Genomic DNA, 60948 nt, shown 5'->3' with positions numbered 1-60948 from the left:
TACGTTCTAGGGTACATGTTCACAACGTGCAGGTTTGTTACATATGTATACATGTGCCATGTTGGTGTGCTGTACCCAATAACTCGTCATTTACATTAGGTATATCTCCTAATGCTTTCCCTCCCCGTCCCCCAGCCCCATGACAGGCCCCGGTGGGTGATGTTCCCCTTCCCGTGTCCAGGTGTTCTCATTGTTCTGTTTCCACCTATGAGTGAGAACATGCGGTGTTTGGTTTTCTGTCCTTGCGATAGTTTGCTGAGAATGATGGTTTCCAGCTTCATCCATGTCCCTACAAAGGACATGAACTCATCCCTTTTTATGGCTGCATAGTATTCCATGGTGCATATGTGCCACATTTGCTTAATCCAGTCTATCATTGTTGGACATTTAGGTTGGTTCCAAGTCTTTGCTATTGTGAATAGTGCCACAATAAACATACATGTGCATGTGCCTTTATAGCAGCATGATTTATAATCCTTTGGGTATATACCCAGTAATGGGATGGCTGGGTCAAATGGTATTTCTAGTTCTAGATCCCTGAGGAATCGCCACACTGTCTTCCACAATGGTTGAACTAGTTTACAGTCCCACCAACAGTGTAAAAGTGTTCCTATTTCTCCACATCCTCTCCAGCACCTGTTTTTTCCTGACTTTTTAATGATTGCCATTCTAACTGGTGTGAGATGGTACCTCATTGTGGTTTTGATTTGCATTTCTCTGATGGCCAGTGATGATGAGCATTTTTTCAGGTGTCTGTTGGCTGCATAAATGTCTTCTTTTGAGAAGTATCTGTTCATATCCGTTACCCACTTGTTGATGGGGTTGTTTGTTTTTTTCTTGTAAATTTGTTTGAGATCTTTGTAGATTCTGGATATTAGCCCTCTGTCAGATGAGTAGATTGCAAAAATTTTCTTCCATTGTGTAGATTGCCTGTTCACTCTGATGGTAGTTTCTTTTGCTGTGCAGAAGCTCTTTAGTTTAATTAGATCCCATTTGTCAATTTTGACTTTTGTTGCCATTGCTTTTCATGTTTTAGCCATGAAGTCCTTGCCCATGCCTATGTCCTGAATGGTACTGCCTAGGTTTTCTTCTAGGGTTTTTATGGTTTTAGGTCTAACATTTAAGTCTTTAATCCATCTTGAATTAATTTTTGTATAAGGTGTAAGGAAGGGATCCAGTTTCAGCTTTCTACATATGGCTTGCCAATTTGCCCAGCACCATTTATTAAATAGGGAATCCTTTCCCCATTTCTTGTTTTTGTCAGGTTTGTCAAAGATCAGATGGTTGTAGATGTGTGGTATTATTTCTGAGGCCTCTGTTCTGTTCCATTGGTCTATATCTCTGTTTTGGTACCAGTACCATGCTGTTTTGGTTACTGTAGCCTTGTAGTATAGTTTGAAGTCAGGTAGCGTGATGCCTCCAGCTTTGTTCTTTTGGCTTAGAATTGTCTTGGCAATGCGGGCTCGTTTTTGGTTCCATATGAACTTTAAAGTCGTTTTGGGAGCTGCATTTAAATGGTGTGTGGGAAGGACCTGAGGTCCACTCTCCTTCTGAAAGTTCTCTCCAGCTTCTTGATTCTCTGTGGTTGGATGATGCTTTCCTTCTTCCTGGTCCACTAGCACCCCTTAGCTTCTTCTTCCACATAAATGAATTTCCTGCCTTTCTTCTGCCTTATTTCCCCTGGGGCTTCCCTCCGCCCTGGTCCTGAGGTTGCTGCTGGTCGTGGCTTCTTCCTCTGGTCTCAGGGTCTTCGCATGCGCCTTTACCTGGAATGTTGCAGCTGCCCCCCCACCTGCCCCAAGGCTGCTCCCTCTGGTGTGCGCTGCACACTCTAGTTCTGCATGGGGGAGGGGGTCCTTGCCACTCAATGGCTTGACCCCTTCCCTGTGAGCTGTCTGAGGCCCCCTGTGAGGTAGGGGGCAGGACTCGACCCTAGAGCCTGGGCTCAGACACCAGACCAATTTGAGGACTAGCTAAAACAGGGATGAGCGGAAGCAGCTTTCTATAAGACGTGCCCACCAGGGTGCCATGTCAATTCACCATTGCCGTGGCAACACCTGGGGTTTCTGACCCTTTCCATGGCATCAACCTGATGGCCTAGAAGTCACCACCCTTTTTCAAGAAATTTCTGCATAAACCACCCCTCAATTCATGTATAATTAAAAGTGCCCTTAGCTGCTGCTCTGCTCACTGTGCCTGTCAGGTAACCCCGCTCTGCATGGAGCAGCACCTTGGCTGCTGCTGTGCCCTGCTGTGTCAATAGAAGTCACTGTCTAACACCACCATCTCCCCCACCAAACTCTTTCCTAGTTGAAGCCAAGAACCCTCCTGGGCTAAGCCCCAGTTTTGGGGCTCACCTGCCCTGCATCCTCTAGGTTCCCAGGACAGTCCCAGTATAGGGTGGATGGATGGGTGTGGTTAATTGACAGGACAGGACATTTATAAGCCCACATGTGCATTCATGATACTGACACACACATCATCCCCTATTTCAGGTTTATTTCATTTTTCCTCCTTCTGGTAACAAAAATTACAGTGTCATTTTGAAAAAATAATCAAGGGCAAACAATATGAGTTTCAGGAACACTTTAAAGAAAATTATGTATTTAAAAAAAGGGAAGTAACTTCTCTCAAGAAAAAGTAACCATTAGGGAAAAAGCAGTGTTCTTAAGAGGCTGAAAAGTGATTGAGTGAAAATTACACCTTCCATATGGCATTCTTACTTGGTGAATTCAGAATACCAGAAACAGCCCCAGAAAAGGGAGGTGTTTGCAGGAGAAAACTACAAAAGCTACAGAAACACAATTATCACTGTGATTATGGACAGGAGTGACCGTGGAAACATGCAGGTTTCCTGTTCTGAGAAATGTTTAAGATGACAATAGAAAACATCCTGTCTGCAGGCCGGGTTTGCTGTTTGCACAAGAGCTGAATATTCGTGGACAAATTTGTCTGTTTTTAAATTATCCCTTTTTTTGGGAGGAGGATGGTGTCCTATAAGCTAATTCCAGAGACACATCATTCTGATTGTTGCTAGAGGTGGAGTCTCTGTGCAGCCTAGGGTCTCTCTTTCCCCAGCCTGGCCCCTTCTCCAGACACAGAATAAACCAACTGGGGGTGCCCCACAAAGTGGCCCTTCCCAGAGGGATGGAGGATGGGGGCACGTTCTGGCTCAACAGACAGACCTGAACACTTTGAACCTCCTCAATTTCCTCATCTGTAAAATAGGAATCATGAGCACCCACACCTGCACCTGCCAGGAAGAGCCATGAGCAGAAAGAAAAGGAGCCCTTAAAAGAATGTGTGCTCAGAAACTGAGACCCCGGACACACCCCGACCCACCCAACCTCCACTCCCCACCCCAGCCTCCACTCCCCACCCTGCTCCTCCACCTTACATAAAGCAAAAATGGGCAGGGGGCAAGAAAGTCGCTGCCTGGAGGCCTGGGCCTTGCTGCTGCCCTGCCGGAGAGCTGCACCTGCACCTGCCCACTCCGTTGTGAGGGTCTGGGGGGTGGATGCCGCCTGAGCCCTGGCTCCCCCTGGATGGATGTGCCTGTGCCCCTCCTGTCAGGTCAGGCCACTGCCTGGTCATCACAGGTGTGACTGCAGCCAGTGATTGGTCAGATTGGGGGTCCCAGGTCTCATCCACTTGCCCTGATTCTGGAAGACTCCGAAGGGCTGTCCAGCTCTGGACTTCCCCAGGGGATTGGCTGGGACCTTTGCTGAGGCTGCCTCTTCTTCCTCTGCCCCCAGGCCCTCCCTCTATTCCCACATTGCTGTGGAGCAAAGGCAGCTTCTCCATTAACTTCCATGGCAGACTCAGCTTCTGGGGAGCCTGGGCGGCAGTTGGTCCATGCACCACGTTGGTCCTATCTCCACAGCGCCCCTTCCTCCTCACCCTGCTCGAGGCTCTCCCTAGACTCATTGCCCCCACCTCTGTGCCCTCCAGGAGGGTGCAGACCCCACCCTTATGTCTGGTTTTATTTACTGGGGTGTCTCAGCCCCTGCAGCAGGGCCTGGCACATAGCAGTTTCTCAACAAATATTGATAGAAAAAATGACACTCTGGGTCTTGTTTTACACATTTTTTAAGGTTTTGCTATGTTCAAAGTTGATGTCATGCTCAATTATTTATTATCATGTGTAAAAGTTGCCATTGACCATTTTAACGGTGTTGGAGTCTGTTGGGGGCACTCTCACAAAGTCCCACAGGCTGGGTGGCTTCTAAACCACGGACATCCCTTTCTCACAGTTCTGGAAGCTGGAGGTCTGAGGTCAGGGTGCCAGCAGGGTTGGATTCTGGTGAGGGCCTCTTCTGGGTTGCGGAGAGCCACCTTCTCCCTGTGTCCTCGCGGGGGGTGGGGCGGTGGGAGAGGGCAAGAGAACTGCTCACTGGGTGCCTTTTAGAAGAGCGCTGAGCCCATCCATGCGGCTCCATCCCCGTGGCCTAATCCTCTCCCCACATCCTCACCTCCCAACACCAACCTTGGGGGTTGGGATTTCAATCTGTGGATTTTGGGGGGACACAGACATTCGGTTCATTGCAGTGGTAATTAAGTTTAGCTTCAAAGTTATTTAAAGCTTGGGAAGAAGAAGGTAGGTCCCGCCTGGCCCTAGGATGCGGGAAGGCTGGACTGGGGGGGCTACCACGGTTGTTTTGTCCCCACACTTGGGGCTGACACATTGGATGCCTGATTGGAATCAGGTGAGAGGAGACAGAAAACTTTGTTCTGATCAAATAACAGATGGATCCCAGGGTGGGAAGGAATAAACGGCAAACCACAAGGGCCCAGTGAACCAGGGAACACACAGCAGCCTCTGGAAACGAAGGGGTTTCCTGGGGAGAAGGCAGTGGATGCTGATTGGTCAATATTACAAGTCCAGCCCGAGCCAGGTGCGCCTGCAGATGACCTCCCGGAACGTTCCCAGCCCATGGAGGCAGGTGGGTATTGCACGTCCAGCTCGTGCTGGGCACACCCGCAGATGACCTTCCAGAATGTTTGCAGGCCGTGGAGGCAGCTGCTGTGGTGTTGGCTGCACTGTGTCCAGCAGGTGCCTCGTGTGCCCATCCCGTCATTCCTTTAGACTTGTCTGCAAATTGTGCTCTCCTTTCTACTGTGCACATGATGTCAGGCTCTGGCTAGCTCCACCCTTGCTACTGAAGAAATAGATGTGTTTGGCCGGGTGCGGTGGCTCACGCCTGTAATCCCAGCACTTTGGGAGGCCGAGGTGGGCGGATCACCTGAGGTCAGGAGTTTGAGACCAGCCTGACCAACATGGAGAAACCCCACCTCTACTAAAAATACAAAATTAGCTGGGCATGGTGGCACATGTTTCTAGTCCCAGCTGCTCAGGAGGCTGAGGCAGAATTGCTTGAATCTGGGAGGCAGAGGTTGCGGTGAGCTGAGATCGTGCCATTGCACTCCAGCCTGGGCAACAAGAGTGAAACTCCATCTCAGAAAAGAAAAAAGAAAAAAAGAAAAAAAAAAGAAATAGACGTGTGCTTTGCTTTTGTTTATAGCTTTAAAACTTTAAAAAATGTTTAAGCTTTGTTGTTCTTTGTTATCTGAAAGGGAAATCAGCCTTCAGGCAGAATGGCCCTGAGACTGCAGGGATCCATGTGTAGCCCTGGCTCTTGACCTCCACCTGATCCGGCCGGGCCCTCTGCCTTCCAAGGTAAGGCTCCCAAGGCCAATGTGTGGTGTGTGACTCTGCATGGCACATGGCTCCTGTGTGGCACGTGGCTCCCATGTGGCACTGGCTCCTGTGTGGCATGTGGCTTCTGCATGGCAGGTGGACCCCATGTAGTCCCATGTGGTGTGTGGCTCCCACGTGGCATGTGGCTCCTGTGTGACGTGGGGCTCTCATGTAGCACGTGGCTCCTGTGTGGCATGTGGATACCATGTGGTCCCATGTGGTGTGTGACACGTGGCTCCTGTGTGGTGTGTGTCTCCTGCGTGGCATGTGGATACCATGTGGCATGTAGCTCCCGTGTGGCACATGCTCTTGTGTGGTAGTCTGGCCTTTTTTCCTGTTCTCCAGGCTCAGGGCTGGCTCAGGCTGAGGCAGGTGAGGGTGGGACCTGGGATCAGGGGTCCCGGGGGTTTGTGGGTGGCCTCTGAGGTCTGCCTCATTTCCATCATCTTCTCTTATTGGTCACTGTTTTGTGTGTTACTGAGAACCACCTACAAGGACAAGAACAGATTCCAGAGAATGCCTCTTCCTGGACCAGGGAAAGTGCGGGTTCCAGCGAGACTTCTGAGAAGCGTCACGTCCTCTGATGAGTCACCTGGCCTGCAGGTTTCAGGGACCCATTTCCAGGATTTCCTGGGCTCGACAGGCCCCATGAGCCCCATTTCTACAATCGGGAGTCTGTGTCTGTTGAGGAGGGGTGGAGGGAGTTGTATTCTATGGGTATATGAGGAAAGGCTAAACAGGATAGAACCTGGAGCATAAAAATGGGCTTCTAGGAAATGGTGTAAGCTAAAGAGAAAAGTGAAAGAAAACTCTCCCCTGGAAAGCTACAAATAAACAGAATAAAATGAGTGGAGTAATATTCTCCGGGACCTGTTCTTAGAGAAATTCTCTGGAAATGTTTTAAAGTGAAATTAATACTTCATACTACCTTTAATGTAAGCATGATTTGTTTTTAATGTTATATTAAATGTCAATTTGCAAAAAAGATTCCGTAGGTACCAAGGATCCTGCTTTTCCCAGGTAAAGGCAACCTGACCATGTTGGCTGTGTTTTAATTAAACCTGGGCCCCGGCCAGAGTGGCTCCCTGTGCAGGGTTCTCATCAGCAGAGGCTCTGTGCTCACGGGTGAGTGGAAACACGTTCATGGGAAAAGACTGGAATTAAATTGTCTTCCTGGGCGGCCCTGCATTGGTCAGCAGAGGTGAATCCCCTGCTTCCCCCTTTGGAGGGCACTTGGCCACTCCTCCTCCACTCTTCCCCTTGTTCCAGAATTTCTAGGCTCAGCGCTGCAGTGGGACCCTGAGCTGAACAACCCGACACCCAGGCTCTGCTCCAGCGAGGCCTTGCTGGTTTCGCTGGCTTCCTCTAGGACACCTGCACTCTGAGTCAGACTCCGCTCCCCAGAAACAGCCCCGGGACCCTGGGAAAAGGCACTGGCCAGGGAGGTCACGACCTTGACCAGCTGACCAAGTGCAGGGCACAGCTTGGCTGCCAGCCAGAGACTTTGCCTGGGGCTGTGTGTGCGGCTTCTGTGTTCAGGGAGGAATGAGTCTCATCTCAACCAACTCAGAAGCCAGCACTGCTCCAGCTTTTATTGCAGGAGGATTCCGGAAACTTCCATGACCTAAGGAACGTGGGTAAATGCAACAGAGGAAACAGAAGCAAACCAGGACAGGCCGAGAAGCCAGGCGGGAGAGCTGTGGCCTGCCTGGGCTCACCCTGACACCGCACAAGGAAGCACAGCCGGACTAGCGTAGCGAGGGCGCCCAGGCCTGCCCTGCACCTGCGGGAACCACTTGGGGCAGGCTCCTGTTTCGTGACACAGGCTCCTGTTTCGTGACACAGGCTCCTGTTCCATCCACGGGCAGGGTTGGCCCCGCGAGGCCCACAGACATGGGTGGAGCTCCCTGAGGCACCCTTGCTGGGTACTCCGGGTGCAGAAGGAGGCGTTGGACACTGCAAGGCCAGGAGGTGAGGTGCTGTCCAGGCCCTGCCATCATTTTCAGCAAACCTGCAGAGCTGCCCTCTGCGCCCCAGCCCCCTGTGTGAGGAGCAGAGACGGCTGTGCACCCGGGAGGCCAGTGACGCTCCTGGACGCAGCATGGGGAGGCTGGATGCATAGGGTCCAGGGCGTATGCATCCTGCTCCTGGCCCTGTTCCTGGCCAGGCTGGCTGACCCTCACTAGCCGCTCCACCTGGATGCTCTGGGGGCACCAGACCCAGCCTCTCAGAGGGAAGCAGGGCCAGGAAGAGGCAGGCACTGGCCAGGGGCTCTTGGAGAAGCGGCCCTGAGAGTAGGGGCCAGCCCATGCCAGGCTGGGGCTGAGGGTGTTCAGCTCTGCCCTGGAGTCCTTGACCTTTGTGGGGGCAGCCCCTAGACCCCAAATGTCCACAGCGTCTGCCCCTCCCCAGGGTGCCAAGGATGGCTCAACCCAAGGACAGCAACTGACCTAAGGCTGCTGGTGCCCAGTGGACTCTGACGTGGGCTGTATGCATCAGTGAGTGTATGTGAGGGTGTGTGAGTGTGTGTGTGTGCAGGAGGGCAGTGCGTGTCTGCTGCTTCCTTGTGTGTGCATGTGTGAGTGGTGCCGTGCATGTCTGCTGCCTCCATGTCAGTGTGCGTGTGCCTGTGAGAGTTGCCTCTGTGTGTGTTTGTGTGTGTTTGAGTGGTGCCATGTGTGTCTGGTGCCTTTGTGTGTGTGTGTGTATGTGGGTTACCATGTGTGTCTGCTGCCTCCTTGTGTGTGCATGTGTGTGTGTATGTGAGTGTGAGAGTGGTACTGTGTCTGTGGCCTCTGTGTGAGTGGGAGTGTGCGTGTGTGTGTTTGCATGTGTGTGTGTGCTTATGAGTGCTGCCATGTGTCTGCTGCCTCTGTGTGAGTGGGGGTGTGCATGTGTGTGTTTGCGTGTGTGTGTGCTTGTGAGTGCTGCTGTGTGTCTGCTGCCTCCATGTGAGTGGGAGTGAGCGCTGGAGCATCTGAACTCCTGGTCCCCCCAGCGGGGACTCTCCCGCCTCCTGTTGGAGGACGCCGGATGGGTGCTCCCCTGGGAGGGATGAGGCAGCCTGTCTCCAGCCCTGCTTGCACCAGTGCATGCACATGGACCCCCTCAACCTTCCCTGAAGTCCAGAAGGGAGGCCTTGCTAGGGATCCTGTGGTTCCCCTTCCACAGATCTCAGGGCTCCTGGAAAGCCCAGGAAATTCGAGCACACCAAGGAACAGACTGTGCCCCCTCTGCTTTCCAGGCCTCCATGCATTATCCTCCTAGACTCGGGGCCAGCGGGGAGGGAAGCGTCCTCAGCCTCAGTGGCAGATGTGGAAATGAATGATTTGCTGGAAAACACAGAGCTAGTGGATGGTAGGGCTGGGGTCTGAACCGTCGTCGGGCTGAGTCCACCATGTGTGACTTTTCGTTCTATGCCACTGCCGTCTGTGTGTGGGCAATGCCAGTTGCCTCCCCAGGTGCCGGGTCATGAGTGGATACAAGGATGAGCCCAGAGGACCTGTGCAAGGTCAACAGGTAGTGCCCAAGGTCAGCACCTAACATCCCCCTGCCTGCTGGAGGGGGCGTGTCCATGGCCCACCGTCTGCGGCTCCCGTCCAGCCTCTGGGGTGTGGGGGCCTCCGTGGTTTATTTAGGTCTATAACAGTCTTTCAGGCAAGCGCACTCTGGAGGGACCAGGGTTCCTCCCACACAGATCATAATTTCAGTCCCAGAATCTCATTCCCAAGAAATATCGTTTAGGACCCCAAGGAACTTTTAATTAACTCAGCCTTTCGTGGAGCCAGTAAATGCAAATAGCTAGCGATGAATTCCTCAAGTTATCTGGGATAAATGATGGCTGTGGAAATGATCTCTCTTAAGAGCCGTGGGAATTCGTGCAGTTTGAAGGGAGTCTGAGTTTCTGAGTCTGCCCGTGCAGCACGTCCCCTGGAATGAGGTTTGTGCTCTGCCTGCGTTCATTTTTAGAGCAAAAGAGAAGCAACACCGAATTAAAGTGTGTTACGTCTGTGCCTAATAGACGGATTACCAATAAATAATAGGCAGTTGATGTGCCCTGCGAACAGGCATTTTGGAGGAGGAACCAGGTACCGCCTTGTGGTGGGGGACGACACCTGGGCAGGCGACAGGGGGCTGGTGCCAACCCCTTGACTTCCAGGCAGAGTCAGTCTCAACTGCGGAAGTGAGTTGACCCGCCCTCCACTCCGCTCCGCGTGTGGGCTGATTGCTGGGTGTTTCCACTCCAGGCTACCCTGCCGACCTGTCCTTCCAGAACCTGGTCCCCACCAAACCACCTTCCCAGCAAGGCTTTCTAAAGGGAGTTCTTAGAATTTGGGATCAAAAGCACAGAAATGAGAGCCCATATAACAATAGGGAAACAGCGAGACACAGACCTTGTTTTTGAAGCTGGAATGTGAATTAAGCTCAATTTGGACGGCCTCGCTCGAGGTGCAATAACTCTAAATTAGCTCTAAAGGAAGGATGGGCGGCTGAGATTGATGCTCGCGCCTAAGAAGTAAACCGCGCTTATTGGTTTTATCTCCGCCTTACAGGAAACAGCCCTTAATAGAGGGGCATTTACTGTCACTTCCTGAGGAATAAAGACATTAAAGATGTTTGATACTTAAAATTATGTTTATGTTGTCTGTGAAAATGTGATAAGTACCCCCCATAAAAACAGCAGAGAACGCCTCTTCTGCTAAGTTGCAGATTCAGAGCCTCATCTGGAAAGAGCTCCCGATGCACTGGGACGCGTTGCCTGGGAGACAGCTCCAACCAGCCGCAGGCAGGGGCGTCCCAGCGAGGGCCCAAGGGGCATGTCTGCCCCGGCCCGCTGGGGTACATCTCCGAGGGCCCTTTCCCTGCCCTCCCCTTGCCAGCAGGGGCCCTGGCCCTGGGAATAGACGAGGAGTCTCCCTGAGTGGGACCCGCCCTGCTGCCAGCTCTCAGCTCAATTGCTGGGTCTAATTTGGTAACAGGCAAGTGCAAATTGCTATCAGTGCAGCTGCAGTGATCAGGAAGGAGATTCTGAGGATGTTGTTGGAGAAAGCCCTTGCCAGGGTGGCTTTGCCATTTATATGCAGATTTGCTAATGCAGATGAAGGAGGGAGAGATGAAGGGGCCTAGGAGTGCTCTCCTTTCGAGTCTCCTTGAGGTCTTAAGTGATCAAAATGCAAATGTATATGAACAAGGAGGCAAAAGCAAGTATCTGAGCTTTGTTTTTGACAGGAGCTAAGCACGATGCTGCTTCTGTCACTGCCAGGGCATCAGACCACGTGGGCCTGGAGAGAGCCACAGAAGCCTCCTTTACCATGGGCTGGAAGGGACCAAGGCTCAGTGACACCAAGCCCATTGTCACAGGACCCAAAAGCCACTCTCACTTGTGTAGCTCTTCATTCATTCATTCATTCATTCGAGCACTGGGTGAGCTTTTCTCAGGAACCAGTCACTCTGCTGAGGGTCAAGACTGTAAAGATGATGTGCGCAGTTCCCTGCCTGGAGTGGTTTCAGTGTCCCGTGGAAGTGGTCACGTAATCAGGAAACAAAAGACCACGTCACGTGGGGTTTGAGGGAGAAGCCAGGGCCCTGGCTGAGCACGGGAGAGGGAGCATTTGGGATTTCTGGCAGCGTTGGATTGAGGTTTACGGGACCCCTCAGCTTATCAGTCAGGCGATGGCTTGCACACCTTGCACGGCTTTCCTGCAGCCTCCCCGAGCCCCCTCTGGCTCAGAAGGAACCTGCGCTCCGTGGGGATGCTGGAAGCTGCCCATGGGCCCCGCTCCTGCCCTGTGCTCGGCAGTCAGGAGTTCCCAGGTCAGGGGGTGTGCAGTGGTGCTGGCGGGGGCAGAAGTTGCTCAGGGCTTTGTCAGCCTGAGCGTGGTGGTCACCGCGAGTTTTGGGAGGGTGTTGGGCAGAGGTGGTCAAGGGCAGGTGAGGAGGCACTTGGCTCCTGGAGAAGGTGCTGAGGCAGCCAACCTGGATGGACCCAAGGATAAGGGCTGGCCATGTGACTTCCTGGGGGACTGCCAGGCTCTAGGGTCTCAGGGCCCGGATCCCTGCCCCTCTGTTTCCTGTTGGCCTCTGTTTCCTCGCCTGTAAACAGGGATGTTGTTACTGCCTCCCTCACAAGGTGAGGATTACATTGCTCAGATACAGCATCCAGCCCCGAGCTGCTGCACCACACACAGTCCCAGGCTTTGCTGTTGCTACTGGAAGCGGGAGCCCGGAATTTGGGAGCTGGCGCAGCTCCATCGGTGCCAAGATGGATGAGGCTCTGGGGTCAGGGGTCCACGGAGGAAGCTGAGTTTTGCTTCCCATCTCCTTCTGAGCCCAGGGCACACTTAGAAGGTGAGGCCAAGAGAAGAAGGAGCCCAGAGCAAATGCCTGGCTGCACGTCCGCGGGAGCCCAGTCAGTTCCTGGCCCGGCCTGGCCTCTGCCTCAGGGGACAGCTGGGGTTCCAGGAGCAATCAGGGCCCAGCTGGAAGGACAGAACCTCACGTGGCTTGAGTTCTTCTGACTCTCATTCTTTGTGGGGCCACCTGGGCATGATTTAGCAATCCTCTCCTTGAATTAATCCTTACATAAAACATTTAAATAATAATCTTAAATGTGCAATGACAAGTAATAAAGCTAATTAAGGGTAATTAGGAAGTCTTTATTAACTTCCTAAGTTTATTATTATTAACTTCCTAAGTTTCCTAAGTTTCATGGGAAACTTCTAAGATAGGAAAATAATGAAAGATCAATATGGCGAGGGGACAGGACTCAATGTGACTCTGTAAATCAACGGGGGCTCACTCGAAAGTAGAATATTTCACACTCGTAAGGTGAATTAATCTAAGTGTCAATAAGGAAAAACAATTACAACGTGGAAAGTAGCCAAATGTCCCTGCAGGACTTGTGAAAACACAGACCTTGAGGAAATGCTCTCCCGGTGAGGCGGCAAATGTTTGCTGGATTGGGGACCCACCTGGCTGCCCCAAGGTAAGTGGCCATAATAATTATTGCAAAACAGGTTGGTAAACTCAGGGCCCATCCATCTTAGTCAGTATCACAGGTTTTAACAAATGGCACCTGGGAAATTAAAATCCCCTCTGACTTCTAATATAAATGACTGATAATTAATGTTCACTTAGGAATTTCAAATATATTTTAGTGTTCTTTGCAACATAACACGAAGTGGCAATTATCAGATCTGGGCTAGTGACATATAGTAGTATGTTATTCTGTTGATTTATGGTTTACCATTTCTGAACATTATGTTAATATTCCAAATGCCAACAAGTATATGCAAATCCTATTTTGTAAGACGGAGAAAAAAAAGGATGACCCAAAATATTCAGTAATGCACCAAGTGTAGTGCCCGAAGCTTAGTGACAAACTGTGAGCAGAAAGGTTCACGCACACCGTGCCACGTTTCATAGAGCTAAGTCAGGCCTGTAACCTTTGACAGGAGGGGCCAGGCTTGGAAACTCAGACTGAAACTATCAGCAGGTAACAGGTAATGGGTGCAGCCTGTCTCAGAGGGCTCAGACGTCATGCCTCACCTCCCAGGAAGGAGGATAACCAAGGAGATTTCAGAGGGGCCACAGCATCCTCTTTGATTTAGCTCGTCAGACAACACCAAACCAAGTGGCGGTTGTCGGGGTGTTTCCAAAACACATTTCTCCTATTGTGAAAGTCAGGCTGTTGTAATAATATAATCCTGGATTTTTGGCCTGTCTGGATTTTTTGCTACAGTTGCCTGGATGCACCTGCTCTGCTCAGCTCCTCTACAATTTCTCTTCTTATCTGTTTTCTCAAGGGCATTGGAGGCAGGAAGGCATGATCCGAAGAGAGGAAATTGTTCCAACTCAAACAGCATCTTACTGCCCAGTGTGTGGCTGGCAGTGGTATGAGAAGACCAAACTCTGGGCTGTCCTGAGAGTCGGCAGCCCTGGAGGAAGCTGGGGCAGGGCCTCTGTCCAGCCAGCAGCAGGGGGACTCAGAACCCCTACTGGGCCACCTTTACATGTGTGTGCACGTGTATGTACACAAGTATGCACACACAAACATATATATCATCTGAATATGTGTGTGCACATGTACGTACACACGTGTGCACACAAACACACATATATCATTTGAACATGTGTGTGCACATGTACATATACATGTGTGCACACACAAACATATATATCATCTGAACATGTGTGTGCACGTGCATGTACACACGTGCACACACATATAATCATCTGAAAATGTGTGTGCATGTGTATGTACACACGTGCATATGCAAACATATATGCATGTGCACACTTATATGTTCATATATGTATGAATAGATATATTTATATAGATCTAACTTCTAATTATGGGTAAAAACTTATTACAAAAGCAAAACACAAGGTAAAGAAGCAAAATTCACAGCCACTGCGTGGTTCACACAGACCATCTCACTAAACCCTAATGGGGGTTCTCACCTTCATACCATCTTAAGAACAAAACAAACCAAGAATGCAGTCTGTGGTTCATGGAGGTGAATCATAAAGTGTGTCCAGGTTGATGAGCTGTTGACATCAAGGGCAGGTCAGGCTGGAGTGCCAGGATTCGGTGCTGAGAATGCCTAGATACCCATGGCACATGTGGCCTGCCTTGTCTGGCCTGAGGATGCCCCTACAGGTGGGCCCGTTAGCCCTGATGTCTGCTCATTATTCTAACGGCACTCCATCTGCCAGGATGACGATGTGGGCCCTGGAATGCTGGCGTCACAGGATGGGCCTGAAGGGAAATGGGAGGCGCTGGCGGGGGGCAGGGTTGGCACCTGCTTTTCAGGGCCTTCCGAGGAGCAGGGGGACAGAGAGCAACAGGTGATCATGGAGGCTCTGGAACACACAGGGACAGCTGGCCTGGGCTTGGGGTCTGGGAGGGAAAGCTTCCTGGAAGAAGTGGCACCTAGGATGAGACCTGCCGGGGACTCGACTGCATTGAGGCAGAGGAAGGGAGACGGAGGAGAGGAGGGAGCCTGCTGGGGGTCCGCAAAGGCCTGCAGCAAAGGGCAGGATGGGGAAGCCCAGCCACGAGAGTCGGCTCGTTATCAGAAGAGGAGGAGGAGATTTGGACTGAGAAGGAGAAGAAAGTCTTGAACCCAGACACCTTGGAGTTTTTAAAATTTCAGAACGGAGGAAATACCAGCCAGCCCGTGGATCTGTTGGAGAGGTTTGCTAGAATCACACTGACCTTCAGCAGATGGCAGATCACACTGTGACCGTCAGCAGACGGCAGGACAGTAATTGTTTCCCGAACTTAGCCAAAAAGAAGAAAAAAAGCTCTTTCTGATAAAGGGTCGTTATGTCTCCACAAAATCTGGGGGCTCCTGCTGGAAGAAGCACAGAGGTGGGAGGCACCCTCAGGCGTTCTGTGAGGTGCTCTGTCCCCTTCCCAGCCTGGAGTGCTTCACCGTGGGTGGAAAGGACCCGCTCACACCGCTTTGCCCTGGCCTGGGCACTAAGGCAAGGCCAGAGGCCCCAACTCCTAGTGGCCTGGATGTAGCTCTGTGTTCTGTGAACACAGCAACCCCGCAGGTTAACTTGTTAACCTCTCTAATCAGGAGAGGTGACGTGCCCACCTCTTTCTCTTGGCACTCAGAGGCAAATGCCAAGAGGCAGGCATGAAGTAACCTGGGCCAGCGGCCGGCTCTCCGCTGGAGTGGCAATGCCTGCAAACAGCGGCCCGGCTCTCCGCTGGAGTGGGAACGCCTGCTAGGGGCCGGCTCTCAGCTGGAGTGGGAATGCCTGCAAACAACGGCCCAGCCGGGGATCTCGGGAACCTGAGCAGCACAGGGTTCAGAGGTCAGAAGAGTGGGCTTCCTCCAGGTGGCAAGGAAGGGGTGGTTGGTGAGTCCAGGTCAAAAAAGCAAGCTCCTCGCCCCCGTAAGTCTGGTACCCGGGGAGGGGGAAGGACAGGGAAGCCCTGGAGAGGAGAGGGACAAGGCTGCGAGGCTGGCGTGGATTGGATGCCATCAGTGTGACCAATGCTACCCTAAGCAGGGTGTCTCAGCCCTGAGAACACACCACAAGGAAGGTACTGGGGTCTGTATTTTACAGGCGCGTCTTAGAGGGGAGAAGCAAATTTCCCACGCTCCCCTCAAGGAAGCACTGGATCCAGACGTGGAATTCCGCCCTGCCCAGGGCCTCCTCCACACCAGGTGATTCCAGGATGCCTGAAAGGTAAACACCACCTTGATGAACAGATGGTTTGTGGGAAGAGGTGGGTAAGCGCCTCTCACTGGGATGGCGCTGCTGGCAGAGGCTCTGTGAGACCCCAAAGCTGAACAGGACCAACGTGGGTGCAGACGGGTTGGCTGAGAACCCCTCAAGTTCTCAGGAGAGAAGGTCATTTTCCGAGAGCTTTTTATAGCACCTACCATGCAGCCAATTTATCCAGTCACTTAGTTTCACAGCACAGGAGAAGATAAGTTAGTTAAGTCGTAATAGTATAAGACAATAATTTCAATTTCTAAGGTAGAAGAGGTTGAAGGCAGAGCCTCGGAAATGAAGGGCAGTGAGTTCTGAGTGTGTTGGTGCCTGGTGAGGACCAGGGGCACCATGGGAGTGTGTTCACCGAGTCCCAGCCTGAGGGCAGGAAGCCTGACTGTGCCTGGAAGTGGAGGTCCTCCCTGGGGCTGGGTCATGGAGACCTGGGCGCAGAGCCAGGCCAAGAGGCATCCCCGCCATGTTCTCAACAGAGCACGACAGCGGTTCCTGAGGAAGGTGTTAACATCACTGCTGTTTCCTTTTGCCACAGGCCTCGGCCAGCCAGGTGAGGAAAAGGAGCAGGTGGAGGGGCAGCTTGTGCTCCTGCCAAGTTGGCCCTGCCGATGGCTCAGGTGGGCTGGCTCAGTCCCTCCCCTCTCCCCTCAAGGCACACACCCTGGCAGGATATCCCCGAGGCTCCATGTGGAAGGAGAAGGAACCTCGGGCTGGTCCTGTCTGTGGCCAAAGCCCCCACCAACCCCAGCGCTGCTGTTAGCCTCTCGTGTTAGCGCGACAAGGGTCTCCTTAGCAGGGGGTGCCTCCCGCTGGGGCTGGGGGGATGGACTCTGGGCTCTGCAGAGCCAGCAGCTCAGGGATGACACCACAATAGGTGGTTAAAAAGAAGAGGGTGGGCTTGTTCCACAGTTTAAGGAAAAAGGAGGAAGAGAAGAAGGAGGACGAGAAGTGGGTGTTAGCACAGTCAGTCTGGGACCTAAGACCGCCCTGGCACTTTTCACCAGCAACAGTCCACAAAATCTGGGGACTCCTGCTGGAAGAAGCACAGAGGTGGGAGGCACAGTGGCATCCTCTCTGGCCGACCCCTGGAAGCCCTCCAGGGACCCCGGCCCACCTGCCAGGCGGGTTGAGGAAAGTGTCCCTCTGAGAGCTGGGTGTGCTACAGAGGTCCTCATGCACTCACCTCTGCGGTCTCAATGACATCAGTGTTGTGGCAAAATGGTTTTGAGCACTGGACAACCGAATGACAGGTGCTGGGAGCACAGTTCATTATTTTGTCTCATTAGCAACAAGGAAATACCAAATGGCTCAAGGGGAAACCCACCTGGAAACAGTGTCCTGAAGGCAGGGCTGTGCTGGCGGGTAGGAAGGGGCGGAATGTAAAGTGAGCTGAGCTGCAGTGAACAGTTCTCTTTTCACGGGGTAGGGAGATATGGGAGAAGAGCTTCCTGACCATCCTTGCTGTGTTTTCCTCAGCAAAGTCCTTCCAAAGGCAGCCCGGGGTCACTGTGTGAAGCCACCATTTTTAGCATCCTGGCTGCTGCCGGGCCACAGAGGCACCAGCCAGCTTTAGACTCCTGGAAAAGCAAGGAATTCAATCCCTCTTCCACTCAAATGTGGGCTCCCAATGTTCTCTGCAAAGACTGAAGTGCTGCCATAATTTATAAGCTGGAAAGAAGAGGTGCATTGTATCGATTTTAGGAGTGTGCTGAGTCTTTTTAAGCTCATGCATAATGAATGTTCTTTGACTTTTTTTCCAAACAAACTTTCAAGTGGAGCTGTTGTGACGATGGCTGAATGTAGTATGAAATGCACGCCATGAAATGGAACAGAGACAATGGCTGATGTGAAGAGGGAGTGAGATTCCTGCCCTATTACGAACTGGAGGAGCTTCCCACCACAGCCCAGGGGAAAGCCTTTGGCCGGCTAAAGACCACAGCACGTGTCGGACCTCCTCCTATGGGCTCAGGGCCCCTCTCCGTGCTGCCTCTCCACCGGCAGCTTTGTCCAGGCAAGGAAGCCTGATACAGGCACACCCCCGAACTGGGGCTGAGCCCGGGAGGATTCTTGGCTTCCTGCAGGAAAGAATTCAAGAGCAAGTCAACGGAGTAAAGTGAAAGCAAAGCAAGTTTATTAGAACAAAAGAGAACAAGAAAACGGCTGCTGCACAGACACGTCAGGGTTACCCACAGGCAGGGTGGCATGCGTGGATTCCCGGCTGGCTACGGTTATACCTAGTCCTAATTCTGTGCTAAATAAGGGGTGGGTTATTCATGAACTTTCTAGAAAAGGGGTGGGGAGTTCCCAGAACCACGTGAGGTAGGTTCCAGGGCATTGGCAAACTGTCATGGCGCTGGGGGGAGTGTCTTAGGCAAATGTATTATAATTCCTGGTCCCAGCTGGTGTTGGCTGGTTTCTTTGCTACATCCCGTTTTGATCAGCAGGGTCCTGAAAATGAGTCCTGCTGATCTCCAGCCTTAAGCCTGCATCTAAACACCAGGGGTGATGTGCAGACCTTCAGTGTACACACAAAACTCCACTCACGGGAGATGTTGGGCTGTATGGCTATGCTCAACTTAAAATGTTTAAAAACAGGCCGGGCGCGGTGGCTCACGCCTGTAATCCCAGCACTTTGGGAGGCCGAGGCGGGCGGATCACGAGGTCAGGAGATCGAGACCATCCCGGCTAAAATGGTGAAACCCCGTCTCTACTAAAAATACAAAAAATTAGCCGGGCGTAGTGGCGGGCGCCTGTAGTCCCAGCTACTTGGGAGGCTGAGGCAGGAGAATGGCGTGAACCCGGGAGGCGGAGCTTGCAGTGAGCCGAGATCCTGCTACTGCACTCCAGCCTGGGCGACAGAGCGAGACTCCGTCTCAAAAAAAAAAAAAAATGTTTAAAAACATTTTTATATTTTGCATTTCTTTCTATTTTGTAAAAATTAATGCATCTTCTACATTTCATGTACTTTCACTTAAGAACAAGATACAGTTCCTAAACAAACTTCATTCATCCTAAAAACGCCTGAGTGGAGACGGGGCACAGGTGTCACCAGCCCCTCCCAGTTTTTTATAAGCAGACTTGGACGCTAAAAGGTATTTAGTTTGAGGTTGGGACATAGAAAGTCAATACTGACTGTGGGGTTGGAGCAAAGCATTCAGGCTCAGTTCAGGTCACTTTTAGATTCTTCTCCTCACCCTCGCTCTACATGTCCTCACCCGTGGGCATGTAGAGTGGGTGGTCATTTCACTCCCTCTTTCATGTGGCCTTGCAGGGTGCTGGAGTCAGTGAGCTCACGTCCCCACCCATGGGTATTGGGCTTGGTCATGCTTCTTGCTTTGTCTGATGGAGTGTAAGCAAGTGTGACTCAAGAAGAGGCCTTCAGTGTGCTGGTGTGGCATGGTCTGGCTCTTGTGCTGGTGGCCTGCCAGGAGATGAGAATGCCCAGCTAATCTGAGCCCCAGAAACCCACAGAACAAATGCAAACCCGGCTGTGAGTAGAGCTGCCCAGCAGGGCCCAACCTGGGTCAGGCTGAAGCACATGGGCCTGCAGAGCCATGCACACTAGAATGAAACCATCGTTGGAAGCCAGTGATGTTTTGAGACTGTTCACTGTGCAGCATTATTGTAGTAGCATTTGGCCAGTCCAGGAAATCACAGAACAGTCTACACGTGTGGTCCTGCATTTGTAAGAAAAGCTGCTATGTGTGGATCGAAATGATTCTTTCATATTTGTGCCTGCATATAATTATAGAATGACAAACAATAGAAAAAGAGTGTTTCTATTTCTAAAGGGGTGGTACAATTATGCAATATTTTTATTTGCTCTTTTATGGTTTCTTATAAACACGTAATTTGTGTACACTTTTTTTTAAAAAAAAACACATTCTTTGGGGAGAAATCATGAACTCTCCTTTAGCTATGCAAATATCTCTGAAATCATAACATTAAAACTTAAACCTCCATCAGGGAGGCACTTTCTAGAATACTCTCTAGATAGGGTAGTGGCCTTGCCTATTTTACTTCCCCATAACATAGCACATGGAAGTATCTGATAAATGTTCATTGAATTAAATCAAAGGCTATTCACATATTGCCACCCAACCTCTATTCCCTGAATACGGTTCTCAAAAATTATCAGGCTGACAGATTTTTATGTGAAATTCACCTATGATATTAGCCCTTTCCAATTCCAAAATGGCTCAATCAGAAAACATTGACTGAATCTATAAAATGCAAGGGTTAAGGTGAGTTTCTTCCACTGAGGGATGGTGGCAACTCTTCTTTCTTTGCTTGTTGGTTTCTTCTCAGTGACTTTTGATCTTAAGATGAGAGGCTGTGTTCCTGGCCACTGGTCCTACAGGGGGAGAAGCAGCAGGGTCTTGGCATTGGTAGCACAGCTCTGGTATAGTCTAGAAACAGGTGTCTTGCTCCCCTTGTCCAGTGAGACTGTGAGTGTGGGGGGGAAGGAGCTGAGACTTGTGGCCAAACAGCAGCACACTTCCGGCCACGTCTGCAAACATCTCGCATGTGCTGGTCCACGTGGCAGGTCTGTGGCTGCTGCTTTCTTAAATATCATACACCACACATAATTTTTGTTATTAATACATGATAGTGAGAAAAATAAAATATTGCACATTTCCATTATTTTTGCAAATTCCATGCTTTTGTTTATACTATTTTTGAGGGCACATTTCTTTCCTCCTTGGGGACATTTCTAGAAATTTACCACTCTAGTCTGTATAAGGATATAAGCCTTTGTGGCCCATGTATACAGATATAGGCCTTTCGAAGAAATTTATAAAAATACGCAGATTCGCCATATCCGGAAGTAGATTTGGATGATTTCAGCAGCAGCAAACATGAACAGGGCTGTGTTCCCACAAGGAAGTGGCTCCTGTGAGTCTTGTGGGAGCCCCTGGGGACTTCTGGTGCCCTTCTTTTTACTGCACTCCAGGCAGGGAGCTTTATGCTTGAACTGCTAATAGTTTTCTTTGAAAATCAACATTTCCGCATGTTCTGATTTGACCTGAGCACAACCTGAGCAGTGGTGTGGGGCCACGTGGTGCGGGTCTGGCTTTAGGTAAATATGGAACTCTGGTGTGTGTGTTTGCTCAGGCTTAACACATAGAGAGTGGGGCCCTCCACCTGCGGTGAACAGGAAATGCTGGGACACTCACAGAAAGTGACAAGCTTTCTAGAAATGAGCCTAGGGAACTCCCCTCCTGGGGTGACCTCAGCATATTTGACTCCTGACACAGCTTATGCTTTTGCTGTATCCCAGAGCTTTTTGCATGTTGTGTCTTTATTTTCGTTTGTTTCACAGTTCTTTCTTTCTTTATTAATTTCATTGTGTACCCAAAAGTCATTCAGGAGCAAGTTGTTTAGTTTCCTTGTACTTGTGTGGTTTTGAGAATTCCTCTTGGTATTGATTTCTAATTTTGCTCCACTGTGGTCTGAGAAAATGCTTGATGTGATTTCAGTTTTTTGGAATTCATTTAGACTTGCTTTATGACCGAGCATGTGGTCAACTGTAGAGAATGTTCCATGCAAAGAAGGGAAAAATGTATATTCTGTGGTTGTTGGATAGAGTATTCTGTAGATGTCTATTAGGTCCAATTGGTCATACATCTAGTTTAAGCCCAGAGTTTCTTTGCTAGTTTTCTGCCTTGAGGATGTGTGTAGTGCTGTCAGTGGGGTGTTGAAGTCCTCCACTATCATTGTAATACTGTCTATGTCTGTTCTTAGTTCTAGTAGTATTTGTTTTATAAAACTGGCTGCTTTGATGTTGGGTGACTAGATATGTAGGATGAACCCTTTATCCCTTTTTTATATTCTTTGTCTTTTTTTTTTTTTTTTTACTGTTATTGTTTTAAAGTCTGTTTTATCTGATATAAGAATAGCAACCCCTGCTCTTTCTGTTTTCCATTCGCATGGTAGATTCTTCTCCATACCCTTACTTCAATCCCCTGGGTGTCATTACATGTGACATGGGTCTCTTGAGGGCACCAGGAAGTTGGTCTTATTTTTTAAAATCCAGTTTGCCACTCATTTAGGCCATTTACATTCAAGGTTCGTATTGATATGTAAAGTTTTATTCCTGTCATAGTGTTGTTAGCTAGTTGCTTTGTAGTTTCAATTGGGTCATTGCTTTATGGAGTCTGTGAGCTTTGTACTTATATGTGCTTTTATGGTAGCAGTATTACTCTTTTGTTTTGTTTGCATGTTTAATACTTTTTTGAACATTTCTTGTAGATCCAGTGTGGTGGTGACAAATTCCCTTAGTGTTTGCTTGTCTGGGAAGTACTTCATTTCTCTTTTGTTTATGAAGCTTGGTTTGCCAGGATATGAAACTCTTGGCTGGATTTTTTTTTCTTTAAGAAGGCTAAAAATGGGACCTTAATCTCTTCTGGCTTGTAAGGTTTCTGCTGAGAAGTCCACTATTAGTCTGGTAGATTTTCCTCTATGTGTAATTTGTCCCTTTTCTCCAGCTGCCTTTAAGATTTTTTCTTTTGCATTGACCTTGGATGGTCTGAGGACTAAATGCTTTGGGGATGGTCTTGTACAGTATTTTTCAGGAGTTCGTTGAGTTTCTTGAATCTGGATGCCGACCTCTTGTGCAGGTTCCTTCTCATCAGTGGAAGCTGTTACCTCTTATTGTTGAACTTACTTTTGTTTGAATGGGATCCCCCCTCCAAGGGTGTGACTGTTGCCCCTGCTGGGTAGGGCCCTTTGGTTTTGGTTCTATATGATTTTAGGGGGCTTAGGCTCTGAATGAATTCCTTGGTTATAGACAGCCTTTGTGCAGTGGGTTTCTAAATGTTAGTTGTAGGTTGTAGTGGCAGTGTGCTGTGTGTGTGATCAGGCCACATTCCTTTTCCCCTGTCATCCTCCATAGTCAGCCATGTTCCTTTCTCCCTCTGTCACCCTCCAGCTTCCACCCAGCAATGCTAAAGTTGGGCTCCATGGTCTGAGAGCACAGAAATGTAGAATTATGCTTCCTGGCTTTCCTCTGAGGCCAAGTTCCACAGGGACCTTCGGTTGAAACTTTGGTTGACTTTATTTTCTCAGCATGAAGCATAAGCTGAGAGCTCAGGGTCTGCTGGACCTTGGGCCACCATCCTGTCCTTTCACAAATTCTACCCTAGTTGGCCCTGGAGGAACTCACAAAATGTGGGTTTGAAGGTATTTCTCACTGCTGATTCGACTGCCAACGCTTGGCTGACAATGTGCTGCTGCTGTAAGGGGATTTACCAAGCAGAAGTTCCAAAATCTTTTCATTTTGGCAGCTGGGGATTGGCCCTGTGCCATTGGCCTGGCCGGCAATGGAGGTGCTGGGTGTGTGGAACTCAATTGTGATCATCTAGCATTCTGAGGACAAAGGGACAGGATCTGCCTGTGAGCCCCAGCTTTGTGTGGTCATGGCCACCGTGTTAGAGGAATGGAGGTTTCTCCAAACCACTTGGCTGGCAGCTCCTGCTGCTCACACAGGCCTGGCAGAGCGGGGTGGATAGGCTGGTGTTTGTTTTGCTTGCATGTTTAATACTTTTTTGAATATTTCTTGCAGATCCAGTGTGGTGGTGACAAATTCCCAAAATTTGGCAAAAGCCTGTGTCACCGAAGGGAGCATCACACATTCTGGGAGGGTCACAGCAAACACGTTCAGATCACTCCATCACAGCCATGCTCTCCCCTTGGGAGGGCGACTTCCATTCCGCTCGGGCCCTGAAACCATGAGGCTCCGTGTGCTGGGATGAGGTTCCAAGAAAACCGTAGGCCCTCAATCCTTAGGAGGGGCCCCTCTCCTCCACATCCCAGCCTCTGTCCTCACCTGCCACCACCTGCTCCGGAGGAGTCTGCTTACTGGTGCACCTGCAACATGCCCTCCACTTGGTCTTGTCCACAGGACACTCACTTATCCCCAGGTCATGGAGTCAGAAAAAGTCAAGCCAGGCACCAGCTCCGCGAACACCCCTGAGGAAGGGTCTCAGTGTGCCTGGGCAGCATGTTACAGGTTTCCAGCATGGTTGAGTAGATAGGGTGAGATGGGGAGAGGTGGGACCAGCTGCAGGGCAGTGACACAGAACTGACAGTCGGCTTTCAGGTGATATCACAGTCTCCATCAGTGTCCAGAAAGAACAATGCAGTGAACATCCCTCTCATTCCAAAGAAATGCCTGAGGCTGGGATCAGACCCAAGGAGGACACCACACCCACCAGATTCAAGCAGAATGACCCAATTCAGACGCGTTTCCCCAGTGATGACCACCCTGTGCAACCCTTTAGGTGCTCCACTGACTGGAGACCGGGATGGGGGCACTGTGGTGGGTGAGTGGGGCTGGGACAGGGGTGTCCTGTGGGGTGAGCGGGGCTGGGACAGGGGTGTCCTGTGGGGTGAGTGGGGCTGGGACAGGGGTGTCCTGTGGGGTGAGTGGGGCTGGGACAGGGGTGTCCTGTGGGGTGAGTGGGGCTGGGACAGGGGTGTCCTGTGGGGTGAGTGGGGCTGGGACAGGGATGTCCTGTGGGGTGAGTGGGGCTGGGACAGGGGTGTCCTGTGGCGTGAGTGAGGCTAGAATGGGAGTTTCCTGTGGCTGGGTTGGGTTCACTCCACAGCACTGAGCTGCAGAGGAGGGGAGGCCTGAGGGATGCTGTACCCTGCAGAGCAGCTCATGCCTGTGAGACTCGGGATTTCCAAAAGTCCCTTTGGGTCTGACTTGAGGAAGGGCAGAGATTCCAGGTGGGCCTGTGGTCAGTGCCTTTTCACCCCATTTATAGTTTTTGTCCTTGTTAGGGCAGAATCTGCATATGTAATCTACACTCTTTACCATGTTTAGGTGACAGTTCAGGGGTAACAACTGCGTGCATGTTCCTTTTTCTCCTTCTTAGCCCCTGCCCTTCCTATCCCGGCCTCTGGCCGCCACTGGATCTGCTATCCCTCCAAGCAGTCCACTGTCTCAGCTCCCTCAGAAGCATGCGATCCTGCGGCATTCTCTTCCTATGCCTGGCTTATTTCCCTGAGCATAAGGACCTCCAGCTCCTTCCGTGTGGTTTCTGGAGATGGCTCAGGAGAGAGGCTGTGGATGGCTGCTGAGGATGTGGCCTTTCCCAAGCTGGCCCTGGAGGGGATCATGGCGGGTAGACCTCAAGAGAGCAGGTGGTGGGAGCCCTAAACAATCTGTTCACAGGGGAGAGGAGGGAGGACAGCGGCGCGGCGGCAGTGCCACCGTTTCCTTCTCTGTGACCACTGGACGTGCGTACCAGGCTCAGCAGCTGCTGCCCTGGTGGCAGACAGCTGGCTGTGAAAAGCAGGACACCACCAACCCAGCCTCTAAAAGGAAAAGGCTGCCAAGAGAGTTCCCAGCAGACGCTTGTCAGGAATTATGGAACATGAGCCTCACCACAGGGGCATCGGTGCTGACAAATGCAAATTTTCCCATCATTTTCACTAGCACACTGCTCCACGGCATGGCCTTCTTGACCTTTGGCTCTGTTTCTCCCTCCAACAGTGCCGTGGTCAGCGGCGGAGCCCACAGCTTCTTCCTACCGTACCCCCTTGACTGACCTCTCTGGAGTGTGGCCGTGACCCCTCCATCATTTTCCTAAATGACCAATTAAAAATACTTTTTCTTCACTCCTTTCCTCACTAATGAAGGACTCATCGATTGTATTAAATTTAGAAATTAGCTAAGCCACATTAATGAGACAGCGCCCCTGTGATGTGGGGATCCAGGTCCACCTGCTGCGTGCCTTTCTGTGACTTGTGTACATGCATCAGAAAAGGCTCTCATTGTACGTATTTTTTTAACCCTTTCCTCTCGATAATACCTTGCAAACACTGCACAGACATCAAATATTCTCCCACAACCTAGTGTTTAGTGACTGCTTGGAGTCCCCTGCCCCAGGTCTATTAGTTAATCAGTTAGTTCACTGGCTGCTGTTGGACACCTGGGGTATTTCCAGTGATTTGATTCGAGGTTGCAGATGACACCGTGGTGAGCATCCTCATAGCGGACTCTTGGAAGACATCCACAAACGTCTGCTGAAGATGAGCTCTTGGGAGCTGACACTCAGGACACTGTCCTGACCATTTCCTCTCTGGTGCATGAGGCCCTTCTGGAGTGAGGGCACATGCACCCGGGGGAACTGGGGAGTGGAAAGCTCCAGGAACCACCCTGGTCGGGAAGAACTGCCTCCAAGCTGTGAGATTTCACCCCTTGCCCAGCTCATGGAAGGGGAGTGCTGGCTCCGGGCAGACCCCCGACTTCTGGGGCCGTGTTTCCAGCTGCCCACGCCGAGGTCATATCCTCAACATCAATTCACTCTGTTGGACACAGACCTTTCATTTCCCTCAGACAAATTGGACTAATCTCATTTCCCTTCCAGTACTCTCCACCGTGGATCTTATATCCCTGTTGATCCAGTCGTTGTGTAGGAAGTCCTGGGTTGGCCACCAACTCCTGCCTCTCCTTCATCTTCCTCTCCAATCCGTTTCCAGCTCCCTCTGCAGTGCCTCTCAAACCAGCTTCCTGTCTTCAGCCACAATCACCACTTCTGTTCAGGTCTTTTTCCTGCTGCTTAAAACCTTGGCATTGTCTCCATGCCCCAGCCCTCCAGAAAGGATTGGGACAATTATTCCATGAACAGCAGCAGCTCCCACCCTCGGAGCAGTGATGACGGGCCAGTAAGTGAGTCAGAGGCACTGTTCTCATTCTGTGGCCAGTCAGTGAGTCAGAGGCACCTGCTCTCATTCTGTGGCCGGTCAGTGAGTCAGAGGCACCTGCTCTCATTCTGTGGCCAGTCAGTGAGTCAGAGGCATTGCTCTCATTCTGTGGCCAGTCAGTGAGTCAGAGGCATTGCTCTCATTCTGTGGCCAGTCAGTGAGTCAGAGGCATTGCTCTCATTCTGTCACTCAGTGCTCATTAGGACAGCCCTAAGGTTGGTATCTTATAACCACTTCACAAACAAGGACACTGAGGCTGAGCATTCACACTGGTAATCATGGCAGAAAAGGGGCACAGAATGGTGGATTCTGGAGCTAGAATTTCTAGCTCCGGAATTCTGGGTCCATCACTTACTAGCTCTCTGCCTCCAGCTGGGTGTTGGGACCATCCCTATCCAAAACCTCAGCATTATACAACATGCCATGTAACAACCCAGCACATGTACCCCTGAATCCAAAATTAAAAAATTAAATTAAATTAAAATTAAATTATATATGTGTGCATGTGTGTATAGATTATTTTGCAATTAAAAAATTATAGAGGCAAGATATATTCATGATTAACATTTTGTGATACTTAAATAAAAAATACATAACTGATTCATGCTTTGTGTAATTCTAACTTGTCATGGATTCATTATAAAAATGTGCCTTCCATTAATTATTTCAAAAGTAGGAAGTCCAGCTCATGATACAAATGTATAGAATGGAATAGTCAAATAAGGCTGAGCTGTCTTCTCACGAGGTTAATTTATAAATTCCACATTTAGAGCCTATAAAATCCTAAGAAAATACATTAAGAATAGATGTAGACACATACCTAGGTGGTGAGCACGGCACACAGCAGGTAGATTTTCAGCCCATGCCTCGCTCCCTCCCTCTGCTGTCTGGTAGACCCAGTGTCTGCTGTTCCCATCTTCACATCTATATGTATTCAATGTTTAGCTCCCACATATAAGTAAGAACACGTGGTATTGGTTTTCTGTTCTTATATTAGTTCGCTTAAGATAATGGCCTCCAGCTCCATTCATGTTGCTGCAAAGGACATAATTTTGTTATTTTTGATAGGTGCATAGTATTCCATGGTGTATATGTACATGGCTCTGATAGTGGTGATGATCTTGCCGCTTTTGTAAACCTGACAAAGTCTTTGAATGGTATTTTTGTTAGTAAAGAATTCTGGTTTGACGGGTTTTTCTTTTTTTCAGTGCTTTAACAATCTTGCTCCACGGTCTTAGCGTGCCCTGTGTCCAGTGAGAAATCTGCTGTGATTCTTCCATTTGTTCCCTGGTGTTTATGTATCTTCTTTTTCTCTGGTTGCACTTATCCATTTCAGAGGTATTCCAGGAAATAGATGGTAAATCTTAAATTCAAGGGGGTAGCATGAGATTTCATCATGTTACTTGGAATGACATAAAATTTAAAACTTATGGATTGTTTATTTCTGGAATTTTCCATTTAATACTTTTGGATGGCAGTAGAATGTGGGTAACTAAAATCATAGAAAGTAAAACCGTGGATGGGGGAAACTATGGTATATGCTGCCTATAAGAAACACACTTTAAATATAAAGACATGGATAGGTTAAAAGTAAAAAGTGGAAACAGATATACTAACACTAATAAAAATAGAGTTGGAGTAATTCTGATTGTAGCAATATCAGAGTAAATTTCAGAGCAAAGAATATTACTGTGCATAAAAGAGTTTATTTCATAATGATAAAGGACTAATTCATCCAGAGGACATAACAATTTTAAATGCATATGCACTTAATAACAGAGTTCCAAAATACATAGAGCAACAATGGATACAACTACAAAGAAAAACTTAACATGCACAAAATTTAACTTAAAATAGACCCAAAAAGAAAACTGAAAAAGGAGACAATATAAGAGATAATTTTTGTGTCCTTGGGCTGGGCAAATATTTCTTACATATGACATCAAAAATACGACCCATAAAAGAAGAAGAATGATATATTGGGCTTTACCAAAAGTAAGAATATCTACTTTTTGAAGGACATCATTAAGACAACAAAACAGTAAGCCATAGACTGGGAGAAAGTATTTGCAAGTTATATTTCTGACACAGGACTTGTATTCATGATTTAGAAAAAACTCTGAAAACCCAAAAATAAGAAAATAAACAGTCCAGTAAAACAATGGGTAAGAGATTTGGATGCTTCGCTAAAGAAGATAAGCAGATGGCAAATAGGCACTCAGAAGATGTTCAACATCATTACTCATGGAGAAATGCAAATTAGAATCACCACGATATCCCACCATAAACCCACTGGAGTGTCTAAAAGCAAAAGACTGACCATACCAGCTCTTGGTGGGAATGCGGGTGAACTGAAACTCCCACACATTATTAACATGCTAGTGGGAGTATAAACTAATATAACTTTGGAAAACATTTTGGCAGTTTCTTAAAAAGTTAAAGATAAACCTACTATACGATCTGGCCACTCAACTGCTAGGTATTTTACTCAAGAGAAAAGAAAGCATGTGCCCATATAAAAACTTGTATATGAACTTACTTTCACAGAAGTTTTATTAGGAATATCCCCCAAATGGAAGCAACTCCAAGTTCACCAGCAGGTGAAAGAAAAACAATGAGCATGTGCATTCAAGGGAATATTACCCAGAGATACATAAAGAATGATGTATTATTGATAATGCGACAACATGGAGGAAACTCTAAAATAGTTTGAGTAGAAGAAGCCAGTCGAAAAACAGTGCATACTGTATGGTTCAATTTGTAAAAACTTTTATCAAATGCAAATTGGTTTATAGTGACAGGAAGCAGAAGGGGGGTTTCCTGGGATGGAGGGAGAGGCCTTGGGGAAGGCAGGAGGGATTTAAAAAGAAGCTTCTTTTGAGGAAGGACTGGATCTGTTCCTTACCTTGACTGTGGTAATGATGCCTTGATGTGCGCAGATTTCAAAACTTATCAAACTGTGCAGTGTGTGCAGAACAGGCAATTTGTCAAGTGCTAATTGTACCCCGATGAGGTATTGGCAAGAGCCACTTAATTTTTGAAAATATCAGTATATGGCCAATTCTTTTTAAAATTTTTTTTAACTTTTATTTTAGGTTCAAGGTACATGCGCAGGTTTGTTACGTAGATAAACTCGGGTCATGGGGGTTTGATGTACAGATTATTTCATTGCCCGGGTACTAAACTTAGTATGCAATGGTTATTTTTTTCTGATCCCCTTCCTCCTTCCACCCTCCACCCTCAAGTAGGCCCCAGTGTGTGCTGTTCCCCTTCTTGTGTCCATGTGTTCTCATCATTTAGCCCCCACTTCTAAGTGAGAACATGCAGTATTTGGTTTTCTGTTCCTGCATTAGTTTGCTAAGGATAATGGCATAGAATGGGAGGAAATATCTGCAAACTATATGCATCTGATAGAGGTCTAATATCTAGCCCTATAAAGAGCTTAAACAAATTTATAAGCAAACACCAAACAGCCCCACTGAGAAGTGGGCAAAGGACATGAACAGACACTTTTCAAAAGAAGACATGGCCAATTCTTGGCATACAAAAGCTTCTAGAAAACTGCCCGCCATCCTGGAAATGAGTGGACAGGTGAGCCCTGTCCTCGTCACCACAGTAGAGGAAGGCAGGAGAGGCATGAGACGGGATGAGGGTCCGTGAATAATGCTCCCATGAAGACCGCCTGGCCCTGCTGGCCACCACAGGCACCTGGCAGGTGACAGAAACGCCACGATAGGACCACCTGCCTGCTCACGAAGACCACCTGGTTCTGCTGGCCACCACAGGCACCTGGCTGGTGACAGAAACGCCACGATAGGACCACCCGACTGCTCACGAAGACCACCTGGCCCTGCTGGCCACCACAGCCACCTGGCAGGTGACAGAAACGCCACGATAGGACCACCTGCCTGCTCACAAAGACCGCCTGGCCCTGCTGGCCACCACAGGCACCTGGCTGGTGACAGAGACGCCGTGATAGGACTGCCCGCCCGCTCCCCCACGCCCAAGCTGCTTACCACAGATTAAATGTGAAAGGCATCTTCACCCCGCAGTTGCCTCACAGGTCACCGTGAAGCAGAAGGAAAACCAGGAAGGCTTGCAAGACAATTTAGGTAGAAATTGCTGCCCCTGATTTATGACTTTAATTAAGAGCTTTTTAAGCTTTAATTAAAAAGGTACATGAGCATTCAGTATTCAAGAAAAATGACTTTGTGTTTGGGTCAATGGAATAACATAAAATAAAATGAGATACATATTTCTAGTCAGAAGCTTCACATAAGAAAGCTATGTACATAATTAAAAAGTAAATTTAAACTGATTTGGGCATAAAGTCTTTATAATGGGGAAGGGGGCTGAAAGGAATATATTTTTCCTCAATTGCAATATAGTTGGATATCAGATTTCACATATCAATGAAGTTACTTTCTGGGATGAGACCAAGGTGAGAGCATGGACAGCGTGTGAAGTTATTATTGATGGCAACCGACGCCCCTCAGTGGGCTTGGGCAGCCCCTCCACGTTGCTGGGTGTGGAGGGTGTGTCCTTGGTCTCTACCTCATGGCTTTATCTGCTTTGTATTTTCCTTTGCATTTGTTTGTTTTGCTCCTCAGACCTGGGAAACTTCAGGGAACGGCGCTAGGTCAAAGTCTTATTTAGCAATGTATGAATCTCCCGTGTGAATCAGCTCAGGGACATGGCGTCCAGAAGGAGGAAAAAGCCCCAGAGAAAGTCTCTCACCATGCCCTTGGCCACAGGTGACCTTGGCAGAGGTCGGCGCTCTGGGCCTCAGGGATGCCAAGGCTTTGCTGTGAGCTGAGGTTAAGAGTGCCCACGTGTTTGCTGTAGGCCCATAGGAGTGTGAGTGAGTGGTAGCAGGGAGGGTAACTCCAAGGCACAGGCTTGCTCTTTGAACATCTGCCCTCTGGACCTGCTGGCCAGTGGCAGCAGGAGGAGGGGGCAGTGACAGTGCCAGTTAGCTCAGAATGGTGAGTACCAGGCACTGGCCACCCTGTGGGCTGCAGAGCCTGCAGGTGCCAGTGTCTGAAGGGTTGTATGACCCACCAGTGCCTGATCCACAGCACTCCTGTGATGCTCCACTCAGTGGCCTTCTGCATTCACAGTGACCTCCCCACCACGTCCCTGGGAGGTTACTGGAAGGCGTCACTCCCCTGAGCATCACTGGAATCTCATATGGTGGCCTGGGGTGTGTTGCAATTCTGGCCAGGGGATCAAAGCTGTGCAAGATTTCTACATTTGTGCTGTGTCCTCTGATTCCTCAAACTATCCCTACAGTGTCTTTGCTAAACCTCCTGGACACTGCCCTGTGGGGCTGACGTCTTCCCCTAAACTCCCTTTTTTCTTAGTTCTTGATTTATTCTAAAGAATTATGTCCCATCCTGGCTTTGTGGTCTGGCCATTGGCTGGAATGGAACTCCAGAGTCGGGGCCTTGAAGCAGACGGTCAGCTCCCAGTGACTGCCCAGCGTCGCTAAGCCTAGTGGCAAGGCCGCTTGGTTGCTCCCATCGGAAGGAACTATGCATTTAGAAATAGGGCTTTAACTAATTAGGTGAACTGTTTGTTCCATAAATGAGCAACAAAAGGACTTAATCAGACATTGCCTTCAAACAACAAGCTTGAATACTGCATTTAAGGGCTATTCATCTTACAGAAGGATTTCTCCCTGCCCATTTTCAGGGACCTGTTTCTGTACCACGTGCTGTCTACCTGCAGTTAGTTAGGTGAGAAAGGCTTAAAGCATCAGCTTACCCTCCCACCCATCGATCACATTTTCTCTTACTTTATGATGTGCTGTGATTCTAGAACAACACAAATACCAAAGAGAAAAAGAATCAGAACCATGAAGGGCTTCCACATATCCTCAAGGTCTATCCAAATGCTTCCTTTCCACACTACAATTTCTGATTGCTCATCATATGCAAATCATGCCTTGGGACCTCAATAAGGAATTATTTTGGAACAGAACACAACTCATTCTAGAAATGTTTCCTTCCTAATTTGGTACTACGGTTTAAGTGGCTTCAGAAGTGCTGCAACTCAACTCAATTAAAGGGCCACTTTTCAGCTCCATCTTAAATTACTCCAAGAGGCATTTTTTACAAAGGACTTTCAGAGTATGCTGAGGACGTGGAGGATGCCAGCTCAGCTCAGGGACATGGAAGGACATCTTTATTGTACTTCTCACCTTCTGGGCCACAAATCAAACATGAAGACATAAATTGTCAAACATTTTAATCACTGAGCAGCTGGAAAATCGGTTTGTTTTTCAAATCACACTTGTGGTAAGTGGTAGAAGATAAACACCAACTGTTTGCTTCCTTAAGAGCAACAGAATGTTTTCATAACAAATGAAAGAAAAATTGCACAGAATTGACATGTCAACTTTTAGAAATGTTCCGTGTTTGGAGCAACAGCACACCAACTCCCTGTGTTCCCAAGTTCTTGTACTAGGGCAGAAGACCTTGTCCACTGTGACCTGATCAGAATCGCAGAGCCTTCCCTCAGCCCCACCCCCAGGGTGTGCTTGTGTGTTTAGCCTTCAAAAGGGGGGACCTCAGGGTGAAAGAAGGAAGAAGGTGGGGGAGAATGTAATCCCACAGCAGCTCCTAGACTTTGGCCTTATAGAACTGTGGTGCATTGGTGTGAGAAATAGGATCTAGGGCCAGATGGCTGGCTGGACTTTAAATCCTCTCTCTGCTGCTCTGCAGCTTTCAGCCACAATGACCCTGGTAAGCCTCAAACTCATGGTCTGCAAAATGGGAGAAAGGAGAGCCCTTGCCCATCAAGCTGGGTGAGGAGAGGATGAGTTAACGCACTTCTGCATAGAGAAGGTAACAGAAAGGACAACTTTACCTGCTTCTTTTCAGTATCACTAGTACAGAAGTTTTGAAAAGCAGCTTGTGGTTGAGGTGAAAGATGAGGGTAAGGGTCAGCAAAAGTCGGGGAGCAGGGAGCCCCAAGGGCTGTCCCTCTACAAAAACATCAAAAACAGAAAGAGAGACACAGAGAACTATTGAGATAACCTAGTCAGAACTCTGGAAAGTAGTCAAAGGTTTACAGCAACCAAACAAATGTTTTATCAAGAAAAAGGTGACTTAAAGATGGTGGGAGAGCCTTGTGGCATTTGAACTTAGCACTGCCTCATCCTCACCCTGTGTGGTGCTGGTCTTGAATATGGTGGTCCAGGCTTCAGTGTGGATCCCGGGCTCTGGGGGAGGGTGGATCTGATTCCCAAGCAATCATGTTTGTCTGTTTTGACTTGCTTGGGGTGTCCCTTAAGGAGTAACAGTGGGCCATTGTTTTGCCTAACTTAGAACTCCCTCAGCACAGAAAAGTGGACAGCAGAGAGTGTTTCTTACCAACATTGAAAAGTCAATGAACAAACTGCTGACACCTGGGTCAAACAATAGATGAGCCAAAAGCCTGGGGGATAATCTGAGAGTTACTTTGGGGATTAAGGGGTTTGAAAATCTCTTGCATATAATATAGAATGCCATGTGTATGACCAGTACAGCATGTAGACTCAGAAAGGACCTGAGAAGACCTAATGTTTCACCTCCAGCTTATCTTTGGGTTCATTGCAAGCAGGAAGTGAAGGCTAAGGCAGAGTTGAATGGACTGGCTAAGTGGAGGGGTGCTGCGATACAGAACTGATTTGCAAAGACCAGGGGAGTATTTCCTTTAATTTTTTTCTGGGGCCAAGGGAGGTGTTCCAGGCATTCAAGGAAATCTCTGTCAAAACATTGCTGACCATATCATATACAATAAAGAAGGTAGTCTTTAAAAATAGTTCAGAAAAGTCACTAAACAAGCAACTGCAACCTACAGCAAGGGACAACAAAAAACCTTGAGGAGAAGAACAGTCTGATTTTCAGATTTACCCCACTATAATATTCAAGATGTCTCATTTTCAACAAAAATATAACAAGACATGCAAAAACAAAAAAGAACGGCTTGCTTGTAAGCAAAAGTAAGCAGAAATTAAGCAGACATTAAACTTACTAGAGGAAGACTTCAAATCAATTTAAGCACATTTCAATTATGGAGAATATTATTAAATATGTTTGAAAAGCTATAGAAAACCATTGGCAAAGAAATAAAGGAAAATGAGAGAATGATATCCCCCAAAATAGAGCATATCAGTAAAGAGATAGAAATTATAAAGAGGAACCAAATTGAAATTCTAGAATTAAAAAGTAGAAGATCTTAAACAAAAAAAAATAACTAGAGGAGTTCAACAGTAGATTTAAACAGGAAGAAGAAATAATCAGAGAATTTAAAGACAGGACCATTGAAATTATTGATTCTGAGGGGAGGAGAGTGATATAAAGGGGCAGAGAGACTATATGAAGAAATATGGCCAAAACTTTTCTAAATTTTATGAAATATGTGAATATACAAATCCAAGGAGCTCAGCAAACTAAGTAGGATAAGCTCAAAGAGATCTACACTGAGATGTAATAATCAAATTAAAGTAAAATAAAATAAATAATTCCATTTACAATATCAAAAATTATGAAATACTTAGGAATAAACTTAACCAAGGAGGAGAAAGCACGGTATACTGAAAACTATAAAACATTGCTGAAATAAATTAAAGATTACATAAATAAGTGGAAACGCATCTTATGTTCATGGATTAGAAGACTTAACATTGTTAGGATGGCAACAGTACCCAGAGCTACTTATGAATTCAGTGCAGTCCCTGTCAATCTTACAAGAACCCTTTTTGCAAAAATGAAAGAGCTAATTCTAAAATTCATATGGAATTGCAAAAAACCTTGAATAGTTCTTGCAAAAGAAAAACAAAGAAGAATGAAGTTGAAGAACTTACACTTCCTGATTTCAGAACTTAACTACAAAGCTACAATAATTAAAACAATGTGATGCTGGCCTATTGATAAATATACGGACCAATGGAATGGAAGTGGGAGTTCAGAAATAAGCCTATGTAACCCATTGGTTTTCAAGAGGGTGTGAAAGCCAGTCAATGAAAAAAATAATTTCTCTAGCAAACGGTGCTGGAACAACTGGATATCCACATGCAAAAAAATGAAGTTTGACTGCTACATAACACAATATGCAAAAATTAACAGAAAGAGGATCAAAGACCCAATTTAAGAGCTAAAACTAAAACAGAGAGGAACCAGGGTTGAAGCACTGGGCCACCTCCCATGGGCCCCTTCCACTCTGGAAGAGCTGCTGGTGCAGGCCCAGCTGTTCAGCTATCCTCTCCTGGCCAGCCCTTTTCAGACGAAGCAGTGCCACTGTCAGGCCACGGCCCGTGGCCACCCTCTGGGAGGCTTCTCTGTGTTGAGGGCAGCTCCCTTGGGCGGTACATAGAACTCACCTCCCCCGTCGGCTTGGGAGGCAGGAAGTAACTCAGGCTCTGTCCATCAGAGGCTCCGATGGGAGAGTTCAATTTGGAGGAGAGTATTTGGTGGCCGAGGTAGCTGCCATGGTCTGAATGTCTGTGTCCCCCGCAAACTCACATGCTGGAACGTCCCCCGCAGACTCACATGCTGGAACGTCCCCCTCAGACTCACATGCTGGAACGTCCCCCTCAGACTCACATGCTGGAACGTCCCCCGCAGGCTCACATGCTGGAACGTCCCCCACAGGCTCACATGCTGGAACGTCCCCCGCAGGCTCACATGCGGGAACGTCCCCCGCAGGCTCACATGCTGGAACGTCCCCCGCAGGCTCACAGGCTGGAACGTCCCCCGCAGGCTCACATGCTGGAACGTCCCCCGCAGACTCACATGCGGGAACGTCCCCCGCAGGCTCACATGCGGGAACGTCCCCCGCAGGCTCACATGCGGGAACGTCCCCCGCAGGCTCACAGGCTGGAACGTCCCCCGCAGGCTCACAGGCTGGAACGTCCCCCGCAGGCTCACAGGCTGGAACGTCCCCCGCAGGCTCACATGCGGGAACGTCCCCCGCAGGCTCACATGCTGGAACGTCCCCCGCAGGCTCACATGCTGGAACGTCCCCCGCAGGCTCACATGCGGGAACGTCCCCCGCAGGCTCACAGGCTGGAACGTCCCCCGCAGGCTCACATGCGGGAACGTCCCCCGCAGGCTCACATGCGGGAACGTCCCCCGCAGGCTCACGTGCTGGAACGTCCCCCGCAGGCTCACGTGCTGGAACCCTAACCCGAGATAGGATGCTGTTGGAGATGAGGCCTTGGGGGTGATGAGGTCAGGGGGGCAGAGCCCTCGCGAGGGGAGTGAGGGCCCTTTATGAACGAGGCTCGAGGGACCGCGTGCTTCCCTCCCACTGTGAGAGGGCGCAGGATGAGGAAACCGGCCTTCACCGGCCGCCAATTTGCCGGCACTTTGGTCTTGAACTTCCCGGATTCCAAGACTGAGAGGAAGAAATGTCTGCTGTTTAGAAGCCGCCAGTCTATGGTCTTCGTCACAACAGCGTGAACAGACTCTGCAGAGGCTGAGGCACTCGGGTTTCTGTGGTAGCAGCGGCAGGGTCGTTCCTGAGGGGCAGCGAGGGCTGGGTGCGGACCGGAAGTGGCCCTGATGTCGGCCGCGGCGTCAGGCAGCAGAGCTGGTCCCTGCATCCGGGCTCCAGGGGCGGCCGCTGCGGAGCTTCCTCCTCACGCTGGCTCTGCATCGTGCTCTCGGGCTCAGCCCTGCGCCGACCTGTGGCCTGCGTCTGGGCTCTCCCTATAAGTGAGCTGCTGGACACTCAGTCCTGAGACTCTCCAAGCGGATTCCGTGGGATCTAGTAGACACAGGCGAAAGCAAGCTGCGCACAGCTCCGTGGAGGACCCCACCTCTCCCCCACCTCTCCCCCACCTCTCCCCACCTCTCTCCATCTCTCTCCCCCACCTCCCCCCACATCTCCCCCACCTCTCTCCCCCCACCTCTCCCCCACCTCTCCCCCACCTCTCCCCCACCTCTCTCCTCCACCTCTCTCCATCTCTCTCCCCCACCTCCCCCCACCTCTCCCCCACCTCTCCCCCACCTCTCCCCCACCTCTTCCCCACCTCTCTCCCCCACCTCCCTCCCCCACCTCCCCCCACCTCTCTCCCCCACCTCTCCCACCTCTCTCCCCCACCTCTCCCCCACCTCTCCCCCACCTCTCTCCCCCACCTCCCTCCCCCACCTCCCCCCACCTCTTTCCCCCACCTCTCTCCCACCTCTCCCCCACCTCTCCCCCACCTCTCCCCCACCTCTCCCCCACCTCTCTCCATCTCTCTCCCCCACCTCTCCCCCACCTCTCCCCCACCTCTCTCCATCTCTCTCCCCCACCTCTCCCCCACCTCTCCCCCACCTCTCCCCCACCTCTCCCCATCTCTCTCCATCTCTCTCCCCCACCTCTCCCCCACCTCTCCCCCACCTCTCCCCCACCTCTCCCCCACCTCTCTCCATCTCTCTCCCCCACCTCTCCCCCACCTCTCCCCCACCTCTCCCCCATCTCTCTCCATCTCTCTCCCCCACCTCCCCCCACCTCTCCCCCACCTCTCCCCCACCTCTTCCCCACCTCTCCCCCACCTCTCTCCATCTCTCTCCCCCACCTCCCTCCTCCACCTCCCCCCACCTCTCTCCCCCACCTCTCCCCCACCTCTCTCCCACCTCTCTCCCACCTCTCTCCCACCTCTCCCCCACCTCTCTCCATCTCTCTCCCCCACCTCCCTCCCCCACCTCCCCCCACCTCTCTCCCCAACCTCTCTCCCACCTCTCCCCCACCTCTCCCCCACCTCTCCCCCACCTCTCTCCCCCACCTCTCCCCCACCTCCCTCCCCCACCTCCCCCCACCTCTCTCCCACCTCTCTCCCCCACCTCTCCCCCACCTCTCTCCCACCTCTCTCCCACCTCTCCCCCACCTCTCTCCATCTCTTTCCCCCACCTCCCTCCCCCACCTCCCCCCACCTCTCTCCCCCACCTCTCCCCCACCTCTCCCCCACCTCTCCCCCACCTCTCCCCCACCTCTCTCCCACCTCTCTCCCCCACCTCCCTCCCCCACCTCCCCCCACCTCTCTCCCCCACCTCTCTCCCACCTCTCTCCCACCTCTCTCCCACCTCTCCCCCACCTCTCCCCCACCTCTCTCCCACCTCTCTCCCACCTCTGCCCCCACCTCTCCCCCACCTCTGCCCCCACCTCTCTCCCATCTCTCTCCCCCACCTCCCTCCCCCACCTCCCCCCACCTCTCTCCCCCACCTCTCCCCACCTCTGCCCCCACCTCTCTCCCCTACCTCTCTCCCCCACCTCTCTCCCCCACCTCTGCCCCCACCTCTCTCCCCCACCTCTCTCCCACCTCTCTCCCCCACCTCTCTCCCACCTCTCTCCCCCACCTCTCTCCCACCTTTCTCCCCCACCTCTCACCTACCTGTCCCCCTACCTCTCCCCACCTCTCTCCCCCACCTCTCCCCACCTCTGCCCCCACCTCTCTCCACCTCTGCCCCCACCTCTCTCCCCCACCTCTCTCCTACCTCTCTCCCATCTCTCTCCCCCACCTCTCCCCACCTCTGCCCCCACCTCTCTCCCCCACCTCTCTCCCCCACCTCTCTCCCCCACCTCTCTCCCACCTCTCTCTCCCACCTCTCCCTCCCACCTCTCCCCTACCTCTCCCCCAACCTCTCCCCCCCAGCTCTCTCCCCCACCTCTCCCCATCCACCTCTCCCCATCCACCTCTCCCCCACCTCTCCCCATCCACCTCTCCCCATCCACCTCTCCCCCACCTCTCCCCCACCTCTCCCCCACCTCTCCCCATCTCTCCCCCCACCTCTCCCCACCTCTCCCCCCACCTCTCCCCCACCTCTCCCCCACCTCTCCCCCTCACCTCTCCCCCACCTCTCTCCCCCACCTCTCTCCAAGCACTGTCAATACCAGCTTGGTCAGAGTGGAAGTCCAATTTCCTTTGCTGGTGAATGTTTGGTAGCCTTAGGAGGAGGAGAGTTGGAAGCTTTTTCTATGCGCTTGTCTTTTAATCAAAGCCACTCTGGAGGCCCTGATTGCTAATCAGGGAGTGCAATGGAAACAGAGCCACACACCCACCTTGCCATCAAGGTGCCTCTTTCTGTTTTTAAGAGCTATGAAAGCATTACATAAAAACATGAAATTGTTATTTGTAGGAGACGAGTGATAATGAAAAGAACACTCCTGAAATATGACATCTTTTCAAAGGCAGATGGGAGAACAAAACTTCGTGGGCACGAGGCGGCAGCAGCTCCTGGGAGGGTCAGAGTTGGGGTGAGGTACAGGATGAAGCCCCAGGCCAGGGCAGTCTCTGCGTGGACCTGGGGCCCTGGGTTCCCGGGTGTGGCCTTGCTTTCATGCCTCACTAAAAATGAGCTCATGACGAGGCTGGGGAGGCAGCGAGGAAGCCCTCGTACCTGGGTCTGATGGAGCCCAGCCGGGTTTGAATTCTGTTCTCCCACTCACAGGCTGCATGACTCAGTGAGGTGCGGCTTCCTCCCCTGTGACCTGGGGCAACAGTAACGCTGCTGACCTCACAAATCCAGGCAGGGAGCCTCAGATGATCTGTGCTGTCTCCCCTCCTGGAGCCTGGTGTTACAGGCCCCCAGCAGCGGCCACCTCCGACCCCGTGGCACTGCCTGAGGTGTCCTTGCTCATCCTTCTTCAGGATCAGGACAGCAGTGGAGCTTCTTCTGGTGTCTGTTTCCCCAGCTACCAAGTTCATTGAGGACTTAGAGAACCGCATCCGACTAGGGGCTGGTAGGCTATGCTCCCAGCCTGGCAGCGCCTTGGCCTCTGTCTCTGTTGGGTAGGGCCCTGTGTGTGTGTCCTGAGCCGTGATCAGGGTGGGGCAGATGAATCAGCCCTGGGGCAGGTGTATGGTCAGCAGTGAACTAGGGGCCAGGGCAAGGCCTTCCCACGCAGCTCCCGGCTTCACTGCAGGTCTGTGAAATGCATAGGAGCCCGTGTGTCGGCCGCCCTGATCCCTGACCCCTGTGAGGTTCCCTGCAGGAATCCTAGGGAAAGTACACACAGAGACTCTGGAAAATGTTGGTGAAATAAGAAATTCTTCAAAATCTGCAAACATCTGAAGGATGTTGACTAATGTTTGTTGTCAAACAAGCCGAAATCTGTGAAATGTGACCTTTACTATAAGAATTAAAAATAAAGGACCCACAAAAGCATGGATAAAGAATGCTGTATGATACATTCTACTGTAGGGCTGGCATTCTACAGCTGAAGCCCAGGAGACAGGGACGGTGCCAGGTACCTGCACAGACTGCGAGCTGAATAATGGCTCAACTCTGATGTGATCCTGTCCACATATATGCATACACACAGGTACACACATACATGTACAAGCCCCACACGCACAGAGACATACAGGCACACACAAATATCCACAACACACACAAGCCTACACTAAAACACGTACATACCCATGTTTATACACACAGAGACGTAAATGCACGTACACACGTACACCCACACATGCACACTCATGCACACTCATATGCACGAAGGTACATGTAGGCACACGTGCAAAAGTGACAAACACATATACACATATATGTGCACAGACACTTTCACATGAGCTCACAAACACAGACTTTCACACTGTGTCTCTAAAGGAACAATACCCGCGGCACCCCTGCCCTCCCAGCACAGTGTGTGCCCAGCTCAGAGGATGCCATGCTGATTCTCCCTGCACGCTCCAGGATCCCCTGCCCCAGTGTCTCAGGAGACCCCAGCCTCTGGCTTCCTGTCCTCAACACATGCTCTCGTTGCAGGCTTTTCATTTCTCAGAGCCCGAGACCCCTCCTGGGAATTTGCCAGGGCCAGATTCCCCAGCAACGTGCCCCAAAGTCTGACAAACCCACCGCTGCTCTGGGATGTAAGGAAACAGAAGGAAGGGCAGAGACACAGAGGGTTGCCCCAGTCCTGGGGGTCCTGCAATGCTCTGCCACGACCAGTGTTGGTCCGAGGCTGGGTCACTGCACCCTGCCCCGCAAACCCAGGTGGAGGCTGAAGCCCCAGGTGGGAGCCACCTCTGAGCAGGGTGGGGAGGAGGTGAGCACTGCTGCTCACCCTGCGGCTGAGTGAGAGCCCCAGGACTGCAAAGCTTGGCGGGCCCTTGGGTCATCCGATTCAGAGTGTTCTAAGGTGTGTCCTATGAGGGGTTGCAGGATATTGCCTGAGCTAACAGGGACTACCCCGTGCTGAGATTTACGCACAGCCTTCCCCCAAACGCTGGCACCCTCCCAGGGCTCAGAGAGGTAGAGACTCACCTGGGCATGGAGGTACTAGGCCAGGAGGACCCACCCCTGCTCGCCCACACACCCCCACCAGGCCCTTTCTGGCTGCTGCCCCAGCCGCAGACAGGGGGCTCCTAAGGCTGAGGAGGGGATGGGGCTCCCTGAGAGCCAGGCCAGTGCCCCCACCCTCTGCAGCTGCAGGGCCCCTCTGTGATCCATCTTGCAGACAGACCGTGCCTCCCCCACACCCCTAATTCTGCCAGCCCTACTTTTGGGGGACACAGTGTTCCCTGCTGCAGTTCTGGGGTCTGGGCATCTGGGTGCTGGCACTGATGACCCTCAGGCTGGTCTGATGTCCTCCAAGGCCTCCTGCTAGACTCTGCGCTCCTGTCCCTTCAAGGGTGTCCAGAGCTGGCAGAGGCCCCCCCCCCCCGCCTCCTCTCTTTAGCAGTGCTGTGTTCCGAGGAAACTCATTGCCTAGGTGAGAGTATTCAGAGGTGGGGCCTTTGGAGGTCATTATTTCATGAGGGCAGAACCCGCCGGTGAGTGGGATTAGTGCCCTTATGAAACAGGCCAGAGGAAGCTTGTTTCCCCTCCACCAGGAGAGGGCACAGCTCGTAGTGCAGTCCATGAACAAACTGATATCCAATGTACAACCCACATTTACGGAGAAGGCCACTCTTTCTTGAGTGCTCAGCACTACCCAGAAACATTTTAACTCAATGGTTCCCAAAAATAAGTAGATCAGAAGACATCTTTTAAGCTTACACCCGTTAACATCCTATAGACACCTGTCCCACAGGACACACCTTAGAACACTCTGAATCGGATGACCCAAGGGCCCGCCAAGCTTTGCAGTCCTGGGGCTCTCACTCAGCCGCAGGGTGAGCAGCAGTGCTCACCTCCTCCCCACCCTGCTCAGAGGTGGCTCCCACCTGGGGCTTCAGCCTCCACCTGGGTTTGCGGGGCAGGGTGCAGTGACCCAGCCTCGGACCAACACTGGTCGTGGCAGAGCATTGCAGGACTCCCAGGACTGGGGCAACCCTCTGTGTCTCTGCCCTTCCTTCTGTTTCCTTACATCCCAGAGCAGCGTTGGGTTTGTCAGACTTTGGGGCACGTTGCTGGGGAATCAGGCCCTGGCAAATTCCCAGGAGGGGTCTCGGGCTCTGAGAAGTGAAAAGCCTGCAACGAGAATAAAGGCCTCCTTTATTCTTCCAGGAGCACACGCAGAGTGCATGGGGGCTGCTCAAACACCCCCTTTTTCTCGGGGACCCCCTTTTGCCCACCAGGTGCTCTGCCTCCTCCTACCCTATCTACTCCGTCCAGGCGATGGTGGAGAAAAGTGCAGGAAGATGCCTGTGCAGTGGCACCTGTCCTGCATAATTATTAAGCCGCGTGCTTACTCCGGTTCCTGAATGTCGCAGAGCACAACTGGCTGGTGAACCAGATGGTCCCTGGCGTCTGCAGCTGTTCCCCCTGAGTCCCGACCTCAGCCCTGGGTGATCTCTACCCCATGGCCCACAGGTAGTCTGGCCAGAGGTGGCAGCAGGAAACACTGGCCGATGGCCTGGGGCTGCTGGGGCATTCGCCAGGCCCTCGGGTCTCGGGGCCCCACGGGCCCCTCCCAGGCTGACTTCCTGTTTATCCCAGGTTCAGTTTTCCACCCCTTCCTCGCTGGGCCCTAGTGCTGGGACCCCCTGACCCTGCAGCCAGCGCCCTCCCGCCAACAGTTGGTCTCCCAGGTGCTGGTCACTGGCCAGGGCATGGCCGCTTCTGCCCAGCCGTCTTGTCCTGAAGCCCGGGTGGGCCGTGGGGCGCTGGGCTCAGGCCAGTTGCTCAGGAGCAAGGTGAGGGTGGCTCCACCTCCTTTCGTGACTCCCTGTTCCAGTGTCTGTCAGCCCACCTGGGCTGGGCTCTATGACCACTGTGGGGACCTGAAACCTGGAAACAGCTAGTCCTTCCAGATGGGTCCCCGGGCTAACAGGGCCTGAACTCAGAGCCAGGCAGCTGCTTGCTTGTTGGAGGCCGGGTCTACACTGTGCAGGAAGCCCACGTGCCAGGGTCACCTTGGGATTTCACTGGGCTGTTCCTGTCTCCGAATCGACCAAAAGGCTGTCCTCCGTCTGGACCAATCGGAACTCATTACACGCTGACCAATCAAACGAAGCAAGTGTACATCCGCCATTTGCATAAGGGACCAGACTGGGACCCCTGCGGACAGTTTGCAAACTCAGCCCCTCGCTTGCTTTCTTCTCTCTGAAGGCTACATCTCCCCAGGTTTGCAAACTGCTCACTGGAAGAGATTATTTCCTTTTTTTCTGTTTTTATTTTTATTTATTTACTTATTCATGTTTTGGAGACAGTATCTCACTCTGTTTCTCAGGCTGCAGTGCAGTGGCGCTGACTGCCTCTCAGTGCAAGGTGCAAACAAGCATGCCACCACACCCGGCTAATTTTTTTTTTTTTTTTGGAGATGGGGTCTTGCTCTGTTGCCCAGTCTGGTCTCATACTCCTGGGCTCAAGCGATCTACCCACCTCAGCCTCCCAAATTGCTGGGATTACAGGTGTGAGTCACTGTGCCTGGCCACCGATTTTATTTTATTTTTTATAGAAAGTCCTCAGTGGATTTGTGGAGGATCCAAAAGCAGTGCTAGGGCTGGCTCCTGCTCTCCAGGCTCCCTGTGTTCCTGCACCTGCCAGGCCTGGCCCCCTGGTCCCCGGCCTCCTGGCCCCCCAACCCCCGACCTTCAGCCCCTTGACCCCCTGGCCCCCTGGCTCCATGGCTCCCTGGCTGAGCCGGTGCAGAGGCGCCTCCCTGCCTCGGAAGAGCAGGCAGCGTGGGTGGGTGCCGGCCCTGCTCGCGGGTGGCTGCCAAGACACGGTCGCCTGCTTGTGGGAGGTCTGCACCACCTGGGCTGCGAGAGGCTGGGCCTCTGGGCCCTTGCTGGGGGCACCTCCCGGGCTGGGCTCCATGCTGCGCACATGTTGGCCTCTGGATGAGGAAGGCGGCCCAGGGAGCAAGCGGCCTTCTGCCAGTGAGGTCCACGTGGCCCTGAGCAGCCCTGGAGCCTGCACTGAGGTCCAGGTACAGCCCTGGCCGAATCCTAGGCTGGGGCTGCAGACCCCTCCCACTTCTGCCTTCTGCCCTCTGCCCACCTTCTTGTTGCTATGGAAACTGGTTTCCACCAGTGGGGAGGGCTGACCAGGGCCATGGAAAGCCCCCCGCAGCCGACAGCGAGCTCTCTGGAAATGGAAATGGGAGGCCGACCCGAGTGGCAAGATGAAGAGGCCTTCTCGCCTCGGGGGCTGGCTGCGGTCATGGTTCCCATGGTAACCAACGGTGGCCGAGCGAGGAGGACGGCAGTGGTGCAGGTGGACTGGGCTCAGCGCAGTCCAATGAGGCGCTCTGGACGGTCGGGTTCCAGGAGCCGGCGGGGTGGCGTCCCGTGCACAGCTTCTACAAATAGAAAGAGAGATTTTTCATCTTTAAAAGAGAAAGCATGCACACCTTTTCCATAAATACAAGTTTTTTTTTTTTTTTTTGTTTTTTTTTTTTTGAAACGGAGTCTCGCTCTGTCGCCCAGGCCGGACTGCGGACTGCAGTGGCACAATCTCGGCTCACTGCAAGCTCCGCTTCCCGGGTTCACGCCATTCTCCCGCCTCAGCCTCCCGAGTAGCTGGGACTACAGGCGCCCGCCACCGCGCCCGGCTAATTTTTTGTATTTTTAGTAGAGACGGGGTTTCACCTTGTTAGCCAGGATGGTCTCGATCTCCTGACCTCATGATCCACCCGCCTCGGCCTCCCAAAGTGCTGGGATTACAGGCGTGAGCCACCGCGCCCGGCCCATAAATACAAGTTTTATTTGTGAAAATAGCAACATTAAAATGATGTTTTCATTTTAAAAATAGATTAGGCCCATGCTCTAGTCCTCTCACTCCGAAATGTAAGGCGCTTTTTGTTATAGCTCATGCAAAGTCTGCACAACAGGGAGAGGGGCTCTGCCCTCATCGGGGGTCGCACTGCTCTCCTTTAGATTTGCTGCTTCTTGCTGATAGCAGGTGCTTACAGTGTGCCAGGCACCTTGCCGGCTACTGATTGAGTTCATTTCTCCTCCTCTCTTCCTATGCTTTTTTCCTTGATACAGTCTGGTCTTTTTTCTACTTTTAGAGGAGGAAAGACCTGAAGAGCATGAGTACCTAGTGGCATCAGGTGCCGGACCAGTCGCAGGCTCTGACCCCAGACCAAACCCTTTGTGCAGGTCCCATAGGTGGGGATCTGGGCGGTATCCTCCTTGTTTCCAGGGAATATCTCCACTTGGAATGTCTCCACCTCTGCATCCAGGTTGTGCTAATCCAGGGTCTACTGGGGGATTGGACCACCTTCCCGGCAGTGGTGGGACACGGAGGTAGATTAGGGACCCCGGGGTGGCAGCAGCTTGGGAAGCACCACCCCCTTGTGTGCTATGGGTACTGAGGACACCCCTCAATGCTCTTGTAGGGCACTGTGGGAAGATGCACCTGTGTTGGATGTGGCTCAAGGAAAATGATGATCTAGAGCAGTGAACACATGTTGCCTGTGCCGTGAAGGACATCACTTTGTTTCTTTAATTACAAAGAAAACTATTATCACTACTAGTCATAAAACCTGTGCATCCATAGACCTGTGGCTCCATACACTTGTGTCTCCAGACACCTGTGCAATAATACACCTGTGCATTCATATGCCTGTGCCTCCATACACCCGTACATCCATACACCTGTGCATCCATCACCTGTGCCTCTGTACACCTATACATCCATATGCCTGTGCCTCCATGCACCTGTGCCTCTATACACCTGTGCATTAATACACCTGTGCATCTATATGCCTGTGTCTCCATACACCTGTACATTTATATGCCTGTGTCTCCATACACCTGTACATCTATATGCCTGTGTCTCCATACACCTGTACATCTATACACTTGTGCATCCATCACCTGTGTCTCGATACACCTGTGCATCCATACAGCTGTGCCTCCATACACCTGCACATCTATACACCTGTTCATGCGTCACCTGTGGCTCCATACACCTGTGCCTCCAAACACCTGTAAATCTATACACCTGTGGCTCCATACACCTGTGCCTCCATACACCTTGACTCCATACACCTGTGCTTCCATACGCCTGTTACTCCATACACGTGTACATCTATACACCTGTGCCTCCATACACCAGTGCATCCATACACATGTGCCTCCATACACCAGTGCATCCATACACATGTGCCTCCATACACCTGTGCATCCATACACATGTGCCTCCATACACCTGTGCAGCCCTGAGCATTGTGGTCTGCATTCTTTGTTTCCATTGTGGAGAACTTCTACTGAATGAGAGTGGAAGTCAGCCCATCTTATCCTGACCCAATGCCTATTAACTTCTTCTAGATTTTCCATCTCTCTATCTGCATGTGCTATCCCTTTTGGTTTTCTCAGCTGTACCTTACCAAACTGATTAATTCTCTCTTCAGCTATCTCTAGTTCATGACCTTACTCATTAGCGAATTTGTATGTTAAATGACTATTTTTTCATGTCTAGAATTTTCATATAAGTTTTATTTAAACTTGTCTGGTGTTAGATCTTTTTTGGCCTATTCTTGCCTTTCAGTCTCTGAACATTTTAGGCTCAAGATGATTGTGAAGAATTGCACATAATATCTTGACCTATGAGAGCTAAAGCTTATGATGAAGCTACAGTGATTAAACAGGTTGAGAATGAATATATTGGCAGACAGACCATGAAGCATACATCATTCACTAGAAACTGGCCTATGTTTATGTGAGGACTTGGTATTATACATCAGGGGGTGAAAGGAGGTGGTGAGTGGTCCAAGTTAAATTGGTTAACAATATAGAAAAAGTAAATCCTTATTTCACCCTGTTCAGAAAAAAAACTCCTCTAGAACAAAATGCTACAAGTGAAATATTAAACACTTCAGATGAACATACGGTAGAATGCTTTGATGACATCATGATAGGAAAAGCAAAAGCACAAACAATTCAGGAAATGATGAATCCTTTCACTGTATTCCTCTCTACCAGCCACCAAACCCAAACAATGCAAACCAACAGAAGGGAAGAAAGGAAAATACTTCCAAAGAAAGAAAAGCACCCCAAACATAGTTAGCAGCACAGTTACAGAATGGGAGAGGGCATCTGCAATGCATATAACTGACAAAGAATTGGGACTAAAATGGATAAGGGACTTTTAGAAGTTAATAAGAAGAAATAGAAGTAATCCAGTAGACAAATGAGCAAAGATGAAAGCCCAAAATTTAGAGCAGGAGAAATCTGGAAGAACAGCGAACAAGAATAAAGATGTCTGACCCCATGGGCTGCTAAAAAATGCCAATTAAAAACATAGTGAAAGGGGCTCTGCTTCTACTCAGGGAGAATGGAGCACTAGGGAATCACCATCTTCCTGCAAACAACTAGAAAACCCATGACATATAAGAAACAACTGTTCCAGACACCGGGCAGTGGGCAGTGGGCAATGCAGGACAGTGCAGGGCAGTGGTCTGTGAGAGACAGGAGCAGAGGAGGCGAGTCCTGCACCTGCTGAAGCTTGCAGCCTAGAGGATCTTGAGCTGTAGGCCAGGTGGCAGGCAAAGGACCTAAAGGGAACCCAGTGACCTCACTGAACCGAGGAAACAGGGATGGGACTTGAGGGGCTGAGGCAGTAGGTAGCTGTGGGCAGAGTGCTGGAGAGGCAGGACTTACCAGGAGGATGGAGCTTTGAGGTCTGGGAAGGGGTCCCGAGGCTTTGCCTGAGTCCCCACCTGCCTGTGTGTGGGCCAAGGCTTAGAAGGCTAGAAAAGGAGCCCTGGAAAGAGTGAGCTGGACAGCTCATGGAGCAGACTCAGGTTGGGAACAGTTTGTATCTCCAGCAGCCAGAATGAGGGGACCATCTTGTTATACCTGGGTGATATGGTCCTCACCCACATCTCATCTTGTAGCTCCCATAATTCCCACGTGTTGTGGGAGGGACCCAGTGGGAGATGACTGAATCATGGGGTCGGGTCTTTTCCATGCTGTTCTCATGGTGGTGAGGAGGTCTCACAAGATCTGATAATTTTAAAAAGAGGAGTTTCCCTGCACAAACTCTCTTCTCTTGTCTGCCACCATGTGAGATGTGCCTTTCACCTTCCACCATGATTGTGAAGCATCCCCAGCCACGTGGAACTATAAGTCCAATAAAATTCTGTTTTTTTTTTTAATTGCCCAGTCTCGGGTATGTCTTTATCAGCAAAGTAAAAATGAACTAATACACTGGGGTGCTGGGTCAGCTTCTGTGGACATTTTCAAGCTGAGACAAACATTTATATGGAAATGTAAGGGACCTAGGAGAGCCTAACAATTTTGAAAAAGAGCAAATTTGATGAATAACAGTAGCTGAAATAAAAACTCCCTATGAAACTTTATAAACCTGTGCAGTATGGTATTAGCATAAGAAAAGCCACAGAGATAAGTAGAACAGGATAGACTCCAGAAATAGAACCACACATGTACGGCAGAATGATTTTATGCAGAGGTACCAAGGTAGTTCAATTGAGAAAGAATATTCTTTTCAACAAATACTTATGAAAAATTGGTTACCTATATAAACACATTGACTCTCAGTGCTTACCTTATACCATGTACAAAATTTAACTCAAAATGGATCATAGATCTAAATTAAAAGTTTTTGAAAAAACTATAGGAAAAAAGTTGTGATTTTGGGGTTAGGCAGAGATTTCTTATATTGAACACAAGGCGTATACACCAGAAATGCAAAAGAAATTGGTAAAATAGACGTCATCAAAAATAAAACTTTTTCTATTAAAAATACTCTAGCGAGAACAATGAAAAGGCAAGCCACAGACGAGGAGAAAGTTTTCAAAACATGCCTGATAGAGATATTGTGTATAGAATCTGTAAGAATGCTTACAACTCAATAACAAGAATAAAACAACCTCAAATAATCGGACAAGGATTTGAACAGGTCCAAACATGTGATGTCCATCAGGCATGTGAATGATGCTCCCATAATTAGTAAGTCAACACAAATTAAGACAAATTATTAATTAGTACAAATTAGTAATACCACTGCTCATCTGCTACAATGGATAAACAAACAAACAAAATAAACCCAACTGTGGTTCAAATTAAAAATACAATCACAATGAAGAAGAGGGACCTATCCCAAGCGTCTCTTAAACACAGTGTTTTGACTTTCTACCCTCAGGTTAAAAGCAAAAAGGACTGTAAACAAATACACAGTGGTATTCATTAGCAATTCTGAAGGTATTGCATATTCCTTATGGAATTGAACAAATAAATAAATACATTGTGAATACAGTAGTGGGTTTCTTATTGTCGGAGGAATCAGGACAGGGGAGCTCTGGAGTTAACAATGCAGTGCTGTGTTGGAATTAGAGGTGTTGGTGTGAATTAATGGTGATAGATACATAGATAGGAGTGGATGCAGATGAATTGTGTGTGTACGTATCCACACACATTATATACGGACAGTCCTCAATTTACAGTGGTTCAACTCATGATTTTTCGATTTTACAATGTTGTGAAAGCAATACACATTCAGTAGAAACCATGCTGAGAACCCACACAACCATTCTGTTTTCCACTCTCCGTACAGTATTCAGTAAATTACATGAGGTATTCAACACTTGATTATAAAATAGGCTTTGGGTTACATGATGTTGCCCAACTGTGGGCTAATGTAAGTGTTCTGAGCACGTGTAAGGTGGGCTAGACCAGGCTATGATATTCTGTAGGTTAGGTGTACTAAATGTGTATTAAATGTGTATTAAACTTATGATAGTTTTAACTTATACATATATATACATATCTATATATGTGTGTATATACTATATTTTATATCTTTATATCTATATGCACAGTTGTGTATATATATCTATATCTCTTTATATATAATACAATTCCTTACTAGAAGGAACCAGAAAAACTAATTTCTGTAGAATTTTCTCAATTAGAATTAGGCTGGGTGGGCACAAGACAATCCCAGAATAGCTTTCTGTGGTGAAAAGCAAGAACACACTCAAAGAATAAAAGAACATGCCAAAAAGACATGGGAGTCAGCTCCAAGGGACTCCCACTGGCCACTGGATATGGAATGGAGTATCAAACAAGTAATGACAGTCATAGAATATAACTCATAGAAAAGAATCAATGAAATTGTATAGAACACACACACACACACACACACACACATGCAGAAATGAGGGAGAAGAGAAAGCCCTTCCTGTTAGTAGAATCCTATTAGTAGAGGTGGGAGTGAGTGATGGAATAGAAAATCATTGCTTGTCAACCATCATATTAGTAATTGCTTCAGGCAATGGTCACCAATAGATGCCACAACTATTAGGTAAGCGTCTGATGGAAAAACAGAGTATTTACATAGTCTCAAAGGACCTCTCCACAAAATATTTATTAGGCATGAAGGAAACACAATAGCTTTACAGTGACCAAAGATCACATTGCCAGCACAAGGACACACCGACAGCCTGTGCCTCTTGATTCAATGCATGGAGAAGGCCACAGCTCCACTTTTCTGGCATTTCTGCCCAAAATGCATTATCTGTGTCTAATCACAAAGTGACATTAGGCAAACCCAAATAGAGCAAAGACCATCTTACAAAATAAATGGCATGCATATTTTGAAATATCAAGGCCATGAAGAGCAAAGGAAGACTGAGGAAATGTTCTTCGTTTAAAGAAACTAAAGAGGCAGAACAAGGACCCACACGGGATGCAGCGTGGGAGACCAGAATTGCTTTCTTTTGCTATAAAGAGCATTAATGTGACAACTGGAAAATTTTGAATAAGATCTTGTAGGCTAGATACTAATACTGCCTCGACGCCAATCTCCTGATTTTGATAACCCTGCTGTGGTTACATAAGAAAATATACTTTGATTTTAGGAGATACATACTGGAGTATTTACAGGTGAAATAGCATTATTTAAAAATTTATTCTCAAGGGGTTCAGAAAAAGTATATGTGGAGAGAGAAAATAATGGATCAAATATGATAAAAAGTAAAATTCTGGGGAATCTGAATGAAGGTGAACACAAATTCTGTGTATTGGTTTGACAACTTTGTATTGTCTGAGGTTATTTCAAAATAAAATGTAAATGAAATAAAATAAACGTGAGCAGATTAAATATACAGAGATCTCATTTCGTATTCTTCATTTAGAAAAACTTGGGGGTACATGTGGCCCTATCACAGGGGCATTTGTTCCTGTTATACAGATGCAGGTGTGCTGTGCCCCTACTTGAGACCCGTCTGCTCAGTTTCAGCACTTCTCTGAGAGTCCCCAGCACATGCACACAAGGGTTCATAAATCAGACTCTTCCTGTAGCAATGGCTGATGGCAAGGAACTGGAAGTTACTTAAGTCACTAACAAGGTGGAATGCATACGTACATTTTGTGCATATGTACATTTTGTACATATGTACGGGTCCCTTGTATAACATTATCTATTTCAAAATACGCAGGCCGTTTATTTTGTAAGATGGTCCTTGCTCTATTTGGGTTTTTTCTAACATTATTTTGTGATTGGACGCAGATAGCACATTTTTTGACAGGAATATTATTTTGTTATACGTGGACTTACTATTCATGAAGTGAATGGATGTAAGTTATATGTGCCAAGATGTAGAATTCTCCAGAATGCTATGGAGCAGAAAAGTCTTCACAGAATAGTCTATGCAACATGAAACATAAGACTTAAAAATACTCAAAGCCATACTACCCTATTGCTTATGAATACACAGTACCTATTATAAAACAATAAACAGCAAACAGGTCAGGAATGGGACTGATTTCAGCATAGTTGCTATTTCTGAGAATGGAGGGGATTCTAAGGAGGTTTTCAGGTATGTAGAAATATTTCATGATAAATAGTGTTTTGATAAAGCATGGTTTGATGATGTCATATGAAAACAGCATGGGAGAAGGTTAAAATGTGTTAATCTGGGTGGAGGGTGTGGACCCGTGTGTTCGTTCTCTGTCCTTTCCATTGTGTCTGGGGTATTGCCTAAAAGGTAAAGTGATCTCGAGGATGACTGCGTTTGCCTCTGCCCCCTTTCCCATGTGGCCTGTGCCCGGAGGCTGAGCGTGGGGGACCCCCTCCCTGGGCTCTCTGCCCTCTGCTCCCAGCTGGGGTCAGATGATGGGGAAGCCTCGGTGGGTATCAGACGGGGATCAGACGGGGTGACCCACCATCCCAGTGTGCCTGGGACCGAGGGGCTTCCTGGGACGTGGAGCTTTTGGGGCTAACACCAGAGGGTCTTAGGCAAACCAGGATGAATTGGTCACTGCAGATGGAGGGAGGGAGGAAAGTGAGACTCGTTTGTTCCCTGTCCCTCTTCCTTGCTTCCAGAGAGTCCTCACACTGGCTGCCACACCCTATACACTCATGCGGGCTCTTGGTTTCCTAATTCTGTGCACAGTGGGGCCCGAACAGGGCGTGGGAAATAAAAGCGACATCTCTGGCTCATGCCTGTAATCCCAGCACTTCGGGACGCCGAGGCAGGTGGATCACAAGGTCAGGAGATCGAGACCATCCTGGCTAACATGGTGAAACCCCGTCTCTACTAAAAACAGAAAAAAATTAGCCGGGCGTGGTGGCGGGCGCCTGTGGTCCCAGCAACTCAGGAGGCTGAGGCGGGAGAATGGCGTGAACCCGGGAGGCGGAGCTTGCAGTGAGCCGAGATCGCGCCACCGCACTCCAGCCTGGGCGACAGAGCGAGACTCTGTTTCAAAAAAAAAAAAAAAAGCGACATCTCGTTTTCTCTATTTGGGCTTCAGCGCCACCACTCTGGTGTGCGGGACCACCCCTTGCCCTGGTCCTCATCCTCAACCCTTAGATAAAGGTATCACCTTGCAGCTTTTCGGTGAGAAAAGTGCCCCCACTTCTTCCCAGGAGCAAACAGGCAGTAGAGCCCTGGGCCCAGGTGGGCGATACGCTTGAGCTTTGTTAAATGTGGCTGACTTTCTGCCTTCAGACTACATCCATAAAATACGTGTCCATTCCAGTGGTGCTGGGGGGTTTCTGGATGCTGTAGCTTCTTTGATTTGGGGGTGAAAACTCTGTTCATTACCTGTTGTCAAGAATGATTGCATTTCACAGAACATGCAGCTCAGTCAGGTAGGTTTCGGCACGCTCCATTACAAAGAATAGCAATTGCAGCTGGAGAAATTTTATGAAAACCTCTCACTAAAGTGCAGTAAATGTTTCTATTCTGAGCATTTCATTTGTCTGAGAGTACTTGATATTCATTTATGACCCAGAGAGCCCATATTTCAATTTTATCAGGCTTAATAGGTTGTAAGCTAAGAATAGCAAATCTAATGCTACATAAAATTACTAACAATGAGCCAAACAGGTGCATAATTGGCATTTGGACGATTTTGAACTATCAACTTTTGTATAGGTAATGTATTTTGGCTATTTCTGTGTGAGGTTAGTCACAGGTAATACAGTCGGGTTTGCTTAAAGACATCTATTTAATACGTTATTTCCTTAATTAGAGTAGGCAGCTAGAAAGCCATTTTCACATAATGAAATACAGGAGGTTCAAAATTCATTTTATTAGAACACCTGTGGTATCTTAAGTTCTGTGTGAGAAAGGCCTGCAGGAAATAAAAGAAAGATGCAATTTGATGATAAAGTTGTAAAACCAATTTTAAGGGTAGAAACTTTGTTTTCTCAAGTCATGATTTTGACCGCTGTGCTGCTGCTGATCTCCTGATATAAACACAGGTATAAACATCCAATTACTTGCTGTTATGGCCCATTAAAATGCACGTGGCTCTTAATTTAGCAAACGTTCAATCTTAATGGAATAGGAAACTTAAAGAATGGGTCACAAATGTACTCTTGGAAAAAGCACATGGTGTGTGCGGCTGGTGTCTGTGCTGGCTGTGTCTGGTCTCCCCCAGCCCACTCATGGAAGCAGCATTTCTTGTGTGGCATTGTGATCTGTGAGAAGGGCCAGTGACCACCACGGCAGGATGGTCAACATGAGCATCATCTACTGATTGAGTGGATCCACTTATATTTTTAATTTTTTATATTTCTTTGTCTATGTTATCATTTTTTAGGTATGTACATTTAAAAAAGTCATCGTACTCTGAAGTGTGATGGTAGTGCCTTCAAAAGTCAACATTGATTCTTAGTTTAAAAATCGATGGTTTTTGCAAAATGATGGGAATTGGAAGCTCCAGGGTCTTGTCTTCCACAGAAACATCAAACTGACCAAGATGGCTTTTTGGGGGCTCTGGAAAGCTCTGGATTCTTGCTGCTGTCAAGGGTCTGCAGCAAACAAATGAATTCCCAGTCAAGAAAAAGCCAGAAGCCATATGCAAAGTGGTAGGGAATTTTGTGACCTTTTTTCTTACCCTTTTCTCACCACCTCCTTGGCGTAGTGCCGTGCAGTGGGGAAAAACCGAGTCAATTCCTACTTCTTCCCTCAGGTTGGAAGAAGGAGAGCGGAGCTTGTTTGCAGTGACTACGCTGCGTGTGGGCTCCCTGAAGGCCTGGTTTCTGTATTTCCTGACTTGGAGCTCAGAAGGGAAGGGCTGCATAGTTCATATCTCACATTGGTAGCCACAGAAGGCAGTGGTGGCACTGTGGTGTGTGAAAACTGTGTGAGGACTATAGACCTCATGTGACCATAGACTGAAAAGAGACTCAGGCAGAAAAATGCAACAGGACATCTAGGTCCCTGGAAGAAACAGAAGTAAGACTCTTAGAGAAACTAAAATGTTTAAAAGCAGCTGTGTATCCAGAGGAATTGCAAAAAGCAAACAAACACCAACCCCCAAACAAACACACACATGGCCAAAACACATGCACAAGACACATACCCAGAAAAAGACTGGAAAGACTTTAATCCTTCACTTCAGGTGATTAGTGAAGGTCTTCCCACATACAAGGTCAGACTCTAAAGAGAGAGAGATTGATGCCTTCTCAAATGCTCAATATTCAACAAAATATCACAAGGCATACAAAAAAAAAAAAAAAAAAAGGAAATGTGACTCATCAAAGAAAGAAAATAAACCTTCAGACTGACCTTAAAGAAACACAGTAAATCAACTTGCCAAAGACTTTAAACAGATGTCTTAAAGAAACTCAGACAGTTAAAGGAAAACATGGAAAAGAACATTAGGAAATCTGGAAAATGATACATAAACATAGTGAGAATTTTTGTTTGTTTGTTTTTTTGAGATAGAGTCTCACTCTGTTGCCCTGAGTGCAGTGATATTCATGGCTCACTGCAGCCTTGACATCCCAGGCTCTAGTGACCTCCCACCTCAGCCTCCCAAATAGCTTGAACTACAGGCACATGCCACCATGTCCAGCTAATTTTTGTATTTTTATTTTTGTAGAGACAAGGCCTGGCTATGTTGCCCAGGCTGGTCTTGAATTCCTAGACTCAAGCAATCCTCCTGCCTCAGCTTCCCAAAGTGTAGGGATTACAGGCATGAGCCACCATGCCTGGCCAGAATATATTTTTTTAAAAAAGTAATTATAAAAAGAACCAAACAGAAATTATGGAGCTGAAAAATACAATAACTGAACTGAAAAATTCGCTAGAAGGTTATAACAATAAACTTGAACAGGCAGAAGAATCAGCTAACCTAAAGATAGATCATTTGAAATTGTTGAGTCTGAGGGGCAAGAAGAAAAAGAATGAAGAAAAGTGAACACAGCGTGAAAGACCTATGGGACAAGATCAGGTGGACCAATATACACATTATAGGTGTTGCAGAAGGTAAGAGAAAGAGAAAGGGGAAGAGAGCTTATTTGAAAAAATAAAGGCTAAAAACTCCTCAAATATAAGGAAAGAAATGGATGTACAAATACAAGAAACTCAATGAACTCCAAGAATAATAAACTCATAAAGACCCCACAAAGAGACATACCATAATAAAAAAGTCTGAAACCAAAGACTATCTATTAATTTATTATTTTTTCCCAACTTTTTTGAGGTATAATGTCCATCACAAACCTGGACATTATGTGAAGTGAGAACATTATGGTAAGCTTGTTACAAATGACAGAATTCTCTTTCTTTAAGGCTAAATAATGGTCCATTATTTATGTATACATACTACAGTAAAAAATCTATTCATCTGCCCATGGACACAGGTTGTTTCCACATCTTGGCTATTGAGAATAATGCAGTGATGAATATGCAGCCGCAGATATCTCCCTAGCATACTGATTTCATTTCCTTTGGATATATGTCCAGAATTTGAGTTACTGGATTGTATGATAGTTTTATTTTTAATTTTTTGAGAAGCCTCCCTATCATTTTCTGTAATGACTGTACCAATCTATATCCCCATCAAAAGTACACAAGGTTTCCTTTTTTTCCCATATCTTCACCAACACTTGTTACCTCTTGTCTTTTTGACAATATATGTCCTAACAGATGTGCTGTGATATCTTATTGTGGTTTTGATTTATACTTCTCTAATAATTTGTGATATTGAGTACCTCTTCATATACTTCTTGATCATTTGTATATCTTTGGAAAAATGTCAGTTCAGGTGTCCTTGTCCATTTTAAACTGGGGTATTTATTATTATTATTATTATTATTATTAAGTTGTATGAATTCTTTATTTTTTGGATATTAACTTCTTATTGAATGTTTGGTTTATAAATTTTTTTTCCCATTCTGTAGGTTGCTTTTTCATTTTTTAGATTGTTTCCTTTGCTTGGCAGAAGCTTTTTAGTTTGATATAGTTCCATTTGGTTATTTTTGCTTTTGTAGATCTGTGCTTTTATTGGTATATCCAAAAAATTATTGCCAAGACCAAGGTTTCAAGTGCTATGTTCAAGACTTAGTCTTTAATCCACTTTGAGTTGATTTTTGTGTCTGATGTAAGATTAAGATTCAATTTCTTTCTTTTTTTTTTGCAGTTGGATATCCAGTTTTCCCAACAATATTTATAGAAGAGACTGTTCTTTTCTCATTCTGTATTCTTGATGCTTTTGTCAAAGATGAGTTGACTGTATATATGTGGGTTTATTTTTGAGCTTTCTATTCTGTTCCATTCATCTGTGTGTCTGTTTTTACGCCAGTATCATACTATTTTGATCACAATAGCTTTGGATATAATTTGAAATCAGGAGTCTAGTGTCTCCTGCTTTGTTCTTCTTGCTCAAGATTGCTTTAGTTACTTGGGATCTTTTGCAGTTCCATACAAATATTAGGATTAGTTCTTTCCAGATAGTAAAAAATGCTATTAGAATTTTGATTGGGCTTGCAAATGAATCTGTAGATCACTTTAGATAGATGTTTTAACAATATTAGTTCTTCTAATCCATGAACACAGGATATCTCTCCATTTATTTGTGTCTTCTTCAATTTCTTTCACCACTGTTTTTATAGTTTTCAGTATAGAGGTTGCTTTCTTTTTGGTTGCATTTATCCTAAATATTTTATTCATTTTGATCTATTGCAAATAGGATTTTTTTCTTATTTTAAATTATGGACAGTTCATTGTTATGAAAATACAACTAATTTTTGTATGTTGATTTTGTATCTTGAGAGAATCTTAAAAGCAGTGAGAGAGAAAAGCAATTTATTGCATAGAAGTGCTCCTCAGTAAAATTATTAGTGAATTTATCAGCATAAATCTTAAAATCCAGCAGGCAGCAGGATGATACATTCAAGTTCAGAAAGAAAAAATAAAGCTATCAACCAAGAATTCTGTGTCCAGCAAAACTGTTCTTTAAAATGAGGGAGATACTATGACATATGCAGATACACAAGCTAAAGAAGTTCTTTACGACTACAGCTGCCCTATAAGAAATGCCAAAGTGAGACTTTCGAGTTGAAATGAAAGGATGCCAGATGGTAACTCAAAGTCATACCAAAATATAAAGGTAAACAGTAAAAGTATATATATTCTAGTATTACCAGTATTGTAATTTTTGTTCTTCACTGTTTATTCTACAGGAATTGAAAGACAAAAGTATAAAAATAAATACAAATAACTGTTAGTTGGCTCACAATATATGTAATTTGTGACAAAGATGTAGTAACAGAGATATAATTTGTGGCATTAATAAAAAGGGTAGGAGTAGAGCTTTAAAGGAGTAGAGTTTTGTATTTGATTGAAGTTAAGTTGGTATCGGTTTAAAATAAATTGTTGTAATTTTACAATATTATATATAATCTCCATGGTAACTGTACACACAAAACTATAGAATATACACAAAAGGAAATGAGAAGGGAATGAAAGCATGTCACTATAAAAAATGAACTAAACACAAAGGAAGGAAGTAAGGACGGAAATGAGAGATGAAAAAGCTACAAGATATACAGAAAACAAACAACAAAATGATAATAGTAAGTCCTTAACAGTAAATACTTTAAATGTAAACAGATTAAACTTCCCAATCAAAAGACATAAATTGGCAGAAAGGATTAAAAAAAAAAAAAAAAACCAAACCCTGGGAGCTAAGTATATGCCGTCTGCAAGAGAAACACTTTGGATCCAAGGACATGCATGGATTGTAAGTAAAAGGACAGAAAAAGATATTCTGTGCTTTTAAAAGTATAGTACACAAATATGAACCAAATGAGTGCAGGAGTAGCTATGCTACTCTCGTACAAAATAGACTTTAAGTAAGAACTTGTCAAAAGAGAAAAACGCAGTCATTATATAACAAACAATAAAAGGGTCAAGTCATAAAGAAGATATAACAGTTATAACCATATATGCGGCAGACACCAGAGCACCTAAATATATGAAGCAAACATTGACAGAATGAAAGGGAGAAACAGTGCTACAATAATAGTAGGATACTTACATATCTCCTTTTTAATAATGGATGGAACAACCGGATAGAAAAAATTAGGAAATAGAGAAAATCAGAAAAATAAGGAAATAGAACACCGCTATTGACTAACTAAAATAATAGAACAGCCCCAACCAACAAGAGCAGAATACACATTTTTCTCAAGTATACATGAAACATTCTCTAAGATAGATCATATCTTAGGATACAAAGCACATTTTTAGAAATTAGAAAATATTAAAATTATGCAATTCTGATTCTGATCACACTGGAATGAAACCAGAAATCAATAGCATGAGGAAAGCTGGAAAATCCACAGATATGTAGAAATTCAGCAATATACTCATAGAAACCAGTGAGTCAAAGAAGAAACCCCAAGGGAAATTAGAAAATGTCTTGGGACAAATGAAAATAAAACATAACATACTAAAACTTTTTTTCTTTTTAACTTTAATTCTAGGTTCAGGGGCACATATGCAAGTTTGTTTTATATATATATTTTTATATTATGTATATTTATATAATAATAAATATTTATAAAATAAAAATATTTTATATTATATATATATTATATATATATGTAAATTCATGTCACAGGGCTTTTTTGTACTGATGATTTCAACTGCAGGTATTAAGCCCAGTACCCAAAAGTTATTTTTTCTGCTCCTCTTCCTCCTTCCATCTTCCACCCTCAAGGAGACCCCAGCATCTGTTGTTCCCTTCTTCGTGTTTGTGAGTTCTCATCATGTGGGTCCCACTTAGAAATGAGAACATGCCGCATTTGGTTTTCTGTTCCTGTGTTAGTTTGCCAAGGATAATAGCCTCCAGCTTCATCCATGTTCCTGAAAAAGACATGGTATCACTCTTCTTATGGCTGCGTAGTCTTCTATGGTATATATGTACCACATTTTCTTTATCCAGTCTGTCATTGATGGGCATTTAGGTTGATTCCATGTCTTTGCTATTGTGAACAGTGCTGCAATGAACATTCGTGTGCATGTGTCTTTATGGTGGAATGATTTATATTCCTCTGGGCATATACCCAGTAATGGGATTCCTGAGTTGAATGGTAATTCTGTTTTTAGCTCTTTCTTTGAAGAATCGCCATACTGCTTTCCACAATGGTTGAACTAACTTACACTTTCATCAACAGTGTATAAGTGGTCCCTTTTCTCCACAACCT

The 60948-nt window shown here is 48.0% G+C and overlaps 9 annotated features.

Annotated features, from left to right (window-relative positions):
• Window positions 10366-11058: an enhancer, noted in NCBI's record as "OCT4-NANOG-H3K4me1 hESC enhancer chr10:133483756-133484448 (GRCh37/hg19 assembly coordinates)". NCBI's record gives its function as "activates a minimal SCP1, AML or CMV promoter by ChIP-STARR-seq in primed H9 embryonic stem cells {active_cell/tissue: H9 hESC(primed)}" and the evidence as "EXISTENCE:reporter gene assay evidence [ECO:0000049][PMID:30033119]".
• Window positions 14030-14993: an enhancer, noted in NCBI's record as "NANOG-H3K4me1 hESC enhancer chr10:133479821-133480784 (GRCh37/hg19 assembly coordinates)". NCBI's record gives its function as "activates a minimal SCP1, AML or CMV promoter by ChIP-STARR-seq in primed H9 embryonic stem cells {active_cell/tissue: H9 hESC(primed)}" and the evidence as "EXISTENCE:reporter gene assay evidence [ECO:0000049][PMID:30033119]".
• Window positions 14994-15958: an enhancer, noted in NCBI's record as "H3K4me1 hESC enhancer chr10:133478856-133479820 (GRCh37/hg19 assembly coordinates)". NCBI's record gives its function as "activates a minimal SCP1, AML or CMV promoter by ChIP-STARR-seq in primed H9 embryonic stem cells {active_cell/tissue: H9 hESC(primed)}" and the evidence as "EXISTENCE:reporter gene assay evidence [ECO:0000049][PMID:30033119]".
• Window positions 20773-20922: an enhancer, noted in NCBI's record as "active region_4217". NCBI's record gives its function as "activates an Ori minimal core promoter by ATAC-STARR-seq in GM12878 lymphoblastoid cells {active_cell/tissue: GM12878}" and the evidence as "EXISTENCE:reporter gene assay evidence [ECO:0000049][PMID:35858748]".
• Window positions 24717-25217: an enhancer, noted in NCBI's record as "H3K4me1 hESC enhancer chr10:133469597-133470097 (GRCh37/hg19 assembly coordinates)". NCBI's record gives its function as "activates a minimal SCP1, AML or CMV promoter by ChIP-STARR-seq in naive H9 embryonic stem cells {active_cell/tissue: H9 hESC(naive)}" and the evidence as "EXISTENCE:reporter gene assay evidence [ECO:0000049][PMID:30033119]".
• Window positions 25218-25718: an enhancer, noted in NCBI's record as "H3K4me1 hESC enhancer chr10:133469096-133469596 (GRCh37/hg19 assembly coordinates)". NCBI's record gives its function as "activates a minimal SCP1, AML or CMV promoter by ChIP-STARR-seq in naive H9 embryonic stem cells {active_cell/tissue: H9 hESC(naive)}" and the evidence as "EXISTENCE:reporter gene assay evidence [ECO:0000049][PMID:30033119]".
• Window positions 26079-27278: an enhancer, noted in NCBI's record as "P300/CBP strongly-dependent group 1 enhancer chr10:133467536-133468735 (GRCh37/hg19 assembly coordinates)". NCBI's record gives its function as "activates an origin of replication core promoter dependent on BRD2, BRD4, P300/CBP, MED14 and CDK7 cofactors, with strong dependence on P300/CBP, by STARR-seq in HCT116 cells {active_cell/tissue: HCT116}" and the evidence as "EXISTENCE:reporter gene assay evidence [ECO:0000049][PMID:35650434]".
• Window positions 26659-26788: an enhancer, noted in NCBI's record as "active region_4216". NCBI's record gives its function as "activates an Ori minimal core promoter by ATAC-STARR-seq in GM12878 lymphoblastoid cells {active_cell/tissue: GM12878}" and the evidence as "EXISTENCE:reporter gene assay evidence [ECO:0000049][PMID:35858748]".
• Window positions 26849-26898: an enhancer, noted in NCBI's record as "active region_4215". NCBI's record gives its function as "activates an Ori minimal core promoter by ATAC-STARR-seq in GM12878 lymphoblastoid cells {active_cell/tissue: GM12878}" and the evidence as "EXISTENCE:reporter gene assay evidence [ECO:0000049][PMID:35858748]".

This window comes from Homo sapiens, chromosome 10, assembly GCF_000001405.40.
Source record: "Homo sapiens chromosome 10, GRCh38.p14 Primary Assembly".
NCBI lineage: Eukaryota > Metazoa > Chordata > Mammalia > Primates > Hominidae > Homo > Homo sapiens.
The sequence above is the reverse complement of the archived record's forward strand: the minus strand, read 5'-3'. Positions and strand labels throughout refer to the sequence as shown.